Here is a 68,663-nt window from a genome sequence, read left to right on the forward strand (position 1 = left end):
CGAATTACACAATGGATAAGGTTATGTATACAAGTACTTTTTGGCTGAAGGTTCGTGATTATAAGAAGGCTGGGGTATTGTATTGATGATGAGTGGTTAAGTCCAAAATTTTCTATCTTGCTGGTGTCTTTGAAATGTTGAATAATTTCCTCTCTGTTCTGCGCAAATTCAGTCACTCATGTAACATCCCACATCGACCAATGGAGAGGGGGTGATGTGCCTTATATGTACATGCCCGCCTCCATCTAGCACGAGGCCTTTTGAGAGCTCACTGGCTTCGGAGCCATGGGAACTCAGAAGTTAATTCATGTTACAAATTTTACCAAAATAGTCTGATATTCTTTTTTCTTGGAATCTCTGTTAATAGAGAACTTTAAATTTGCATGCAGCATAATAGATCTTTCCTACAATAACTTTTCAGAGAACTCTGTCCCAACTACATGTCGAGACAACTTGTAAGATTAAATCTTTTTTTCTTCTATATCTTCTTCTTTTCATTTACTTTGCTTGAGATTTTCATATTTTGCGCTCTTTGGCTATCTAAATATTTGAAAGTAACTAGGTTGTTGTTTTCATCAGTAATGTGTTCAAAAGTTTTTCCAGGCAGAACAACTCGTAAGCTTCAAACTCAATGAGTTCCACAGGGAGTTTATTCATTTTTCCTCATTCATTGTTCGTATGCTAATTATGCTTTTTTTGTATATATATCAATGTAGGATTCTTAGCCATTGCCTCAATCCATGTTCAAAAGGTAACTAAATCTGTCGTAGAATATCTCAAGTGTATGTTTCTGTTTTCACATACAATGTTGTTTTGAGTCCATTTGTCATCTACCTTTTGTATGCTGTTTTTTCTCTATAGAGCAGTATTCGGTGCATATAAATTGTGGTGGAAAACAAGCCACCATTGGAAGCATCAAATATGATGGTGATGAAGCTTCAGGAGGTGGAGCAAAGTTTTTTTATGACACAGGGAACTGGGGATTTAGTAGCACTGGTGATTTTGGGCTTAAGAATTATGACCAAGAGTATATAGCAAGAAATAGCTCCATACTCAATATGACAAACTCTGAATTGTACAGTACAGCCCGAATATCTCCTCTTTCTCTCACATATTATGCCCGTTGCTTAGCAAATGGAAATTACACTGTGAAACTACACTTTGCTGAAATAGTTTTCAGAAACAACAGGTCTTATTACGGCGTTGGAAGACGAATTTTTGATGTTTATATCCAGGTAGTCATCCTTTTATGTTCACCATAAATGAGATGAAGCATAAATAACAATTCTCCATGTTACTTAATTTTTATTTTTTAAGCATTTGGATAAACTGAACTATTCTCCATATTTTCTCTAAAATCTCAACCACCTATCAACATAGGCTTCCTTCCTCCAATGTTCTTAACAATTTTCTTAATCACTCCCTTTCGCTCTTAGTTTTTAACTTGAATGATTAAGCATAGTAATTATTACAGGAAAAACTGGTATTGAAGGATTTTAATATTCAAAAAGAAGCACAAGGAGTTGATAAGGAAGTGATAAAGGTATTTAAAGCAGTTGTCAATGTTATGACTTTAGAGATCCGCTTTCATTGGGCTGGGAAAGGGACAACTAATGCTCCGAAAAGAGGAATATATGGTTCTCTTATATCTGCTATCTCGGTGGAGTCTGGTAGGTAATTTAAGTAGTAAGTTTTCTCTTTATTTTGACTGCCATCTTGTTCATCACTGTCCTTGGCTCTGCTTTCACTTCTAGATTTCAAACCGCCTGATGATAGCAAAAAGAAGATATTCATTGTGGTTGGAGCTGTTTCAGTGTTGTGTCTTATTTTCATGACTATTGGCATTCTTTGGTTGAGATGCTGCTTCGGAGGCAGAGCATCTACTAGGGAACAAGGTACTATGAATACCGTGCAAAAAAGGAAATAAGACTTAGCAATTTATGTCATGTCATGTCCATATGGAAATCTGCAAGAATAAATGTTTCTTGTAGTTGCTTGATTTTTCAGTGTTATTCTTTTCCAATGTTGTCTGATAAGCCAAAAGGCCCTCAAATTCTCAGTGAAAATCAGTTCAATATGCTAACCTCTTGTCACATGAACAGATCTGAGAGGATTAGATCTGCAAACTGGTTTCTTTAGATTCAAACAAATCAAAGCTGCCACTAACAACTTTGATGCTGCAAACAAGCTTGGGGAAGGTGGCTTTGGAGCTGTTTACAAGGTATTCTACCACTCCTTTTTGTTTCCCTATGTAAGAACTTTTCTTTTGTTTTTGTTTTTGTTTTTAATGCTTTGATCTCTCACCCTTATAGAGTATTATGGATGACCTACATTCCTCAAAAGTATTATATTTCAAATTGCAGGGCGAATTATTAGATGGCACTATTATTGCAGTTAAGCAACTTTCTTCAAAATCAAAGCAAGGAAATCGCGAATTTGTGAATGAAATAGGCATGATTTCTGCTTTACAACATCCAAATCTTGTGAAATTGTATGGATGTTGCATTGAAGGAAATCAATTATTGTTGGTATACGAATACATGGCCAACAATAGCCTTATACTTTGTTTGGTAAGCTGGACAATCTAGAAGTGGAATATACACTTGTATTATAAATAGTTTTTCATGAGTCTCCTTAGTGTTTTTTGTTAAATTCAGGTCCAGAGGAAGGCCTAAAGAAATTGGACTGGCGTACAAGGCAGAAAATATGTGTTGGCATTGCAAGAGGTCTGGCTTATCTGCATGAGGAGTCAGCACTGAAAATTGTTCATAGAGACATCAAAACAACCAATATATTGCTTGACGAGGACCTTAACCCTAAGATATCTGACTTTGGTTTGGCTAAGCTGGACGAAGAGGAGAAGACCCATATCAGCACCAGAGTTGCTGGCACTATGTGAGCAGCCCTTCTTTTTTTTTTTTTTTCTCTCTCTTTCATTCATTGTGGTTTCTGTTTTGTTCTTTTGCTTCTCTTAGTTTCTCTCATCAAACGATGAAGTTTTGAAACAGATGACAGAGCTCTTAGTTTAGATAACATGAATGCTTTGAAGGAGAAACTCATGGAGTAGTTGTTACTGTGCAGAGGATACATGGCGCCGGAGTATGCATTGTGGGGTTATTTAACTGATAAAGCAGATGTTTACAGTTTTGGCGTTGTTGCATTGGAACTCCTATCTGGGAAAAACAACATCAAATATCGGCCGAATGAGAATTTTGTATGCCTTTTGGATTGGGTAAGATCTTCATCACATTCGTTTAGCATGCAGAAGTACAAGTGGAAACAGGTTGCTTTTCTTATTGAAATATTTTCATATCGTACTCTCTCCATTTGTTGTCAATGCTGCAGGCCCTTGTTTTGCAACAAAAAGGAAATTTGATGGAGCTGGTGGATCCAAAGTTGGGGTCTCAGTTCAAAAAGGAAGAGGCAATGAGAATGATTAAGGTAGCTCTACTATGCGCCAATCCATCACCGGCACTAAGACCTACAATGTCTGCGGTTGTGAGCATGCTTGAAGGGCAAACTATTGTTCATGAGGTGAAGATAAACCCGAGTATTTATGGTGATGAATTGGGGTTGAAGGCCTTCACAGAGGACTCTGATATTGATCACAGCTCCTATGATGAGACTCGAAGCCTCATTTATTCATCCAATGAAAAATTTGCAGCCTCTACCTCATCGTCTGTTTAGGATGTCTACGCAGTTAGTCTTGATTCTCAATATTTCTGAGTGCCTTGCCTCACAAAGCAGCTACTGGTACCAAAATCAAAATGTGTGACTTTACTAAACAACAATTGCAAGAAAATCTAGGACAATAGAGACTGTATAAAGTTACATTATCTGATTCAATGGAAATCATTCAGGCAAATCTCTTTCTTCCCTATTTTACAGCTTTCAAATGAGCTAGATTAACATTTGTTGCAGTATGGAGGACTAAAGAATGTTGCAGATATGAAGAAGCAGCCCTTCTATATGTTTCTTCATTATACTTACCTTCTACATTCACTTGTTCTTGGAGCTTTACTGTATGCCGTGGGTGGACTTCCACTGTTTATTTGGGGAATGGTACGTAAGAATAATATGGCTGGCTTTTCCCTATCCATGCTTTCTTTTTTAAAGAAGTGCCCTTATATTTTTCATCCACGTCCCTTCACTAAAACCATGGATGTTGGCAGCCATTCATCCTAGTCTGCCAATCACTCGTCATCTATCCTTAATATTTCTCAATTATTGGCTAATGTGCTGCATTCTAGATCTAGGGAGATATCTCTAATTGGAGATATAGAATATAGTTAGATGGTAATCTTATGTTGCAAAACCTATGAATTTGGATCATTGATCATATTTCTTAAATGTGTTGTCCACTCCAGATTAAGTCCGGCGACATAAACATATTTTTGACACCATAAGTTTGACAATTACCCCATATAAGACATCCTTCATATATGATGAATTATGACTGATGACTACTACACGCAGTTTAAATTTTCATTTACCACATGTACACACATGCTCTTGTTGTAACTACGTATATAGCATGCATCTAGCAAAGCTATAAACAGACAGATCATGGCATTTCCCTTTCATAGAAAATCCTGAAGTTTGAATTATATACCTTGTGGTGATCCATTTAATGTAGGGCGTGAGGGTGGTGTGTGGTTTCCACTGCACCTTGTTAGTAAATTCTGCTGGCCACATATGGGGAAAGCATGGATGGAATCCAGGAACAATTGGTATTCTAGCTATCCTCGCTCTAGCTAGCTCTAACATATAGTAAATGTTATAGATGCATTTAATTTCAATTGTATAACTTGAATTAGGTGGTTGGCATTTCTTGCACTTGGAGAAGGTTGGCACAATAATCACCATGCTTTTGAGTACTAGGCTCGGCAAGGTCTGAAATGGTGGCAAATTGACTTTACTTGGTACGTGATAAGATTGCTTGAGGCTATTGGACTAGCAACAGATGTGAAAATGCCAACCGATCTTCATAAGCAACGGAAAGCTTAAATACTAGACTAGTCATGGATAGTCAAAATTAGGCTTTATTTAAACACTGATCTGTTTACTATATGATGATGGATATATAGTTCCAAATCCCACACACGCTTTTGAGAATTGTGGTTAATATTCTGTGTACATGGTGTATGAACCGAAGGAAAAAAAAAAAAGTATTCGTCTACTTATTTAATCACAAAATCTAAAATAAATTAACCACAATTCGATATTTTTTTTCATTGTGGCCCTGACGAGAATCTGATTTTGGCGCCTTCCTCTGTTCAGTTGGTTATAAAAATAAAAAACTGTTATAAAACTGGAGAGAAATTGATGAGAGAAAAGAGATTGAGGAAACAGAGGAAAAACCTCTGCAATTGATTCATTATTTCCGTCTGTCTTTCTAACATTTAATAGGAAAAACTTTCTTCCAACATGTGGGCCCCCTTCCAACATGTGGGCTCCACACTTGATTATTTACAACACTCCCCCTTGGAGACCACAACTGATACGGAATATGTCTCGTTAAAAACCTTGCCAGTAAAAACCCAGTGGGACAAAAACTGGTCGAAGGAAAAAAGAGTACATAACCATGCGTAAAATAAAATTCTGTGTATATGGACATGCGTGCGACACTGCCTCGTTAAAACCTTGCCAGGAAAAACCCAGTGGGATAAAAACCTGGACGAAGGAAAAAGAGTACAGTGTGGAAAGGTCTGTATTGATGGCACGCTCCCCCTGATGCTTGGCAGAATATCTTGAAGCCATACTGTTGATCATCTGTCTGAATATCATAGTTGACACTGCTTCTGTGAGTCAATCTTTGAGCGACACTGCCTCGTTAAAACCTTATCAGGAAAAACCCAGTGGGATAAAAACCTGATGAAGGAAAAAGAGTACAGTGTATGAAAGTCTTTATGAATACCATGCTCCCCCTGATGAATATCTCCCCCTGAAAACTTCATGACTAACTGTTTCCAGTAAGCGACCATAGAGATTTCCAGAGTCCGCATATCTAATAACACTTGGGCTATTTATAATTTCACTCAAAAAATATGCCCGTATATGGTGTTATGCTTAGATAGCATCAAATATGCCTCACATCATCCAAAATGATGGAGTTGAGCTCTATCTGGAAAATACGATGTCCGGTCCAATATACTTCCGGAAAATCCTTCAAGTGTCCAACGGATAATCCTCATAAAAATGCTTCAATACTTTCTTAGTATAAGCAATAATCTCGTTGGCATAATGCTCGATCTTTCAGTCGAGACAAATATTTCTGGAACTCTTGAGAAGTTTTAATGTGTTTGCAAACATATTAATGTACTCACTGAGGCAATTTATGCATATTAGTATTGAGTACGGATTTTGTGCTTCAGGCACATGTCATTCAGGGACTTGCTTCATGCAATTTCAATCCTTTCAAGGATTTTGTTTAAAGGGATTAAACTTTATGACACATTATATAGCTTTAACCCAGCTATTTATACATCTTTAGGGAATCACTTCAGGTGATATGCTTTGTGCATTTAATAACCCTTAAAGATAACATGTTGGTCTCCGTAAATGTGCAATAAGGGGGGGCACAATTGAATCTGTAGATATGGAGAAAACCCAACATTCCTTGTTTATGCCAGAAACATTGTGTCATACAAAGTAGGTATATTCCCTTTTATTCCGAACACCCAAGTATAACTTTCAGTATTAACAATTTTGGGGTTCGTACTGTGGGTTTATTCTTTCACGTTCATTCTCATCTATAATGGAATTGCCTCATTTCATTTTGGCCAATGATATTGTCGACATTTAATAATTGAACGTGGTTCCAATCAACACAGCCCATTGATGATTTGAGTAGCTACTCCAAAATCAAAATTTGTCATTCATCAATTCATGATCCCACCATTCTCATGTGCATGCGCATACATCAATTATAAGCATTTCTTTGCTTTTGGGTACCCAAGCCACTGTATGGGGCTTTTATTATGTGAGAATGTGGATTATAACCTCCAATGGAGCGTTATTTTATAGTAGGGCGTGGATAATCTCCATTTAGGGAGTTGGAACATTTAGAACCCATATATCTGTCATGCTGCAGGCATGCTACAGATTAATATATATACATGTCAATTAATTTCTGGGACTTTAACCCATACAATTTGCAACGCATTAGGCGTGCACAATATCAATATTGACATGTCAAAGGATTGTCCTTTCGGGACTTCAATCCACATCATTTGCTACGCAACAGGCGTGCATCATATTGATCACTGCTATACCCATATTCTGTTCTTATGGGACTTTAATCTGTGCAGTGTATTATCAATGTATCCAACTTACAATTTGTAAAATTTGCATTAATAATTCATGGATACATACAAGCCATTCTTTTGGAACGGACTTATCTCCCCATTTGGTTACCTTTCAAGATAATATATCAAATAAGTATATAAGCATAAAATAACACAAGTATTGCTTACATCCTTAGGTGGGAGAAACTTTTCTCAAGTATCATTCAAGCTCGTATCGGCCCAGTAAATGTAGTGCTTGATGATCTAGTTATATCCTGCAAAAGCAAAAATCACAATTCTTCTCCCTTATGAACAGAGAGTTATAAAAGAAAGAAAAGATACAAATATTGTGATATTGATTGCAAGGTAAGGTAAGCAATCAGGGAAGGAAGCTGGTGGGAGCAGACAAGCAGCTCATCAATCAAGGAAGGAAGCTGGTGGGAGCAGAAAACAAGCTCTCAATTCACCTAGTCTAGAAGGACCTCAGGAGATTAGAGCACAAGGCCGCCTTCACAATTCCCTGATCTTGCAGAAACATGATCAGGGATAGTCTTGCTTCCTGAATGGATGATCAGAGATAGTCTTGCTTCTCAGGCATATTAAGTGCTTAATGATAAGAAAAACAAGTAGATATAGCATCATTTTGTATGGGAAAACTGGATGTCTTCTACAAAGAAAATTTCGTTAGTAACACATTTATACACAAATACAATGAATAGGTAGAACGGTGAATTTCAAATTAACCATAGGAAAATTGCGAGATTCTCGGGATACTTTTGAAAAAGTAGCTCCGTGAAATCCGTAAAGCAAGATCGGCTTTGAAAATAATACTTGAAAACGCCGAAAGTGCCGACAGGCATTATCAGAGGCCACCTGAAGTTTTGGACTCTTGCGAAAGAAAAAGATAATGTGGGGATTCGAGAAGATATTGGAATCCTGAAAAGTTGCCACATTTTCGTCTATAGATATTGCCTTCGCAAAACTTAATTGAGCAACTGCGTTTCAACTCAACTTCCTTCAGAGGCTTCCAGAACATAATGTAATTTTATAGATTTTACAGGGCCTGCACCTTCATTGCAGGTGGAAAAATCTATCTGTTGTATGTTCATTTGCTGTTATAATAATTGCACATGTTCTTAAACTTGCATCTGGTTTTTACGTCTTTTCAAAATGACGGTTTGGAACCTTGTGCCTTATAGGATCAAATAACCACATCAAATCTCTCATATTTCCATGCATGTGAGCCCAGAATTTTTGGTCTGGGTTAAACCCAAACTCATAATTTATTCGCCATTTTCAAATGGACATGAAATATGAATTGAGTAAAAGCCACGATAATATCTCAATATAGTAGTGAGGAACATTAACTACTATATACCCACAACTTCAAGTTTTAGGATCTCTCATATATTTGGATCCATGGGCTTCCGGCCCAGATATAACAAAATATGTGGGGAGCCTCAATTCATCATTTGAAGTTTATACTGATATTATCCATTTCACGGTGTATTCTTAACAACCGGAATTCACAAAATATATTTCTTCCTTGAGGTGTCGATTATAACAAAATCGAACTTTATTAAATTCATCATTCTCTTATGCCAAGAAAATTTGTGGTGTACCACAATTTGCAATAATACCTCAAAGGTTGTCCATTTAATTGTTGGAACTTCAGGTTCTCAAAACTTTTAAATTTTGAACTTCATGCCAAAATCACATATTCTCATAGTATGGACATTCTTACAATTTTCTGTACATATTTCGGGACTTCAGGCCCTTACATAATTGTCCATATTTTGAGGAACTTCTGGCATCTCATTTAATTGCTCATCCATGAGTGTAAGGAACTGCAGGTTCCCTTTTGTATATAGTGACGGTTTACCCAAAATGGTTAATATTTATGCATACGTCACTATTCATGTGAATAGTACTATTCATCAATTCATGAATACATATCTATTCATATGTACAGTACATTTGCCAGTACAGTTCTTATCCATATGTACGGCACTATGAACCAATACGGCACTATTACATCATTAAGGAACCCCAGGTCCTTATTCACATGTCAGGGATCAAGGACCCTTAAGTCCGATCACATGTTTACAAATATAGTACCGGAGAGACTGCCAGCTCTCATATCAATATCATCATCAAGGATCTTCAAGTCCTGATGTAAATGTATGATGAGGATCAAGGAACTTCTGGTCCTGATCTGTATACTGTAAAAACTCATCATACAACACAATTAATCCATAAAATAAATTTACTGTTAAATAAATTACTTGTATGGACGTTAATCCCGCACCATACTTTAAATGTGCGGTAAAGTAAATTCATAAATTAAATTGATGTATGGACGCACCATACTTTAAATGCGGTAAAGTAAACGTGCTTGTATGGGCACTAATTCTGCTCCATACATTTAAATGACAGTAAAAGCGTGGACGATAAACCCGCACCACCCTTTAAAGTAAATTTACGATAAAATAAATGTGCTTGTATGGGCACTAATTCTGCTCCATACATTTAAATGACAGTAAAGCAGTAAAGGCGTGGACGATAAACCCGCACCACCCTTTAAAGTAAATTTACGATAAAGTAAATGTGCTTGTATGGGTAATAAACCTACACCATACAATAAATAAAATAATTGCGGAATGAATAAAGTAAAGACAATTATTTGTGGGTTCATATCAACACCACAATCAAATAATATAGTAGATAATATTATTATCGTTTGTAGAAGGCATCATAATTGTCTTTTTGAAATCAAATGCTTTCCACCTGTAATTTGTACACCTGCACTTATATTAATAGTATAGATTAATAATAAAATAATTGACAAAGGAGCTTACCCTTTCGGTGTTGTTTCTCATCAAAAGATTCCTTAGCACTTTCCGTCAGTGGCTAAGAAAATTTTGTGGACGAGAACAAGGGTGCTGTGCCAAAAATTTCAGCACCAAAAGCTATGCTTTCTCTTCTATGATTTTGGAATGGGTCCCATTCCTTCATCACTAAAGCCACCAACGTTGGCTGCTTTGGTTAATGGCATATGAAGTTGTGTTGTCAAGTAGCTAATCATATTAGCATTGAGACCCACCACAGCCAACTTTTCACAAATCTCATTAGCAAAGATGAAGGGCATGGTGACCAAGCCTCCCTTTTTCCTTGCAACATGGTTGCCTTTCTCCTCCATCTTTTCCATCTGCTTTCTCCTTCTCCTTCCTCTGTTAGCCTCATGTGCAGAACTAAAACAGGTCTACATAGTGTACTTTGGTGAGCACAGTGGAGAAAAAGCTCATTCATTGCGGACAGCGAGGTTGAGGAGAGCGAGGAGAGAGACTTGGTGTGCATCTGGGTTAGGAGAGCACCATCAAAGGGACCCGTGCAAACGGGACCTGCTGTGCCTGCAAGGAAACCACCATGGAAGAAGGAGTTGCATTTGTTCTCAAGAAGAGCTCTCTGTGGCTTGCCTCATCTTCACCTGGATCATTTTTGGGCAGCTAGACTCGTAGAAGGACCACGAAAGCCCCTTTAACCACAGAAACAAAAGGTTGTGCCTCTGAGACACAAAACAAAGAAGAAACAGAGAGAAGAAACCAGATTCAGAGAGAAAAAAGTGAATGAAGCAGAAGAAGAAGCAGCCATGGCTATGTTTTCTTTGTGTTTGTTTGGTTGGGTTTCATCAGAGAATTCAGCTGGTATTGTTAAAGCGAATTCGTGCTGATAACGTGTTATAAAACTGGAGAGAAATTGATGAGAGAAAAGAGATGGAGGAAACAGAGGAAAAACATCTGCAATTGATTCATTATTTCCGTCTGTCTTTCTAACATTTAATAGGAAAAACTTTCTTCCAACATGTGGGCCCCCTTCCAACATGTGGGCCCCCTTCCAACATGTGGGCTCCAGACTTGATTATTTACAACAAAAACTAGATAGTTAAACAATTTTTTATGAATCTTCTGAGCAATGTTTATGATACGATTGGTTGACCTTGACCTTACTAAACCTATGCACTAATTCAGCACTGGTTATCCTTCTTGCACATTCCAAGTTGATCACAACAAGCCTTTAGAATAATGAAGTCTGCAGATCAATGAATAATTCTTATGAAGTGATTAATCTAGCTAGTCAAGTATGGATTATAAGTTATATGAGAAGAGCACATGCATGTTGGGGCCTTGAAATTTGGATAATTAATTTAATTAAATGGACTAAAGGTTAATTAATCAAAGTTTATTCACCAAGTCTTTGAAAAAAAAGGGTCGCTTGCTTGGGAAGTGAGTGAGAAATTTAATAGACTCCACGGATGATTTTATAAAGGGTTTGGATAGTGCTCAAGGAATGTGTGGTACAGCATGTAGAGTGTGGGGGCCCAGATGCTTGATCGAAAGAAAAATAAAAAGATCCGAGCACGTATGGTCAAAATCTATCTTGTCTTTACCACGAGTCATTTTCCTTGAGGGGGCGGAGCGTATACGAAATGAAGCAGCAGCTAGCACGCTAAGATCAACCACTTGGAGAAGGTGAAGCCTTTTAAGTGTGGGTGGTGAAGAAAAATGGTAAGGATTCTTAATTTTCCAATGGACATGATCTTCTTGTTCAGCCAAATTAATATTGCGCTCATAGTGCTTATGTGCAATATGGGACCGATATCATCAAGAGCACAGCCACAGAACATGACTCTTCCACATGATGAGGGTAGGCTGCTGCTGCGGCTGCTGCTTTCTAAATGTAGTTTTTGTTTTTTGTTTTTAAATAAATAAATTAGAAGGAACATTTGATGGGATTTTTGCTTTATGCGGGTGTAATGGCAGTTGAAGCCCTTCGTGAAATAGCTGCACAACTGCATAAAAAGGACTGGAATTTCAGCGACCCGTGTAGCAATGTTCCAACTTTCTCAACCCCACATACAGATCAGTACAACAACACTCTCTTCTGCAATTGCTCCTTCCCTGGCAATGTGTGCCATGTCCAAAGCATGTATGCATATATTTTTGCCATTTGTATGCTTTAAATTCTTGCAGCACCGGTTCATTCATAAATTCATTTTCCTAATTAAATATGATGGTTGCTGGTTACTGTTTGGAGTGATTAGTCAAGAATCAACCTTTGATTTTTTGGATCCTTGTTGTGCAGTTTTCTTATGGGGCAGGAACTGGATGGTGTGCTTCCACCAGCACTGGTGAAGCTACCTTACATTAAGCAACTGTATGAAGAGCAGAGATTTTCAATAACTGCTTTAGCTTTTACCATCTCAAATCTATTGGTTTTTATCCTAATTAATAGGACTCTTTCTTCTTTGCTCATAGTAATCTGGACCAGAATTACCTTAGTGGTCCGATACCAAGCAAATGGACTTCTACGAAGTTGGAATTTCTGTAAGTGGCATCTACACTCATGTTTGAGGTTGTCAATTAGTAGTTTTCGTGCCAATGATTGAACTAATGGAATGTACATAGTGCAGGGCTCTCAGCGTGAACAAATTATCAGGACCAATCCCTAGCTATTTGGGAAACATAGTTACTCTCCAAGCTTTGTATGCTTTCGATCTTTCTCACTTGTTGTTTATCTCATTTACATTTACTTTTGTACCAATTGGTTTGGTTGTGAACTTGAAGTGACTATCTTTCAGGGGCTTGGAAAGCAACTTATTTTCTGGAACCATTCCTCCGGAGCTGGGGAAGTTGATTAACATGGAGAGTCTGTCAGTGGGATTTTTCTTTTTCCAATGTTCATAGTTTGACATTCTTTGATTTTCATAACCAAGTTGAACATAACTAGTGACAAGGTTTGACATGCCATGACTAATTAACTACAGCTATCTTCGCGCTAATAATCTCACTGGAGAGTTGCCTGTGTCTCTCACTAATATGACGAAATTAAAAAAACTGTAAGTGATTTTTACTGTATTTTACCTAATTAAGATGTTTCGAGTTCAGGTTCATGACATTCCTTTTTCTTTTCTTTTTTTTCTTTTGGGTGGGGTGGTTCAAAATATTCTGCAGTTGGATTGGCAGTAACAACTTCACTGGGAAAATACCGAACTATTTTCTTAGTTGGAAAGAGCTTGAGATGTTGTAAGAGATCTTTTCTAGCATGCATCTTATATCTCTGTCATCTTCAAGTATCTTCAGTTAAAATATAAATCCTTTTCAAATGTGTTGCTTACAGAGAGATGCAAGGGAGTGGTCTTGAAGGGCCCATACCTCCTAGCCTTTCTGCATTAACTAAACTGTCATACCTGTGAGTCTTGGCTTCTAAGTTCTCAATTATTTTAAGTTTCAGATTTTTTGCATTCTCTTTTGAGATATCATTGCTGAAGAGACTTGTATTCCTAATAGTTATTTGAAGTGATCTTTTGCAGATCGATTAGTGACTTAAGCGGTGAGAGTTCAGATTTTCCTAACTTGTCAAATATGAAAGACATGCAGACTTTGTGAGCCATCTTTATGGTTTTAGACTTTTAGTATCCTTTCTGATTAGAATAACCTACAAGTATATAACATTTATTTTCTTATATGGGTTGCTTCATATTGCAGGATGTTAAGGAGCTGCAATATAAGAGGAACAATCCCTGAATATATCTCTAATATGACAAGTCTGGAACTTTTGTAATACTTCTGTTTATTCATTCTCTGTACTTTTGCTTGAGCTTACATATATGTGAAAAGCTCAAAAGTGCTAAAATTGTTGAATGATTGTAGATCCAAATGTAAAATTTGGGAAAGCCTTACTACTATTACAATTTAATTACTATGTGGTGGAAAACAAAATTTGGCCTCAGTATTTATCATTTGCTTTTTCAATTTACTGAAGTGTCATTTGATTAAAAAAAAAAAATTCTGTACTGTATTCCCAGCATCACGAGTACATAACTTCGGATTACCCCCAAACCTATTTCTTTTGCAGGGATCTTAGCTTCAACAGATTGAAAGGGAACATTCCAAATCTTGTGGATACACGGAGATTGGCCACAATGTAAGTCAAATTTATATGGGTAGCTATATAGCTCACATAATGTGTAACCTTAAGAAACATTGATACAAATAATTTTTTATTCACATGTAAACATATTGCTCAATGATCAGATATCTGACAAGTAACTTGCTTACTGGGCTTCCGGAGTGGATCAAATATAGAGATAGTCGCTAGTATGTTTCTTCCTCCTAAATCTTACTTATTTATGGTTAGATTTCTGTTTATATCCATCATTTACTCAGATTACTCAGATTGTATGTATACCACTAGCACGCATGTAGTGTGCATACCTACAAGTTTATTGCAACCTTTCCTCATTAATTTGTGTCTGTGCTTCTGAGGCTTCAACAGATAAATGTCTATGATTAAGAATATAGTGACTTGGTAGACAGATTACAACGCTACACGAAAGATAAGGCGAATTACACAATGGATAAGGTTATGTATACAAGTACTTTTTGGCTGAAGGTTCGTGATTATAAGAAGGCTGGGGTATTGTATTGATGATGAGTGGTTAAGTCCAAAATTTTCTATCTTGCTGGTGTCTTTGAAATGTTGAATAATTTCCTCTCTGTTCTGCGCAAATTCAGTCACTCATGTAACATCCCACATCGACCAATGGAGAGGGGGTGATGTGCCTTATATGTACATGCCCGCCTCCATCTAGCACGAGGCCTTTTGAGAGCTCACTGGCTTCGGAGCCATGGGAACTCAGAAGTTAATTCATGTTACAAATTTTACCAAAATAGTCTGATATTCTTTTTTCTTGGAATCTCTGTTAATAGAGAACTTTAAATTTGCATGCAGCATAATAGATCTTTCCTACAATAACTTTTCAGAGAACTCTGTCCCAACTACATGTCGAGACAACTTGTAAGATTAAATCTTTTTTTCTTCTATATCTTCTTCTTTTCATTTACTTTGCTTGAGATTTACATATTTTGCGCTCTTTGGCTATCTAAATATGTGAAAGTAACTAGGTTGTTGTTTTCATCAGTAATGTGTTCAAAAGTTTTTCCTGGCAGAACAACTCGTAAGCTTCAAACTCAATGAGTTCCACAGGGAGTTTATTCATTTTTCCTCATTCATTGTTCGTAAGCTAATTATGCTTTTTTTGTATATATATCAATGTAGGATTCTTAGCCATTGCCTTAATCCATGTTCAAAAGGTAACTAAATCTGTCGTAGAATATCTCAAGTGTATGTTTCTGTTTTCACATACAATGTTGTTTTGAGTCCATTTGTCATCTACCTTTTGTATGCTGTTTTTTCTCTATAGAGCAGTATTCGGTGCATATAAATTGTGGTGGAAAACAAGCCACCATTGGAAGCATCAAATATGATGGTGATGAAGCTTCAGGAGGTGGAGCAAAGTTTTTTTATGACACAGGGAACTGGGGATTTAGTAGCACTGGTGATTTTGGGCTTAAGAATTATGACCAAGAGTATATAGCAAGAAATAGCTCCATACTCAATATGACAAACTCTGAATTGTACAGTACAGCCCGAATATCTCCTCTTTCTCTCACATATTATGCCCGTTGCTTAGCAAATGGAAATTACACTGTGAAACTACACTTTGCTGAAATAGTTTTCAGAAACAACAGGTCTTATTACGGCGTTGGAAGACGAATTTTTGATGTTTATATCCAGGTAGTCATCCTTTTATGTTCACCATAAATGAGATGAAGCATAAATAACAATTCTCCATGTTACTTAATTTTTATTTTTTAAGCATTTGGATAAACTGAACTATTCTCCATATTTTCTCTAAAATCTCAACCACCTATCAACATAGGCTTCCTTCCTCCAATGTTCTTAACAATTTTCTTAATCACTCCCTTTCGCTCTTAGTTTTTAACTTGAATGATTAAGCATAGTAATTATTACAGGAAAAACTGGTATTGAAGGATTTTAATATTCAAAAAGAAGCACAAGGAGTTGATAAGGAAGTGATAAAGGTATTTAAAGCAGTTGTCAATGTTATGACTTTAGAGATCCGCTTTCATTGGGCTGGGAAAGGGACAACTAATGCTCCGAAAAGAGGAATATATGGTTCTCTTATATCTGCTATCTCGGTGGAGTCTGGTAGGTAATTTAAGTAGTAAGTTTTCTCTTTATTTTGACTGCCATCTTGTTCATCACTGTCCTTGGCTCTGCTTTCACTTCTAGATTTCAAACCGCCTGATGATAGCAAAAAGAAGATATTCATTGTGGTTGGAGCTGTTTCAGTGTTGTGTCTTATTTTCATGACTATTGGCATTCTTTGGTTGAGATGCTGCTTCGGAGGCAGAGCATCTACTAGGGAACAAGGTACTATGAATACCGTGCAAAAAAGGAAATAAGACTTGGCAATTTGAGTTATGTCATGTCCATATGGAAATCTGCAAGAATAAATGTTTCTTGTAGTTGCTTGATTTTTCAGTGTTATTCTTTTCCAATGTTGTCTGATAAGCCAAAGGCCCTCAAATTCTCAGTGAAAATCAGTTCAATATGCTAACCTCTTGTCACATGAACAGATCTGAGAGGATTAGATCTGCAAACTGGTTTCTTTAGATTCAAACAAATCAAAGCTGCCACCAACAACTTTGATGCTGCAAACAAGCTTGGGGAAGGTGGCTTTGGAGCTGTTTACAAGGTATTCTACAACTCCTTTTTGTTTCCCCTAAATATGCAAGCACTTCTCCTTTTGTTTTTCTTTGACTTTGGTCTATGACACTAAAAAGCGTTGTGTATGAGCAACATTTCTCAAATGTATTCTATTTCAAATTGCAGGGAGAACTATTAGACGGTACTATTATTGCAGTTAAGCAACTTTCTTCAAAATCGAAGCAAGGAAATTGTGAATTTGTTAATGAAATAGGCATGATTTCTGCCTTAAAACACCCAAATCTTGTTAGATTGTACGGATGCTGCATTGAAGGAAACCAGTTACTGTTGGTATATGAGTACATGGAGAACAATAGCCTTGCACATTCTTTGTTTGGTAAGCTGGAAAACTTAAATTGGATGGTAAACATGTTATACGTTCAATACTAGTTTGATGAATGAATTTTATTTGTGAGGTTATGTTTGAATTCAGGTCAAGAGAAAGGTATACTGAAACTGGACTGGCATACAAGGCAGAAAATATGCGTCGGCATTGCAAGAGGTCTGGCTTTCATGCATGAGGAGTCCACACTGAAAATTGTTCATAGAGACATCAAAAGTACCAATATACTGCTTGACAGGGACCTGAACCCTAAAATCTCCGACTTTGGTTTGGCCAAGCTGAATGAAGAGGAGAAAAGTCATATTAGCACCAGAGTAGCTGGAACTATGTGAGAAACCTTCCCTTCTCTTTCTCTTTCCTTCATTGTGGAACCCTAATTGATTTTTGTCTTCCAAATCTTGATTACTTAGTTTGTTTGTATTTGATCACACAATGATCAAACACTCTTCCCATTTGTTTTTCAGAGGATACATGGCACCAGAATATGCATTATGGGGCCATTTAACTGATAAAGTAGATGTTTACAGCTTCGGGGTTGTTGCACTGGACTTGTATCTGGCAAAAACAACATCAAATATCGGCCAAACGAGAATTATGTCTGCCTTCTTGATTGGGTAAGATCTTACTGCATTTTGTTTAGTACATGAGTTAGTAGGAACTGTTTTCCATTTGACATATTCGTCATCCAGCTTTGTGTTACCCTACACTTTTTGATCAGGAAAATGTTACCCTACACTTTTTGATCAGGAAAATGAACTTTTTTATGTTGCAAGTTGCAAATGACGTTCTACTTTCAATTTCTCTTCAGTACACTGACATCAAAATGTTCTAAACAATATACATATATATATAACAACAATCAAGAAAGTTTATTTTTCCATCTGTTTCCTTTTGGATGTCGCAGGCGTTTGTTTTGCAACAGAAAGGAAATCTGATGGAGCTGGTGGATCCAAAGTTGGGGTCTGAGTTCAACAAGGAAGAGGCAATGAGAATGATTAAGGTACGTAGCTCTACTCTGCACTAATCCATCACCAGCGCTAAGACCTACAATGTCTGCAGTGGTGAGCATGCTTGAGGGCCGAGCCATTGTTCATGAACTGAACATAAATCCGAGTATTTATGGTGATGAAATGAGGTTTAAGTCCTTACGAGATTAGTCTAATCTGAGTGTTCCAACAGAGTTGGTGTGAGACTCAAAGCCTCATTTATTTATCGGATGCACGAGGGACGACCTCTTCCTTATCGTCTGTCCAGGATTTCTATACAATAAATTTTGATTCTCAATAGTCAAATCATCAGATTCGTACTCAAAATCAGATATCCAAAATTAGAACTACGTACATGGCCTTTGCATTCCATTATTTGTACCACTATTAATTATATTAAAATTTGTGGTTGGATATGATTTGATGGGGGTTTCATTCATGCACATCAAACAGAATATTAAAACAAAGCAAAATATCAATGTGTAAAATTTCCTTTATTGCATTAAGTAGGCATATGAAAGAAGATTTACACTTTGATTGATGTCATGAAGTACAAGCTATGATCAACTAACAATAGTGGGTGCATTTATGTGAGATTGTATAATTTACATATCAAAAAATTAAAAACAGTTGCTTTTTGAAGGGTCTGATGCCATAATGCTTAGTAGCCCAGGAATATTGGTGGAGGTGGAGATGAGTATTGGGAGCCGAAATTTGGTGGCAAAACAAAGTCATCTACTGGAGGGGGTGATAAGACAACGGGAGGAGGAGGTGACAGAGAAGGAGAAGGTGGTGGAGGGGAGTTTTCTAGAGGGGGTGGAGACTGGGTGGGTGGTGGTGGTGATTGGACTGGAGGTGGCGGTGAGTAGATCGGTGGTGGTGGTGTTGGAGAGTTGACTGGGGGTGGTGGAGAGTGAACTGGAGGTGGAGGAGATTGTACTGGTGGTGGGGGCGAGTTGACTGGTGGTGGGGGCGAGTGGACTGGTGGTGGTGGAGAATGAACTGGTGGTGGAGGTGAATGAATTGGTTGAGGAGGCGAGTGAACTGGGGGTGGAGACCGGGGTGGTGGAGAAAGAATCGGTGGTGGAGGAAGGACCGGGGAGGTGGAGACGATCGCGCTGGGGTGAGTTGACTGGGGCGGAGAAGGGACTGGGGCAGGAGAGTGGATCGGTGGCGGGGGCGACCGACCGGTGGCGGGAGAGTGGACTCAGGTGGTGGAGGAGAGTGGACCGGGGGAGGGATATTTGGACTGGCGTATGGGGTGAGTTGACCGGGGTGGAGAGAGAATCGGGGTGGAGATTGGACCGGGCGGTAGGGTGAAAGGACCGGGGTGGAGGAGAAAGGGACCGGGGGTGGTGGCATGAACTGGGCGAAGCCGACCGGTGGTGGAGGAAAGCTGGACCTGGGGAGTGATTGGATCGGCAGGCGAGTTGTTCGGGGTGGAGAGGATCGGGGAGGTGGAGAGTGGACTGGTGGTGGAGGAGAGTTGATTGGTGGTGGAGGAGAGTGGATTGAGGGAGGTGGAGATTGGACTGGAGGTGGAGGTGGAGGTGAGTGGACTGGTGGAGGGGGTGAGTTGACTGGTGGTGGTGGAAAGTGGACCAATGGAGGAGGCGAGTGGACTGGTGGTGGAGACGAGTAGATTGGTGGTGGTGGTGAGTAAATTGGGGGTGGAGGAGAGTGAACTGGAACAATAGGACTTTGCCCTGTGGGTGAAGCCGGCAGTGAAGGTGGTGAGTGGGGGATAGTGGGACTTTGCCCTATGGGTGCTGGCGATGGTGATGTTGCTATGGGTGGTGGTGGAAGGGAGTTGATTGGGGGTGGCAGTGAGTTAGGTCGAATTGGAGCAATGGGACTTTGCCCTATAGGTGCTGGCGATGATGGTGTTATTACGGGTGGTGGAGGAGAGTGGACAGGTGGTGGGGGTGAGTTGATTGGGGGTGGTGGTGAGTCGGGGCTAATTGGAACAATGGGACTTTGTCGTGTGGGTGCGGGCGATGGCGATGTTGCTACGGGTGGTGGAGGAGAGTGGACAAGTGGTGGGGGTGAGTTGACCGGGGGTAGTGGTGAGTCGGGTTGAATTGGAACAATGGGACTCTGTTGTGTGGGTGTGGGCGATGGCTGTGTTGCTACGGGTGGTGGAGGAGAGTGAATTGGTGGTGAGTGAGGGCGAACCGGAACAATAGGACTTTGCCTTGTTGGTGTGGGTGGGGGTGGTGATGGTGCTACAACTACTTGAGGAGGGCTAGCAACTGGTTCTGGAGTCTCTGGAACTGGCTCCGGAGATAGCTCTGGTTTAGGTAGTTGTGGCTCTAGTGTGGGAGTTTCTTCTTGGGGCGGTTGTTCTTGGGGTGGTTCCTCTTTGGGAGGATGTTGTTTGGGTGGCTCCTCCTTGGGTGCAGGAGAAGAAGGTTTTGAAGGTCCTGGTTCACCTCCGCACTTTGCCCTGCCACAATCCACTGGCTTGTTCACCACAACTTGACATTGTTTTGCTGACTTCTGCTTAGGCCTATCTGGTAAGCAGTTGCTTGTGTCATCAAATAGTGTGTCCATCCGAGAAGATGGAACACATTCTTGATCCTCGCCGTTGAAGTAGTTGTAGGAAAACGTAAAATTTCCCAAGCTAGGTAACTTGCAGAGACTCTCGGGAACAAACCCAGTTAGCATGTTGTGTGCAATGTTCAACTCCTCCACCTTCTCAAGGCCTATGAAAGTCTTGGATAGGAGCCCACTCAATGTGTTTGAACTAACATCAAACACAGTCACATTTGAGAGGTACCCAATTTCAGGAGGCAAACACCCAGCAAACTTGTTGTGGGAGAAGATGGCCTCATTTAAATTGTTTACCATTTTTCCAATGCTATTAGGGATGCAGCCCTCGAGATGATTGTTTGCGACCACAAGAACAGAGATGGGGGAGTTGCCAAGAGTGTCAGGGATGGTGGATGTGAACCTGTTGTTGTTCAAGAACAGGGCATCCAATTCCTTGTTGAAGAGCTCAGGAGGCAATTTCCCCTCAAAGTCATTGAACCTGAGGTCAAGGTACTTGAGGTTTGGAATTTGCAGGACCACCTCTGGGAACGATCCCACAAAGCGATTGTTGCTAACGTCGAGCTCGTGGAGAAGAGTTAGCCTAGCAAAGCTCTTAGGGATGATACCACAGAACCTGTTCGTGTTGATGTGGAACATGGCAATGTCACTCAACATGCCTAATTCAACAGGAAGGTACCCTGCAATGTCTGCATGGTTGATGTCAATGCCAGCCACAACCTCTAACTGTGGGTCATCAAGAGCCGGGGCACAAAATACTCCAGTGTAAGCACAAACATTAGCACCAACCCAGTTCTCAGTAGTTTTAAGAGGGTCTGAGTATATGGCCTTTTTCCAAGCTTGAAGTGCAACGTATGCACTTCTAAGCCTGGGATGTGGAAACTTTAAGTTCAACTCAACTTCATATTCATGGTCGTCGCGCAGGTCATAGCTTGCCTGAAAATGTAGGAGCTGGCGACGGGCAATGAAGGACGCTTCAGCATCAGTTAGAGCAGAAGAGAAAGATGAGAAGGAGGAGAAGAGAAAAAAGAAAACTAGAAAATAGGCAGCCTTCATTGTTTGGGTTATTAGGCCCAAGGCTGATGAGGAGAAGAGGGGGAGCAAGGGAGATTATATTGAGAGGAAGGGTCTGTTTGGTTGGTTTATTTGAGAGGCTGTGCAAGAATTTCTCTGCATGATTTGCAAATTTGAGTTGTGTGCCTCTCTGGCTCTTTAAAATTAGGCAACGCATATTTAGTTGGTTTGTTGTACAGTACGTTAAGGAAGGCACTTCTTATTAACTAATCCATCTCACCAACACCAAGACCAACAATATATGTCTGCTTAAAGGCAATTAGAATATTTAAAGTATACCTCTAATTCCATCACCAGCACTAAGCCTTGTTTATGAATTAAATCCTCAACTGCATTCATTTGATTCATTCATGTTTTTCTTTATATAAAAAAATAAGATTAAATGCAAATTTGTTCATTATTTTAAACCAAGGTGTAGCATACTAGCATTAACCCTCCATCCAAATTGTGACATGTACTAATCAAGTTCCCTTCATAAATAATACAATATTATGCTCCTGCACTAAGTTTTTATTCTTCTAATAGAATCATTTTTCAATTTTTATCCTCAAACCTATTTTTTCTAATTTTAAAAATTCATGTAGTTTGTTTATTAATGTACAAATCACATGAATAATTTAGATTTGATGGGTTTGTATTTTTGGGTCCAAAAGGAAAAGTAAAACTTTTAAGTAAATCTACTTTTGTTTACACAGTAGTTAACCTAATATAGAACAAAATTATGTAAAAAGAGACAAACTAGAGAGAGAGAGAGAGAGAGAGAGAGAGAGGGCCTCGTCTTCTTCACTGTTCGCTTTGATTTTCTGTCAAAATACCGAGAAGATAACTTTTTTCTCTTTAAACAAATAAACACTCGCTCTTTTTACTGCCGAATTACCCAGAAGCAGAAGAAAACGTACTCACCCGTCTCTTCGAACAAACACCTAAGAGTAACACTCTTTACTTGTTGCCCAAACTCAGAGGAGTTTTTTCTCTTCAAACTGAAACACAGACTGTTGACGTGAGTCTTCTAATTAATCAAGGAGATTTACTTTCTTGATTAATTAAGGAATTTACTTTCCTATTTTTATATAAGTGATAAATCATTGTACAATTAGGAGATATTTTTCTAATTCTTTACTATATCTAATTCCTTGTAAAACCCTTATGTAAACTCATATATATACCTCCTTATGGAGAAGAATAAAACAAAAAAAACTTAATACATTCAAACCATATTCATATTTTAGCATTGTTGAAGAATACACACGTCCCACATCGGAAACTTAACAAAATAGAAAGTCCGTCCCTCTGAAATCTTAACACGGTATCAAAGCCAGGTTGGTTGACTGGGCCCGATTAAACCAAATCAAACAAACTCAAATCAAACAATAACCCCAAATTGAATCAAAATCAAACAAACCCCAAATTTAAATAAATTAATAAATAAAAAGTGACCGATGTGGAATTGGTTGCACCTGTGGCCCACTAAAAAGTGGTCCTACGTGAGGAGGAGTGTTGAAGAATACACGAATCCCACATCGGAAACTTAATAGAAAGTCCCATATAATAAATGGTTCCACTCCTAATAAAATGGAGGCCTTTTGTATAAAACCTCACATCCGCTAAACAGGTGTTTAAGTTGGGGACAATATCAATGTTGCTAGTGGTGGGCCAAGGGTCCGTCCCTCTGAAATCTTAACACAGACAACACTCGCTTCAACCGAGGATCAAGCATTCCTATTCAAGCAATTTCTGTTTTTTTGGGTAAGCAAGCAATCCTCTTTAAGCTTTGTTTCTTTGTTTCTATTTTTTTTATGCACCTCAAACGCAAAGCTCTGCATATCTCTTCAAGTTACCCCTTTAGTGATTGTCTTATAAATTTAATCTCTATAAATATTCATTTGGTTCCTAGTGATAGTGGAATACAGTTCAATCATCAAATTGCCCTGAATTCTCTAAAACCAGGACAAAAGTTTGTTCCTATCAAGGATTTGTGGATAAAAAATAGAAGAAAAACATATATTCTGTGTTGATAGGTAAATTCCTGTCTCCCCATTTTGCTTAGTGGATCATTTGATTGTAGTTGTTAATATCAAGGGTTAACCAAAGTTAACATATGTCACAATCTAGATTGTTTTCAATGCTGCATCTAGCTTGATTCAAGGTGGTGACCAAATTTGCAGTGAAAAAGATTTTGATGTGTTCAAACTCTAAATACTCTGTTTATGTGCACGAGTTTGATCACATGGCACGTGCCAAGGACAACTGTTCTATATGTGGTCCTTTTCGTATCATTTTGGTCTCTCATAAGGGCAAAGCTTTGACAGAATGTTTGGATTGACTTCGTGAATCTCTTAACGAAAAGCTAGTTCAATTGGTTTTATATGCATTTAATTATAACAATGAAAATTATTCATAAGCTAAAACTTTTTGAAGGGAATTACTTTTGCCACATACATTTTCCTTTACTACCCAATATTCATGCTATATTTGATTATTCGAAAATTTGGATTTTATTTTATGACAATTCTTTGTGTTTCAATATTTTTCTTTCCTTTTTTTGAAACCAATCATTGTATCCGATGAGGCATATGAAAAGAATTGGATGGATTGGATTTAATCCTAAATTGGGTGGAAGTGTAAAATCTACAAACTAAGCAAATTTGAGTTGGACTGGATTGTACATGTTGGTTGGCTTGGTCTACGAGTTAAGGTTTTATTCTTGAAGATTGAAATTGGTACTTAGGTGAAGTGAGTAAATTAAAATCCCAATAGACAGATTTAAGACAACAATGATATTGTTTCTAGTAACAATATGACTAGTCAATTGTTAATACTTACCACAAATCAAATGTTAAAACCTTCAAGCTTAAAAGAGAAATATATGACAACCTAGGCACTTAAAAGGACCCGTCAATCTATACATCTCATGTACTAGCAACAATTAGATTGAAAGGTGTGTGAACATTCATCAGCATTTTAGAGATAACATATATAGTATGACTAATCATAAAATCAAGAACAACACACCAGAAATGTTCACCCAGAAACCCACAATTGGAAAAAACTGTGAATCATCACTCAGACCAGGCAATCCACTAAGTGAAGAAGATTCGTATAGAAAAAGTAATCACAAGCTCAAACAATCCTAGATCTATTTAGGAAATGAGCACTACCTCCTTGTGCAACCTTCTTCCCCAAACTTAGTTGAGCTAGTAGCTTGTCCTTCATGGAAATGGCAGCTAGTCCATCAACTTCTTCACCCCATGGCACCGCAACTCAGCTAGGATGATGAAGTGTTTAAACTAAACCCTAGATGAAAATTTCAAAAACCACAGTATATTTCAAAAACCAATTTTCAAAATCTCATAATGAAAATCCAAACCTCACAAAGTAGAGAATGCAAAGTAAAAGTTTTACTCTAAAAAATCTCAAAGGGTGAAGTGGATTTCGAAAATGGAAACAAAGTTCAAAAGCTATTTGAAAACCTCATTTTCAGAAGCCATGAACACTCTCAAACAAACCAAAGAGAAAACCAAGTTTTCCAAAATGGTGCAAATGAAAGAGATGAGAGATTAAAACTTTTATATGCAAAGCTATGGTCAGATTTTCTCAAAAAGAAGTAGCTTTCAAAATGAAATATTGAAAACTCATTTCTATGTCGTGAACACTCTCAGACAAACTAAAAAGAAAACCAAGTTTTCTAAAATGGTGAAAATGAAAGAGATGAGAGATGAAATTTCAATGAAAGCCCAAAAGGAATTCAAGAACCCATGAACTCTACTCTCCAAAAGTAAAACCTAATTTATGCACAATCTCTCACTAGAACTCTCTCTCTCTCTCTCTCTCTCTCTCTCTCTCTCTCTCTCAAAACGCATATGAAAAATGTAAAATGAGAGAGTTGGTAAGTCCATACCAGCCCCAGCCTTTTTGGTAGGTCAAAAGGACACTTGGGAACCAATGATTGGACTTATAATAAGCAAAATCACGTGCCTTGGTTAAAAATCCCGTGCTGGAAATATTGGCCTATATGACTGGTCATCTGGAAAAATTCTTGTGATGCAAATGATGATTTTCCTAATGATGCCCATTATAAATGAATGCTTAAATTATCTTGGTTTTGTAACCTCAAAAGCTCTTCAATGTACTTTAACTTTCTAGCAAATACTCAAGTCCTAATTTCTAAAGATGGCTAAGAAGAATTACATACATCACAACTAATGATGCATGCAGGAGAACACTATAATGCATGCAATGCATACATAAAGATATTACCTTCATTGGGCTTGATTGCATTGGATAATTATGAAGTTGATCTCAATCACAGTAGTCAACTTAGCACTAACTCGAACTAGCCTAAATTCTTTGAGCTTGATCATACATATGAGATTACATGTTTGTTAAGAAAAGCTACAAATATTGGCTAAACAAAACTTAACAAAGATATATAGAAAAATATTTTTATCATACAAGGAAGTATTGCCTTAATTAAAAACATGCACCAAAGCTGAGTCCCAAACTGATAAAGCAACACATTCAATTAAAAAACAACCAAAAGCAAAATACAAATGATGGAATGATTTGCCGATAATGTCCTTTATTGCATTAAGTAGGCACATGAAAATGATTTACACTTTGATGTCATGAATTATACAACAAGTTATGGTTAACTAACAAAAGTGGGTGTATTTCTTTGAGATTGTAAATATTTATAAACAAAGCCATGTAGGTTATGAAGGTTGATATCATAATGCTTAGTAGCCCTGGAACATTGGTGGAGGTGGAGATGAGTATTGGGAGCCGAAGGTTGGTGGCAGGACAAAGTCATCTACTGGAGGGGGTGATGAGACAACGAGAGGAGGAGGTGAAGGAGAAGGAGAAGGTGGGGGAGGAGAGTTTTCTGGAGGCGGTGGAGACTGGGTAGGTGGTGGTGGTGATTGGACTGGAGGTGGCGGCGAGTAGACTGGTGCTGGTGGTGGGGGTGATTGGATCGGGGGTGGTGGAGAATGGACAGGTGGTGGAGGAGAGTGGACCGGTGGTGGAGGAGAGTGGACCGGTGGTGGTGGAGAGTGGACTGGTGCTGGTGGTGGGGGTGATTGGACCGGGGGTGGAGGAGAGTAGACCGGTGGTGGTGGAGAGTGGACTGGTGCTGGTGGTGGGGGTGATTGGACCGGGGGTGGTGGAGAGTGGACCGGTGGTGGAGGAGAGTGGATCGGTGGTGGTGGAGAGTGGATTGGTGGTGGAGGAGAGTGGATTGGTGTTGGTGGTGGGGGTGATTGGACCGGGGGTGGAGGAGAGTGGACCGGTGGTGGTGGAGAGTGGATTGGTGCTGGTGGTGGAGGTGATTGGATCGGAGGTGGAGGAGAGTGGACTGGTGTTGGTGGTGGGGGTGATTGGACCGGGGGTGGTGGAGAGTGGACTGGTGCTGGTGGTGGAGGAGAGTGGATCGGGGGCGGAGGAGAGTTGACTGGTGCTGGTGGTGGAGGAGAGTGGACTGGTGCTGGTGGTGGAGGAGAGTGGACCGGGGGCGGAGGAGAGTTGACTGGGGGTGGAGGAGAGTGAACCGGGGGCGGAGGAGAGTGAACCGGGGGCGGAGGAGAGTTGACTGGGGGTGGAGGAGAGTGAACCGGTGGTGGGGGAGAGTGGACTGGAGGTGGAGGATAATGGACTGGGGGTGGTGGAGAATGAGCTGGTGGTGGAGAGTGGACAGGTGGTGGTGGAGAATGGACTGGTGGAGGAGGTGATTGCACTGGTGGAAGGGGTGAGTTGACTAGTGGTGGAAGAGAGTGAACTGGTGGAGGAGGAGGGTGGATTGGAAATACAGGACTTTGCCCTGTGGGTTCAGGCGATGGTGGCATTGTTACAGGTGCTGGAGGAGGAGGATGAACTGGAACCCTAGGACTTGTAGTGGTAGGCTCAGGTGGTGGTGGTCCTTCTTCAACTATTTCAGGGGGGCTAGCAACTGGTTCTGGAGATGGTTCTGGTGTGAGAGTTTCTTTAGGTGGTTCCTCTTTGAGAGGCTGTTCTTTGGGTGGCTCCTCTTTGGGAGGTGCTTCCTTTGGTGGCTCTTCTTTGGGAGGTTGCTCCTTGGGTGGCTCCTCCTTAGGAGGCTGTTCTTTGGGTGGTTCCTCTTTAGGAGGCTGTTCTTTGGGTAGCTCCTCCTTGGGAGGTTCTTCCTTTGGTGGCTCCTCTTTGGGAGGTTCTTCCTTTGGTGGCTCCTCCTTGGGTGGTTCTTCTTTTGGTGGCTGCTCCTTAGGACGTTCTTCCTTTGGTGGTTGCTCTTTGGGTTGTTCTTCCTTTGGTGGCTCCTCCTTGGGTGGTTCTTCCTTTGGTGGCTCTTCCTTTGGTGGCTGCTCTTTGTGAGGTTCTTCCTTTTGTGGCTGCTCTTTGGGTGGTTCTTCCTTTGGTGGCTCTTCCTTGGGTGGTTCCTCCTTTGGTGGCTCCTCCTTGGGTGGTTGTTCTTTTGGTGGCTCCTCCTTGGGAGGTTGTTCCTTGGGTGGCTCCTCCTTGGGAGGTTGTTCCTTGGGTGGCTCCTCTTTTGGAGGTTGTTCCTTTGGTGGCTCCTCTTTGGGGGGTTGTTCCTTCTTGGGAGGTTCTTCTTTAGGGGGTTGTGGTTTGGGTGTAGAAGGTGTTGGAACCGATTCCGGTGATGGTTTTGGTGGTTGTTGCTTAGGTTGTGGAGGAGGTTGTTGTTTAGGTTGTTCTGGCTTTGGTGTCTTTGGCTTCTCAACTGGAGGCTGAGATGGTTTTGATGGTCCTTGTCCACCTCCTTGTCCACCTCCACACTTTGCCTTACCGCAATCCACTGGTTTGCTAACAACAACTTGACATTCTTTTGCTAACTTTTGTTGAGGCCTATCTGGTAAGCAGTTGCTTATGTCATCAAACACAACGTTCTTCCGAGAAGACGGTACACATTCTTGGGTCTCACCATTGAAGAAGTTATCAGAGAATGTGAAGTTCACTAAGTTTGGCAATGTGCATATACTCTCAGGAACAAACCCAGTTAGCATGTTGTGTGAAATATCCACCTCTTCCAACTTCTCTAGGCCTTTGAAAGTTTTGGACAAGATCCCACTGAATGTGTTTGAACTAATATCAAACACAGTCACCTTTGAGAGATATCCGATTTCAGGAGGCAAACACCCAGCAAACTTGTTGTTGGACAAGATGATCTCGTTCAAAGTGTTTACCATCTTTCCAATGCTGTTAGGGATGCAGCCCTCAAGATCATTGTTGGCGACCACAAGAACTGAGACAGGGGAGTTACCAAGCGTGTCAGGAATGGTGGATGTGAACCTGTTGTCGTTCAAGAACAGGCCATCCAATTTCTTGTTGAAGAGCTCAGGAGGCAATTTCCCCTCAAAATTATTAAACCTGAGGTCAAGATACTTGAGGTTTGGAATATGCAGGACAACTTCTGGGAACGATCCCACGAATCGGTTGTTGCTAACATCGAACTCATGGAGAAGAGTTAGCCTAGAGAAGCTCTTGGGGATGATACCACAGAACCTGTTGGAGTTTATGTGGAACAAGGCGATGTCGGTCAACAGGCCTAATTCAACAGGAAGGTATCCTGCAATGTCGGCATGGTTGAGATCAATGCCAGCCACAACCTCTAATTCTGGGTCATCAAGAGCTTTTGCACAGAACACTCCGGTATAAGAGCAGACATTAGCACCAACCCAGTTCTCTGTTGTTTTAAGAGGGTCTGAGTATATGGCCTTTTTCCATGCTTGAAGTGCAATGTATGCACGTCTAAGCCTGGTGTTGGGAAAGTTCAGGTTCAACTCAACCTCAAATTCATAATGATCAGGAAAGTCACCGCCTTCAGGGAGGGCTAACAGCTGTCTACGTGCAATAGAGGACGCTTCGGCATTGGTTAGAGCAGAGGAGAAGGAAGAGAATGAAGAAAAGAAAAGAAAGAAAACTAGGAAGCAGCCAGAGCCCTGCATTTTTGGCTTTTCCACTGCCTCCTAGGTTTTGCCCAAGGATGCTTGTAGGTGGTGAGGAGGAGAGGGTGAATAGGGAGTGTTATATTGAGCGTCAGGGCCAGTTTGGTTTGGTTTGTTTGAGAGGCTGTGCAAAAATTTCTCTGCTATTTTTGCAATCTCAAGTAATTTGCCCATCTGGCTTTCACAAATTAAGCACCACAAAATTGGTTGGTTACAGCTTTTCTTCATGTTTTTCAAAACAAATCTAAATTTAGGGAAGTTTTGTTTGGCAATGGAAATGCTTAGTAATTTGGTATTTTTGCCTAAATTTGCTTGTCATGGTTACTAAATGATTAACGGTTGATGACCAAGTCTCCTCCCAAATATCAGTAAAGAATTTTGCATGCAAATAGATGGAGATCGCAGAATTTCTCTCATTTGTTTATAGAAAGATCAGTACTTTCGACCACATGAAAATCAGAACTTTTTTTGGTAAATCATGATCAGTACTTTCCGGCCAGCCACCCCAACAAATGTGAAAAAAAGAACATAATAGTAACAGGTCCAACTCGATGGCCTAGTGGGGTTTTTATGCCCTTCTCATAATTCTCTTTTTCAACTCTATGTCATGTTCTGTCCACCCAAAAAAAAAGAAAAGGAAAAGACAAAAATCAACTCTTTGTTTATTGAAAAAGGTTTTGGTTTGGTTAAACTAGTTCCAATTAAAATTGCTTCTTAGATTATAGATTGTAAGAGCCGGATTCATTTGCAAGATGTACCTTTCTGTTTTTGTAATTCAGGACATTTTATTATCCCTTCAAAATTCAAGTACTGCTTACATATTTGTGTTTTTCTTTCTACATAAACATCAGCTTACAGAAATATAACATCGAACTGCAAAGGGCTATAATTAAGATCATTTACTCTTGCACTCGAGGTCATGTTGGAATTCACATCACCCAATCGCTTGTGTAAAAAAAACATAAAATTTAATACTTGTGCATAGAATAACCACATAAAATATGCGAGTTGGAACATGGCATCATTGGCCTTTTTGTACACAAAGCAAAAGGCAACTAAGACAATGCTTAATGTTCAAAGTTATGACCTTCCCCTAGCAGATTTTAAGTGCAAGCAAAAGGAACTTGGGCCACTTGGCTTGGTTTTGACTTTTGGGTTGAGTTTGAACTTAAATCCTTACAAGTCCAGTCAACTCAGAATCCTCTTGATTAGTCTATGTCCATACGCATATATCCTACATAAACACATTTGCACGCGTTTTAAGCCATTATTGCAGTCAAAGGCTGCCTTTGGCTTTGGTACAAGAAGAAGAAGCCTCAACAAGAAATGCCCACCAACTCTCTACATAGTCTAAATTTTGGAGCCACCGCAAACCACCAAAACAAAACATAAACATAAACACTTGCTATTTGGGAATACTTTAAAAGAAAGAAAATCAAATGATTCTCCCAGCCAACCACAAGGCACCAACAACGACATCAATTTCTTCTCCTTGTTCTGCTTCCCTTCTTTCCCTTCGCCAGTGAAAGACAAAGACCCTTTTCCTATGGGAACCTCAACCAGAACCTCAAGCTCAGACGCTTTGACCACCACTCTCTCCAACTCAATCCAAGCTCTGGGTCGTGGCTTTGATGTCACTTCCGATATTAGGCTTCTCTACTGCAAAGGGACACCTGGGTCCAGGCTTGTGATTCTTGATGAAGATCAGGCTAAAGATCTTGTTTTGTCTGATGGTGTTGTTGTGCCAAATGTGCCTGTCGATATCGACTGCGTACGTGGCCAGAGGACCATTGAGAGAAATCCTGTCTGCAGCTTCCATGAGGTGCTTTTTGATCCACTTTTGGTTGATGGGTTTTTTGTTTATTATGAGTTTAGATTCAAATTCCATGATTTTTTTGGTGTATTTGGGTAACTTAGGTTCTTGTTGCTGCTTATGTCACTGCAGAAACTTCAGTTCTGTATTGGGCTTGCTAGGAATTCAGTTTTCTTGGTTTTATTTTAGTTGAGTACTAAAAGTTGCCATCTTGGTTTGTTTTAAGCTTTGTAATTTGATGGTGAAGGGTACTTGTTGCTATGCTGGGTTTTCATGGTTTTGGGATTTCATATTTTGTGCCCTGTTGGGCTTTATTCAATTTTGCTTGTGTCAATTGCTTATATGTGAATCCAGTTATCTTTAGGTACGTCAACACTTGATATGGTTGTTTTCCATGGCATAGTCTGAAAGTTAGAAAAGATCATGTCTTTGTCTTTTTCTGGGCTTCTGAATTGTTTTTCTTCATAGATACTACTTAGAGAGGAAAAAACCTTGAGTATCAGCATTATATGCTTGGTTGTCTTGAATTGTTTGTGATATGCAGAGAATAAATTACTCATCTCTTGCAGAACAATGCACTATGAGCTTGTTAGGCCAAAGTTCTAGTGAATGTTTATCTTCCTTCTTGAGGGTTCAAAACATAAGCAAGTGATAGTAGGCAAGTTACAATTGGGAAAATGTTGCATACTTGGACAACAGAGAGATGGCTAAATGAAGAAGAATGGTGTGAATAAATTATTTGAAATAAACAGTTTGTATAGTTTGCTTAACCAAACCTGTTTAGTTCATTAGAGAATAAAGTTGTCCTGAGATCCTGTGAACATGCTTACGCATAAAACTTAAGCTGTTGTGATCTAACAATTTATATTCCAACAGTAACCAAGTTCAGATGTATTTTCTTAAATTAGAATTTTCATTTTTGAACTATGTCTTCTGTTTATAGAATCAATGGTATCTATACCTATGTGGTTACGATTTCATGCATGCATTGGTATTTTGACTTACTTTCTCCTAATTATAGCAAACCATTTTACCTTGTTGTTAAAGTACAATTTTATGATCTTATGCCTTTGATCTTGAAACTCCAGATGGCAGAATACTTCAACAAGAAATCAGGAATATCAGGACGCACTCCCCTTGGAAGCTTTAATGCCATGTTTAATTTCACTGGTTCTTGGCAAGTTGATGCAGCAGCAACCAAATCCCTTGCTATGGTTGGATACTTCATTCCACTATACAAAGTTAAATTAGAAAAAGTGAATTTAGTTTTGCATGAGGAAATCAAGCGTGCTGTTCCTTACTCATGGGATCCTGCGGCCTTGGCAAGGTAAGCAACTATATGTGATAGCGAATCAAAATTCAAACCTGAAAATCCTGTCTGTTTTTTTTTTTTTTTTTTCTTTTGTAAATCTAATACTCTCAAATATAAATAATAAAAAACAATTATCAATAAAGTTGATAGGCTAATTTCGAATTTGAATAACTCAGTTTCCTATCTATATGTAAAACTAATAGATCTTCCATAGGACGATCTCACTTGTTGGCAGTGCCTGATTACTTAGTCTAATACCTACTTTGAGTCATAGTATGTTCCTACCTTGATCAATGGGTGATAAATGCAATTAAAGAGCTTTCTGATGACAAATTGATTGATTAATTATCAAAACCTGCATATGATATATGGAGGCACTTGATCCAAAACATTCTATGTCCAAACATGAATGTAATGATACTAGTAACTGTTTATTGAAACACAAACTAGGTCTGTTCTAACAAGAAGAACAAGATATGCCATCTTTGGATTATGCTGGGTTGTTCTTATAGTTACATCTTTTACTGCATGAATTTAGACATGGTCCCCCAGTAATTCATATTAAATTGTTTTTAATTTATAATGCTAAACAACAATATCTGGCGATTTATAACTGCTGAGTGTTTCTTAAATAAGGTAACTAGATCAATTTGATCTGTAAAGCACCAGAATTTTGATAGACAGTTTTCTTCTTTTTTTTCCCTCTTGTTCATTATTCAGTTTTATCGAGAGTTTTGGTACCCATATCGTCACATCTGCAACTATTGGGGGAAGAGATGTGGTCTATATCAGGCAGCACCAGTCATCTCCTTTGTCAACATCGGACATTGAGAATTATGTGAAAGACATTGGTGATCATAGGTTTGTGGACTCAAAAAGCCAGTCAACTCCTGGCCCATTAAAATACAAGGACAAGGTTTGTGTCATAAGCATTTCACAACATATTTTTCCTTCTTTATTTATTATTTTTTTGGTGTGGGTTTACCAAGGAACTTCAATCATCCAGCTCAAACTTTCCACTCATTCTTGAAATAAATTTTGAGTTGTCACTGTTCATTGCTTATTGCACTTGTGTGTGAAGATCCTTAAACTTTGTTTCTCGTTTCAGGATGTTACAGTCATCTTTAGGAGAAGAGGGGGCGATGATCTTGAGCAGAGTCATGTCAAGTGGGCAGAGACTGTACGACTAGCACCAGATGTGATTAACATGACATTTACACCCATTGTTTCTTTGCTTGAAGGAGTGCCTGGAATAAAGCATTTGAGTCGTGCGATTGAGTTATATCTAGAATGTAAGACCCAATCTAAAACTCACTGTTCTAAAAATGTGGCTTTGAATGCAATCTGATATTAGATATATTATTGTAATTATTAACAATATATGGTTGGTTTGAATTATTATACAGAACCTTGTACATTGTTACGTATTAAAAGTATGCTAACCTTTCATAAAAAAAAAAAGTATGCTTACCTACGTGACCCCCCTGCCCCTCAAAAAAAAAAAAAAAAAAAGGTTGGGTAGACTTACCCACCTATGCAGTTTTTGGTTGTAGCACTGCCAGGGCAGCTTTGGGTGATGGTGGGTCAGATGGCATGTCATTGGTATTAAGTAGAAAGATTGTGCTTGTTAGAAAGTCTTCGAAGATTTTAAAAACAATGTCTTTCTTGTGAATTTAAACCTTGTCTATTGCTCATTACATACTATTCATTTCTTTACTTTTCTGTCACCCAAACTTGTGAAGTTGTGGAAAGTTTCCCTGACATGCTGATAAGTGGTAACCCAGAAAGAATCTATGAATTGAAATCGCTTCATTCACTATTTTGGGAACAGGGTCTTTTTTAGGTGTTTCTACAATTATGTAGCTCCACCTGTTTGGGCATTACAGGTGTTTTTAACATTTATTTTATGTTTGTAATTGTTTTTACCAGATAAGCCACCAATTGAAGATCTGCAATATTTCTTGGATTTTCAAATTGCTCAAGTTTGGGCCCCGGAGCAGAATAATCTGCAACGAAAAGAACCTGTGTGTTCATCCCTTCAGTTCAGTTTGATGGGTCCCAAGCTTTATATCAGTCCAGATCAGGTATTCTTGTTGGTTGTCATTAGTCCTTTAATGACTTTGTTATCAAATTATGTGTGGGAAAAGAATTGACTCTTTCATTTCCTTCTACATTCCATTTCACTAGGAACCGACTTTCAAACTTTTGAGCTAATAATATTAAGGGGAGAAAAGATAAATACGGAGGATGGTCATAGCGGAAAGTATGAAAAGCATGTGAATGTTAAATTTAAAAAGCATTGAGGTAACAGAAAATAAGATGGAAAACAGCATCTAGTATTTGGTTTATAATCTACATAATTTAAATTAAATTTCTTTGAGACAGTGCTCCAAGATTCAACAGCTAAAACGCTAGGAGTTGAAAGAATCTGATTTTATTTATTACGAGAAAAAGACAATCCTGGAACGGAACTTTTCTTCAATAATTTTAGGCCTGTCATGTTAATGTTAAAATATGTTTGTGTGGGGTGGGGGGGAAGGCAGTAGGCCCTCTTGAGGTTAATTATCAATAAATAAATTTAAGAATCCCTTCACTGCATCTCAGTATTTGTCTAACCATAAAGAATGTTTCTGTACGTATATTAAAAAATCTATTGGCCTCGCAGGTAACAGTAGGACGTAAGCCTGTCACTGGGCTTAGACTGAACCTAGAAGGCAGCAAACAGAACCGACTTGCCATACATTTGCAACATCTAGTGTCCCTTCCAAAAATCCTTCAACCCCATTGGGATGCGCACATGGCAATAGGTGCACCCAGGTGGCAAGGTCCTGAGGAGCAAGACAGCCGTTGGTTTGAGCCAATCAAGTGGAAGAACTTCTCCCATGTAAGCACTGCACCAATAGAGCACGTGGAGACTTCTATTGGTGACCTCTCTGGTGTTCACATTGTCACAGGGGGTCAGCTTGGTGTTTGGGATTTTGGTGCCAAAAATGTATTGCACCTCAAGCTCCTCTTCTCCAAAGTACCAGGCTGCACGATTAGGCGGTCTGTTTGGGATCACAGCCCCTCCGCCCCTTCTTCTGCACAGAGATCTGATGGTTCTTCTTCATCACACTCATATTTAAACAACAGAACATCTGATGATAAAAAGGAAGATAGTTCAAGCCATATGGCAAAACTAGCAAAACTAGTGGACTTGACAGAAATGTCAAAAGGGCCTCAAGATATTCCAGGTCATTGGTTAGTCACAGGGGCTAAGCTTGGAGTTGACAAGGGAAAGATTGTATTGCGCGTAAAATACTCCTTGCTGAACTACTGATCATTGCCCTTTTGTTTCGGTAATTGTAGACTTTCCACCAAAATTTGAGTCAGCATTCTTTGCACAGGCAACCCCTGTTCTGTACATTTTGTTCTTTTTGTTTCTTAGTCATCGTCAATTGATAGTCACATCATTATTTATCCGAGGGGTTTTCTTCTAGAATTGGTTGGGGATTTTCCTTTTTTCTTTGTTCGTTTTGGAGGACATTGTAAGTTGTTGAATAATTATATACTTGTTTACTTAATATATGAAGTAATTTATTTTCCAGTGACATCAACGCCCGTATAGGATGATTGACTAGTGGTCTAGCAATGCATATATTCTTTGTCGATGCAATGTCGATTTTCATTTCATGTCTGGATGTGCACGCAGCTAGTATTTTATATTTGCTCGAGAACTCATCAAGAAAAGACTTTTGGTTTAATAAGAAAATATATAATCCCAACTTCATGTTGAATGCAATTTGAACTTTTTGAGCCGAGTTTCTCATGGCTCTTAGAAAACTTGTAGGGAAGTTCTTTGCTTGTGGAAGCAACTGCAATGAGACAATACTAACTACTGCGCATTGGTGGAAACTATGTACTTATTATTTTAGACTTCTTTGCTTGTGAAGTATGCAAGTAGCTGCAATAATGAGACAATAGTGACTCAGCCAAGTGATGAAAACTATGTATGCACCTAATCACTTGTATTTTGTTGTCTTCTTTTTTTCATATCTTTTTTTTTTTTTTTCAGTGCCATAATTAGTATCTAGTTACCAAACCAGAATTACTCCTCCCAAGGAGAGAGAGAAGCCAGTATCTTATTACTATAATTGAATGTTGGCTGAGTTTGTAATCTAAACAAGTTTTTAAGCCGAATGGGAAATTTATTGTCTGCATCAACACATACCTGTTGTGAGAGAGATTAGATTATGAATCCGGCTGATCAATTAGTGATGCTTTTCTTTCAAATATTGAAAGAGGTTCTAAATTCGAATCCACCACCCTCCATTGATTAAAAAAGAAAATCCGGCTGCGACTGGAGCAGGCAAATTGCTATACGCGTTAGGGTTATGTAGCCCCACATCTGACTTAATCATCCACACCCATTATACGTTAATCACAGTATAAAACAGTGTTTGGGTTTGAATTTCTGAGTATAATATTTCGTATACGTAACACAGCGTGAGCCATTCAGATGTCTGTACTGGTATCTGTCAGCTGTATGTTTTAACTTTTGTACAATAACAACATACAAGTCCTTTTTAATGTTGAGCCCACAAACTAAAATGCAAATTAACTTACATATTTAGGCTGACATTTGCATTAACAAAAGGGTTCTTTAGCTTTCAACCAACCGTTCATGTCTACGTGAAAACTATGCTGCTGTGATGTGAATGATTGCTGCAAAATGAGATTGCAAGATACAGTCATTGAAGAAAGGGGCAGATAGTAAAGTCCAAGAGCAAAGGTCCTCCAAGGGCAAAGACAGATTGGGTGTTCAGATGCTTTTGGAATTGGGTGGACATGCGAACTCTTCTTCTTGTAATGTTTCTCTACGTAACATTTCTAGAATTAGAATTCGAAGGTGCCCACAATTTGGAATTACACTCAACCCCTTTCGAATACTTCCTCCATATGCCCATCTAGTTTGTTTCCTCTTCATTTTCCTGAGTCGACAAGAAGTATTATCAACCCTGTAAAAAGAACATTCAAGCAACAATTTAGATAATGGAAACTTGACAGAAAAATTGGTTAGGCTTTTGGAGTTTGACATTCCCAGGCTATTATGCTAAAGCACACGAAAAACGAAATCGAAAGAAATTATAGCCGAGGACATGAGTCTAATCTCGTCATGTGTATGAGTAAGATACATTTACCACTAGAGCTACAAGTTCTCACATTTCATATATCCTTAATTGAAAAAACTGAAACACATTTTTTTCTAAGCACCAATAAGATTATTTTATTATATTCTATAGAAGTACATGTTAAATGGGTAGCTCTCATTCTGCTGTCCTTGTTCATGTTTCCTCTTGGACAATCCTTGACAATGTCTTGGGAATCTCTTACACATGAAGTCGGCAATGTTATGGCAAAACATGCACCAACATTCCAACAAATTAAAGGGCATTATGGGCATGACAATTGGTCGTTACATAACTTCCCCCATTAGCCTCACGTCCTTCTATGTGAATCCTTATATATACAAACCTCAGTTTCAATTTGCTTCTCAACCATTTTCTCAAGTACACATCGTAACCTCTTCTCTTAAGCACCAGAGATCACAGCATATCCTTGTAGCTCGATCGATGGTAATTTCAGAGCAGTTTATTTCAGTTCAAGTTCCTCAAAAAACTTAACAAATTCATGGGATTATCTTATTTTTCAATTAACATAAATTCTTCTGTACCCTGCAGGATAAACTTGAGCTTGTTGAAGACAAGGTGGATTGGAAGGGAAGGTCGGCTGTGAAATATAAACATGGAGGAATGAGAACTGCTGTGCTCATACTAGGTACTCTTTTAGTACACACACATCATGATCACCTTTATACTGGTTTACTAGTTAATTTACCATTTTGGGTTCCGTATATACATGTTGCAGCAACATTTGGTTTTGAGAACATGGCAACTTTTGCCCTGGCTGTGAACTTGGTTACATACTTCAATGGGGTCATGCACTTTGAACTAGCAGATGCAGCTAACCAGCTTACCAACTACATGGGAACTGGTTATATTCTCTCCATTATCGTGGCCATCCTTGCAGACACCTTCTTTGGCAGATTCAAAACTCTTCTCACTTCCGGATGCTTCGAGTTTGTGGTATGTCAAATTAGTCCTCATCACAAATTGAATTGGGTTTTGTAATTGGATAGTGTTTGATGGATATAACGAATGTTGCAAAATTTTCATTCAGGGACTAGCACTACTAACTGTGCAAGCTCACTACCCCAAACTGAGGCCACCACTCTGTAATGTGTTTGATCCAACTGCTATGTGTGAGAAAGTTGGTGGTGGAAATGCTGCACTGCTTTTTATTGCTCTCTACATGTTGGCTGCTGGGGCTGCCGGGATCAAGGCCACATTGCCATCACATGGTGCTGATCAGTTTGATGAAAAAGACCCAAGAGAGGCGAGGCAGATGTCCAGTTTCTTCAACTTGCTGTTGCTGGCAGTGTGCTTGGGTGGTGCAGTCAGTTTGACACTAATTGTGTGGATCCAAGATAATAGAGGATGGGATTGGGGCTTCGGGTTCTCCACAATTGCCATGTTCTTGGGTGTGGTCATCTTTTTTGCAGGATTGCCCTTGTACCGGATACAACCTATCAGAGGAACTAGTGCCATAGTTGAAATTATACAGGTTTGTTTCCTTTTTAATCCTGTAAAATTTAGTTCCAAGACTTAGGTAATTAACAAAGAGTAAGTAATCTAGTCATGCCTTTCCATGGATAATTTTTTGGTGGAGGAGGACGTATACGCTCTTTTCTCACAATCATCCATTTACTTGAACGGCACTTACGATGTGTTGATGTGAAAAAGAGGATGTATATGACTGTCTCACCCTAAAGTTTTTGCTTTCAATGGACTAAAAAAGAAAAGATCCCCTCTTTGGAGGTTAAGGAAAGATATGGTTTTTTATAAGTTAATCCAAATTAATATCATAGATTGACAAAGTCATTAAGATGTAGTGTATGTTTTGTTTTCTTTTGGTGCTTAGATATAGGGAATCTAAGAAGGAGACGGCCCTAGGAAGATCCTTAAATGGATACTTCCAAATATACTCTGTTTCTTCAGATCAATTCGTTAACTAGTTGACGTCTTGCTCATGTCCTTTCAGGTGTATGTTGCAGCCATCCGTAACAGAAACCTTAGCCTTCCTGAGGACCCTGCAGATTTGTATGAGATTAACAAAGACAAGGAAGCTGCTCTTGAAGAAGAATTTCTACCTCACAGATCCATTTTTAGGTACCTTATCAATTTTTTACCAAAACACATGATCTTCTACATTCGAAGAGAGGCAAAATTAAGCATGTCATATTTCCGGCATGTTATGTTATCAAAATGCAAATCAAATGCGCACATTCAAATATTATCTTGATTCACAATCTCACAACATAATATATCAAATTGAATTTCTGTTCAGATTTTTGGACAAAGCAGCCATCCAACCATCAACAACAGGGCAAGTTGATGAACAGCAGCCTCCAAACCCATGGAAGCTCTGCAGAGTGACCCAAGTGGAAAACGCAAAAATCATACTAGGCATGGTCCCTATATTCGGCTGCACAATTATAATGACCCTTTGCCTGGCTCAGCTCCAAACCTTCTCAATCCAACAGGGCCTCACCATGGACACAAGCATCACCAAATCCTTCAAAATCCCACCAGCCTCACTCCCCATCATCCCAGTTCTGTTCCTGATCATCATAATCCCTGTCTACGATCGCATCTTTGTGCCGATAGCAAGCAAATTTACCGGCATACCTTCCGGCATAACCCACCTGCAGCGCATAGGGGTAGGACTAATCCTGTCCTGTGTCTCCATGGCTGTGGCTGGCATCATGGAAGTGAAGAGAAAAGATGTGGCAAGAGACCACAACATGCTGCTAGCAAGGCCAGTGCTTCAGCCACTGCCCATCAGCACATTCTGGCTCTCTTTCCAGTACTTCATATTTGGAATTGCAGACTTGTTCACTTATGTGGGGCTTCTTGAGTTTTTCTACTCAGAGGCGCCTATGGGCTTGAAATCTATCTCAACTTGCTTTCTGTGGAGCTCCATGGCACTTGGGTATTTTTTCAGCACCATATTGGTGAAGATTGTGAATGGTGCAACAAAGGATGTGACAAGAAGCGGAGGTTGGTTGGCTGGGAACAACATCAACTTGAACCACTTGAATCTTTTCTATTGGTTGCTTTCTTTCATGAGCTTGATCAACTTCATTGTCTATGTGTTTGTTGCTAAGAGGTACAAATACAGGCCTGGGAGCCCCATCCTGCTCTCAAAACAGAACAAGAAAATTGAGGAATGACTTCTCATCCTGATCACCAGGATCCAAGAAGAAATACTAAATATATGTTGATAATTTAATGTAATGTCATGTGTGAAAAGTTGGATAGTTTCAATATGATGATTTAGGCCTAGGACGTTTGCTTTCCTTTCCAGCTACTACTTCTTGTGTTCATCCTCAATGAAAATCATGGTGAGTTTCGATTATTCCCACATTTTCCAACTTAATTTGATTGGTTTAATTTAATTTTCATTGTTATAAGAGGTTTCAAGTTGAAATCTCTTTCTCATCCGTTAATTTATATATATATATATATAAAGCAAAAGGTGAGAATGGTAAAAATTTGTGAAAAATCAAAATACCAAGTGAAAAACAAGAACCAAACGAACTGGACAGATGTCACTGTAGCCACTTTACAAGCTCAACTCAACCTCAAATCATCTACATTTGGCAACCTCAACTGACAACCCTCAGCCACCTCACACCTCCCCAATGCAACATGCATGTCCACGTGGAAGCCTCACAACACACCACGTATTCCCACTCCTTTATCAATTCTCTTCCCTTTGCTGATCACATATATGAAAGTAGTTACAACCAGAGACAGTCTACACACTTGCACTGACCATAGTCACAGAGAAAGAGAGATAGTACGAACGACGTCGTTTGAGATGGCTTCAAGTGACAAGACACCGACTCCGAACCCGGCCTTCCAGGGCGACCATCCGACGCCGCCGGGAAAGCCGATGACGATGGGGCAACACGTGTTGGACAAAGGAGCGGAGATGATGCAGTCCCTGAAGCCGGTGAACCAGATGAGCCAGCACGTGTGCACCTTCGCCCTCTACAGCCACGACATGACACGTCAGATCGAGACCCACCACTACGTCACCCGCCTCAACCAGGACTTCCTCCAGTGCGCCGTCTACGACTCCGACGACTCCCACGCCCGACTCATTGGTAAAGATATAAAAGCTACACTGAAACGACGTTGTTTCGGGAAAAAGGCTTAATTAATTTCCAAGTTGTGGTATTTTTGCAGGTGTGGAGTATGTAGTGTCTGATAGGATATTTGAGACTCTGCCTCCGGATGAGCAAAAGCTGTGGCATTCCCATGCTTACGAGATCAAAGCAGGCCTCTGGGTCAACCCTCGGATCCCCGATATGATTGGCCAGCCTGAGCTCAAGAATTTGACCAAAACTTATGGCAAATTCTGGTGCACATGGCAGGTTGATCGAGGTAAATAAAATAGAAACCAAAAAAAGGGCCTCTTGCACGCAGCGCTTAATTACTAATTAATTAGACAAAATTTGGTGGATGTGTTTTTTTTTTTTTAAAACATATAAATTAAATTAATTGCTTTGATTTATTAATAGGTGATCGGCTTCCACTGGGGGCGCCGGCGCTAATGATGTCTCCCCAAGCGGTGAACTTGGGGATGGTGAAGCCGGAGCTGGTGCAGAAGAGGGATGACAAGTACAACATATCAACGGATGCTTTGAGGGTGTCGAGGGTGGAGATAGCCGAGCCGGAGTGGAGTAATCCGCAGGCGGATTACTGGAAGCAGCATGGCAAGGGTTTCGCCGTTGACGTCAAGCACACTGAGATGAAGAAAATCGCACCCTTTCCTTAAATCGGCATGCATGCATCATTTAGATAGCCATAAGACCTTAAATTATATGTACAAATTGTGTTTTGGGTTGTGTTTAATTTGGCTACCTGTTTGTGTATCAATATTTATGTTAAATATATATATATATATATATAAACTATATAATATTCCACCTAATCAATTACTGACTTTGACTTGTAAATAAGAGGTTACTTAAATCCAATATTATTAATTAATTATTAGCAGTTGAAGTAGCACATGCCCTGCACAATTATGTTCAAATATGCGGGGCATGTGCAATCTGCTTGCACCAAGTGTAATACTTTGGTAAATGACCTGCATACCCCAATTCCAAGGACGAATTCAGGAGTTGAAATTGAGTTAAATTTCAATCGACATGGGCTATAGCCTGGATTCGTCCTGCCCAATTCAAAATGTCAATTCTTTTGTAATAATTCTTTTTTTTATTTTCAGGTTATTTAAAAAAAAAAAAAAAAAAAAAGGTATGACAATAGAATACGGTGCCTCCAAATCTTTATTATTTATTAGCCACCCAAGTACTTGGCCATTACATTATAACGAAAGACTTCATTCTTATTCATAGGAAAATGCATGACTTAGCTCCAAATACATTGTATTCTAATACGAAAAATGCAACATGTTGGACTTCTAATAATGTACAAGAAGGAGGATCGAACTTGAATGCAAGATGACGGATTCAATGATCTAACTCACACCTGCCACCTCAGTATATTTGATTTTTGTATTATTCCTACACAGTTGCACCGCAAACTTTTCTTTTCTTTTTTATCTTTTTCTAAAAGACTTATCGTTACACCTCCTCTAATTATTATTTTTACTTTTTTTTCTAATAATATTAAATAAAAAAAATAAAACTACTGACCCAAGAGTTTATTCGTTCTTTATATTTTTGGACCGACTCAAAAGTCTATTAATTAATGTCGAATGATGCTCGAGAATATTCTATTTATTTTATGATGATATGACACCGGAAAAATATGAAATAAAAATTACCCTTAAATTGAATCCCAATAACCAGCGTTGGACTCTTGGGCTCATCTCTCTTCCTCTTCATTCAATCCTTCTCATTTCCCATGGCGAAGCCAGCAGAACCAAAATCTACTGCTCCGGCGGAGAACAACGTGTATTCAGTGTGGGCCCTCCCTCAGGATGACGTGGCGCCCAGGCTGAAGAAGCTGATGCAGGGCCTCCGGGACGAGTTCAGTGGGCCCGAGTTCGAGCCCCACATCACCGTTGTGGGGGCCATCAGCCTGACCCCTGAGGACGCCCTCAACAAGTTCAAATCGGCTTCTCGGGGCCTCAAAGCCTACGATGCCAAAGTTGATCGTGTGGCTACCGGCACTTTCTTTTACCAGTGTGTTTTTCTCCTCATAAATCCAACCCCTCAGGTATTTTTGTTAGTTTCTATTTTCTCTTTTACAATTTTATATGGATTTATAATTATGTTGTGATTTTATTTTTTCTCAGGTGGTGGAAACTAGTGCACACTGCTGTGCGCATTTCGGTTTCAATAGCGCCACTCGTAAGTTGTAATACACTATAATTTCTTTTATTTTATTTATTTTATACGGGTTTCTGCCAATTTTTCTTCTCTGTTAATTAAAATTGATCAAATATTAAGTTGTAAAAGCATATGTTATTATCGATTGAGATGAGCGATAATATACTAAATTGTAATGTATATATGTTACTACATTTTGATGGCATTTCTCATGATTACATCTTTTTCCGATATATTAGCTTTTGTAGATTGCCCCTTTTATGTTTAACAAACATATAGATCATTGCCCATTTCATAAAAGCCAATCTTGTAATGGTTCTGAAAATTTGAAACAACATATTTTGATGGACCAACCAAAAGTATTGTTCTTGTTTTAGAATTAATGATTGTGTTGTTGCATGGGATGGGGTGTGGTTTTGTGGTGCAGCTTATATGCCACATTTGAGCATCCTTTACGCGGACCTGACAGAAGAAGAGAAGAAGAAAGCTCAAGAAAAAGCCAACATTCTTGATGAGAGCATTGGCAGCCTGAGCTTCCCGGTAACTCGCCTTGCATTGTACAAAACCGACACCGGAGATAGAACTCTCAAATCATGGGAGAAGATTGCTGAGTGCACCCTTGAAGCCAACTAGTTCTCTTCTCATAGTGCATGTTTATAGGCTTATAACTTATGGCCAGTGTCCCTGTCATATGTTTTAAATAAACGCTTGGGTTGGAAAGTGTATGTTCTTTCTTTTTTCTATGAGACTTTAAGCACATGAGCCTTTTGACATGAATTTAATGGGAATTCCGGCTAAGGTTACCATTTCTCCGATCCGATCCAAATGAGATTAAACTAAATCGAGATAAGAGTGTTTGATTACCCTAATCAAACCTATCCCAATGATACAAGGGTACTTGTTGCCTCCTTTTCTTTCTTTGTTTTCGTTTTCTTTGGGCCAATGAAACCACTCGATTAAAAGAAGGGCAAGTTACAAAACGGCCCAAGTTCTTGTTGCCCTTTCGTTTTGGGCCAATGGAACTACTCTAAAGCAAAATTTAAAAAGGCCCAAGTCCTTGTTTCCTTTGATGAAAAACCCAAAAAGAAAAAAAATGTTGCAGTGAAGAGAAGAAATGGTGATGGGAGGTCTGATTTGAGTAAGTCAACAAGATGACAAATGGCACAGAAAGAAGGAAATGCAGTGAGAATGTAGCTTAGATCATAAGCGAAAGCCTCCATGTGATCTTATCCATAATCACAGGAGTCAAATGAAAAAAATTAACCCAAACCCATTACTTTTGTCACTTGTCAACGGCAGCCAGCCTCATTTATCTGGATAATCATGACTTGCAAAACTCAACAGAGGGAGGACTCTCTCTCTCAAAATTCCCATCCCAAAGCTTGCCTTTTTATTATTATAATAATTAATTATTCTTAATTTTAATTTACTCATTAATGGTTTGTTGAACAAGCCAGCAAGAAGAAAGTTTTAATTTTAATTTGTAAACCCACTTGCCATTAATTGGGTGGGGCTTGTGCTAAGCACAATGAATGTGAATCGACTTCACCATCACAAGTGGCAGCTGTCGACCTAGCCAATGCCAATATCATCTCATCTTCTCTCTTTCTTTCCTTTTTTGTTTCTTCTTGCAACAAAACAATTCACCATTTGGACACAGACGTAAATTGATGACCAAAACCAGATTTTTTGTTTCTTCTGAACAATGCTTGAAACCGATGTATGGTACAATGTTATACTAATCCCATGCCTAGATAAACACGTGCCAGAATAAAGCAAATACGACGTCGTTGTCAGCATGTTCATTTGGTCTCCCAGATAATTCTCCCTCCTTGTTAATAGATAAGAGAAAAATTGTTGGGCCAAAAAAAGGGAAAAAAGGTTGTTTTGGGGGGGAAAAAAAAAAATATTTAATATTTAGCTTGACTCCTTATAAGCCATAGTAAGATTTTTTAACTTTCAAATGCGTGATATTTCTTTATACTATTCTTCGCTCTATATGTGTGACAATTTTTCAATATCAGACATTTTTTCACATTTTCACATTGTATTTGTCTCTGGATCAATGGTGTCAAGACTGTCGCTTTGTATGAAAAAAAAACAAAAAAATCTTCACAAAAGTATTCCTTTTTATTAGGAGGCCAATTAGAAAAATAATTCCCGTGAGTGTCGGACCATGACATTGACAGTTCACACAATTCACGCGCAACGGTCCCAAGGGGGTGGCTGATAGCCACATACCGACCAGTTCGTTGGTGGCGCAGTGACCGCACCCGCTCACGTTAGTCGAATCCTTCTTAACATGCACCCCCTTGGCGTTCCGTCGAAGTTTCCCTCCACGCGCTTCCAACAAGTGAAACAAACCTAAGGATAAAAATATAAAACGGAAATTGTGAACGTTACTACCAAAAACACTTTCCCAACGAAACCGTCGCGTATATAGCAAAAAATTTGCAAATAGAGAAAAGCACTTCAGCTACTACTGTCTACAGCTCAGCGAAGGAAATTTGTGCTTGTCTGAGAAGCTGACAATGGATGTGAAAACGACGCCGCTGAGGTTCACTTTGGGGAAGCAGTCGTCGTTGGCGCCGGAGTGTGAATGGGAGAAGCTCGTGGTGGGCGAGGGGGAGGATGATCCGGAGGGGATCGATCCCCGAGTGAAGCTCATGTATTTGGCCAATGAAGCCGATTTGGATGGGGTCAAGGAGCTGTTGGACTCCGGGATCGATGTGAATTTCAAGGACATCGATGATCGGACGGCTCTCCATGTCGCCGCGTGTCAGGGCCTCACCGACGTCGTTTTGCTACTGCTCGAGCGCGGAGCTGACGTTGACCCCAAAGACCGATGGGGAAGCACCGTAAGTAAAAACTCAATTTCCAATGTGAAGAATTGTAAATTGGGGGAAAATAAATGTGCTAATTGGTGATAATGTTGCTTGAACAGCCTCTTGCAGATGCTATATACTATAAGCATAACGATGTGATCAAGCTTTTGGAGAAGCGTGGGGCAAAGCCTCTGGTACTTTCTGAATTTGTGGATGCGTACTTGGTTGATTTGAAACTTTCATTGCTTATTATATGAGTGTTCTTGCTTAGCTGATCTGGTTTTGTTTGGTTTGTTGATATTATGCTTGTTATATATCTGAAGTTTATGGCTTTCATTTTCAGATGGCTCCCATGCACGTTAGGTATGCCAGAGAAGTCCCAGAATATGAAATTGATCCCAAAGAACTTGACTTTACCGACAGCGTTGAAATAACCAAGGTAAGTTTTTATTTTTTTTTCTTTTCCATGACATTGATTATGGTATTGTCATTTCTTGTTTCCTCTGTTATCTTGGAACTGTCCTTGCATTTTGTAATGAATGTTTAAAGCCAATTTTTTATGTTACCATCTTGTCTCGTTTTTTTTTCTTTTTCTTTTTATTGATTTCTGTTTTCAGTCCCGAAGAAAACTACAGGTTCCCACCTCCCTGCTATTTTAACTAGAACCTCTTTTTTTGGTTGGACTGAAACTTTTGATTAGTTGTTTAATTGGTGTTGTGCCTCTTTTAATATTTTGAAACCATTATCCTCTTCATCTTGCATCAGTAACTGCCTATTGTCTTGTCACTCGCCTTCATTTGTATAAGTTAAAATGTTGTGGCCCAGGGAACATACCGTATAGCATCCTGGCGAGGAATACAGGTTGCTGTGAAAAGGCTGGGGGAGGAAGTGCTTATTGATGAGGATAAAGTGTGGGTTGTTCATAAACTACTAATGGTTTTTCCAATTCACTATTTCCTTGCTTTACTCTCTTTGAATTTATAGGTCAATTTCGTGTTTCTTCAGGAAGGCATTCAGGGATGAGCTTGAATTTCTTCAAAAGATACGACATCCGAACGTAGTCCAATTTTTGGGTGCAGTGACTCAAAGCAGTCCAATGATGATTGTAACAGAATATTTGCCTAAGGTTTTTCCCATTCCTTTGATTTTTTAATATGGGATATTGATTACATGATTAAATCTCTCATGCTGTTTCCTGAATTATCATTCCCTTTTTTTTTCTTTCTCTATTCTGTGCTTATATTTGGCCCTCTTACTCTTTGCCTTGTATTTGTGGTCTTTGTATCTCTCTGTATTGTGAAATAGTAGGCGGGATGAGCATATTTCATAATGTTTACTTGTAAAAGATGAAGTTCTAATTTTATAGTGTGAAGTGCAATGTTTGAGGTGCTTATTTGCTCTTCCATTACCATCCTCTTTGGTCTATGTCAGTGTCCAAATTTGGTTTTAGGATTCCGTTGACTATTGCAGAATCAAATAGGCATGATGTCATTGATGACATGGTTGTGTGAAACAATAATACTCGTAAAGCTTTTTACTTTGTTCAGTTGGCATTCCTCCTCCAAGGTGCATGGAGAGAAAAATTGGAGAGGATAATATTTAGTTTAAAGCTTAAAACAAGAGCAGATAAAGATTTTTATTTTGATCCATAATTCTGTATTTTCATTGCAGGGAGACCTTTGTGCATTTTTGAAAAGAAAAGGAGCATTACGGCCAACTACAGCTGTAAGATTGGCACTTGATATTGCAAGGTCTGGTACTACTTTGAATTGGTCTTGATTATCAGATTCCAAATATCTTTGGCTAACAAATGATCTATTTTATTTATTTATAAATTAACAATTTGGGTATGGGACAGATGACATTTATAATTGAAATTAGTTATTAATCATTTTCCTGTGAATGTCGGAATAGATTACTCAAAGTGGGAAAGAAATTTAATTTACTTTTCCCACTCAAGGTCTAAATTTTGATTTCATTGGCAAAATCGCTGAGAATTTTGTTTTACTATGAACTACCTATCAAGAATACTCAATCCCTGAGGTCAATAACTAACATGATTTTTTGGAGTGCCAAAAGGCACATATAGCCGAAATCATTCCAACTCCTGAAATTATCCTTTGCTGCAACCTTTAAAAGCTGGTACAACTATTTAGAAGTTGTGATGCTTGGATGCTCTGCATACAAGATTCGTCAGATTTGTAGGCGCAAGATTTCATCTTCAATTTTGTGATTTTTAAGAAAGAAATTATATACTAATTTGATTATTCTACAATACATACTTCAAAAGAAGAGAGAAAGATCATGTATTGTTTGTTGATATTTTTCCTTACTACATTTTCTTTGGATATCTTGCAGGGGAATGAGTTATTTGCATGAGAATAAGCCAGAAGCAATAATTCATCGTGATCTTGAGCCATCGTAAGTTTCTTGTCCTTCTTCATTTCAGTTTTTTATAGCAAGAATTGAACCTAAGACAATCCAATACCCATTCCGCTTAGCACTTACGTGAGGCAAAGCCCAAGTGGTCTTTTCCCCCTTCTCTTTCCGCGTTTTACGTGATCTATCCCTTGAAGAAGCATATGCTCATATTAGCACTAAAATTTTAAAAACATGAATCGTTATTTTGCATGGTAGTGTGAAACAGTCGGCATTTTATTTTTATGTTTCTCACGAGTAAGATAACAGGAATATATTGCGGGATGATTCCGGGCACCTGAAAGTTGCGGATTTTGGAGTTAGCAAGTTGTTGACAGTTAAAGAGGATAAACCTTTGATTTGTCAAGACACTTCATGTGAGTATTTGTCCATTGTAGTTAATATGTTGCATTGATCCTAGCCGAAATAATACGTTTAGGGTTGTATGCATTTGTAGTTTCATTGGAAAAGGAAAAATATTTTTTTTTGGGGTGCTATTTTAAGGTGGATATAGTTTTCCTTCGTTTAGTAGTCCTTTATGCTGCAAATCTACATGCCACCAGATTAATATTTAGTTTCTGAGTGGAATATGTTAATTGTCATTGACAGGTCGATACATAGCTCCTGAGGTTTCCAAGAATGAAGAATATGATACCAAAGTAGATGTATTCTCTTTTGCTCTAATTCTACAAGAGGTAAATACGGCTCAATTTTTAATACTTGACTGACAATATTTATGAAGTTATTGCTATCCCATCTTAGTGTGTACCCCCGTTCTAAGTGAACTTTCTTTTTTAATAAGTTATTATTGAAGAGCGTAATATTAAATGCTTTGTGGATATACCAAGTTATCACTACCTGATTTGGTTTATTTTGAAGAAGATGAGAATTTCTTGACATGACCAATCAGTTGATTTATTGGGCTTCATTAGTGACTTTCTAAGATGCTGTATTGTAGATGATAGAAGGCTGCCCACCATTTTCTGCCAAGAAAGATAAGGAAGTTCCAAAAGCATATGTTGAAAAAGAGCGCCCACCTTTTAGAGCTCCACCAAAGCTTTATGGACATGGTCTGAGAGAGTAAGTGCTATATGTTTCTAAGAACAACTGTCCCAGATGTTGTCAATTAAGATTAATGTTCAATCTCTGTTTTCTTTTCTTTATTTTGGTCAAAACAACATTTCCGTTTATATCCTGGAAAATACTGAATACTCGTGGCATTCTGTCATGACTGCTGGTGTTTTATCTTGAAAATGCAACTGCCAGTTATTCGTTAACTTCTTTACCAATCTGTTTTGTGTAGTTCTTCCTCAGAGAACTAGCTAATGTAGCATATGTCTTTTGGGATGCTAATCAAAATTCATATTCCTTCAGAAAATATGATTTTTTTTTTTCTTCTTATACTTCTGTGTGCTCATAGAAATGTAGCTGATCTTGTAAATGTGATACCCGCTCACAGGTTGATTGAGGAGTGCTGGAATGAGAATCCAGCTAAAAGACCAGCTTTTAGGCAAATAATATTGAGGCTGGAATCTATTCATAACTCTCTTGGTCATAAAAGGCGTTGGAAGGTGCTCTCTCTCTCTCTCTCTCTCTCTCTCTCTCTCTCTCTCTCTCTCTCCGTCTGTGTAAATGTTGATATTATTATGGTGTACAAAATGTAAACTTTGTGCAGAATATATCACAATAGTAGCAATCAAACTATCTTTCTGGATATACATTTTAGCAAACTAATTCAAGAAGCTGAGTACTGGATGTAACTTTAGATTTGGTCCATCTAATGTTGTTGAATGGCTGTAAAGCCTGAAAGGCTGTTACTAAGTTAATTGATATAGTTAGTCAGGGCATTGTGTATGGTGGTTTTCTATTTACTTTGTTTGCTTGTGCGTTTCTGCATGACTAGTTAGTTATATATAGCTGAGATTTCCTTCTCTCTTTTCCCTCCACGCAACATGTACAGGTTAGACCGTTGAAGTGCTTTCAAAACATAGAAGCCATGTTAAGGAAAGATCACTCCGGTCGGGGCAGCAGAAGTCGTTCATCACGTTCTACCAGCAGCATATAAAATGGAAATCTTTTCTGCATTTGTCTTAACAGCCAGTAGAAGTTGCTATTTCCAGCTTGGTGACAGAAAGAAAGTTATCAAAGCAGCAGAGCATGGTTGTTCCTTGCGTGTGTAATTCACTAATTAGTCCTTCAATTTGAATGCTTCCAAATTTTTTTAGCTCTCCCTTTGATATCCTGGGCTGAGAATCACCTCGTGTATAATATGTTTTGCATATAAGTACATTTTATCTGTAATCATAATATTTGTTTCCAATAATTTTTTTTTCTTTGCATCCCCGTGAGTCGCGTGAACTTCATGCTGATGCCGAACTTTTGAATTTGTAAGATAAATCCTTGTAAACTGTATGTAACCTTTGGATGAATGATATTGTTTGACTCGATTTAGGTTGATGCCATTGTCAACATGATTTAAGAGCAGGAAGCAAAGAACTGGTAGAGGTAACCTATAACATGCCCCATGCCACACAGAATCACAGAGATAAGATGAGACTTGAATCACATATAACTCATTATGCAAAGTGTTGAAAACAGAGAGACGTTGATGGCCTACAGCCACATGCAGTTGGGAGCCTACTTTCCCCAAGTACCCCAACATAAGTTGGGTACCTTTTGGCTTTGCATGTATTGAGGTCACAAATTCGTTTGCTTATACAACAAAATCTCTTCGTTTTTGTGGTTGGTCGTGTTACTTTATGTTTAACCAAAATCTTTTGAGAAACAGCTTAGTATTGGACTCATATTCTCATTATGGGGTCAAACTAGCCGTTGCACCTAATTATGACTTAATTAGGCAACAAGAAAGAGCCTAAGCAACTGGTTAGACTGAATTAACTTTTGAATGACTTGATTGACCAACTTAATGAACTCAAATAAGTATCCACATAACTAACTAGTTAGACCAAATTACGTCTACTTAGTGAAGAATGCGAGGATCTTTTGGAAGGTGTGAGAAATTGGAGGATAACTTCCGGCTCTTAATTGCCATAATTGGGGTTTTCTTTTTCTTATATTAAAGTTGGGTTCAAGCAACATATTCGTATAAAATATGGTTCAAGCACAGAGACTCGGATCCCTTGTTGGACAGACATTAAATTCTAAATTAAAAAGATGGGGTTTTAACTTAAATGGTCCTCAAACTTATACCCGAGTTGCATTTTGATCCCTCAACTAAATTATTCATTTAAATGGTCTACCAACTCTTTATTATTCAACGAATTGGTCCCCATCGTTACATTCTGTCAATGTTGTCGTCAAATATAAGAATAAAACCGTCCACAAGTCTCTTAAACAACCAAGCTTCCTCATCTTCCCCAAATTGAACTCTAAGTGCAGTGCAGTGCAGACTATTCCAATGCCAAGGAACTTAAATTTAGCTAGTGGTTCTCTTGTCAAATCCTTGTTCAATGTCAGTATTCATGGGCGACTTCTTGTTGGTGGAGGTGATAAAGTTGCTATATTTGATGTTGCAACGATGACAGCAGACAAAACCAATGTTAAGCCCCTTTCCAAGAATGGTGTTCGATTTGAAATTGTGCGTCTTACTTTCGATCCAGTGGTGGAGAATTATCTTGCAGTAGGAGCCTTTGAAGTATAGCCGACCGGCTATACTGTTTTTGACAGCTGGGCGCTTGGCGGGTCCCTTTTTTTTCAAAAAAAAAAGCTATACTACAGTTTTTATTATATAAAAATAGTATAGCCGCATGGCTATACTTTTTGACTAGGCACTAGGCCGGTCTTTTTTTATTTTATAAATAGTATAGCCGTGCGACTATACTCGAATTTTTTAATTTTTTTAAAATAGCATAGCCTCGCAACTATAACCATTTTTTCTTTATTTTTTAAAAAAAATAGTATAGCTGCTTGGCTTTACTGTTTTGACAAGTGGGGTCTAGTCACTGGGTGGGTCCATATATAGTATAGCCGCGCGGCTATACCGCTTTTTTAATTTTTTTAGAAATAGTATAGCCGCGCAGCTGCACTTGGTTTTATTAAAGTTTCTAAAAAAATAGTATAGTCACGCGGCCTATGCTTATTTTGACACGTCGTTAGGCGGGTTCTCTTTTTTATTTTATAATTAGTATAGCCGCTCGGCTATACTAGATTTTTAAAATTTTTTGGAAGAAATATCAGTTTTTCCTTTTTTTATATAAAAAAAATTATAAAAGTAGTATAGCCGTCTAGCTTTACGGTTTTGACACATGACACCTAGGCGATCGGTTGATCTTTTTTTCATATTAGTATAGCCGCACGATGATATTCGCCATGTCCTCATCTTGAATCCTCATGGTGAAGTGACTGATCGTCTTGCCGTTGAACTGGCACTGCAAGGTGCATATATCATACGGGTTGATTGGAGAGGTTTTTTTTGTTCTTAAGACTTTTTCTATTTTTATGTTTTTTTTTTTCCTTCAAGAAATGTTATTTTATCATTTTATATAATGAATTTTAAGAATATATATATTTTTTAAATGAGCTATGAAAAAGATGCATATGCCCTTCATCATGTTCTCCTCACTTGCCGTTCACATAACTAAAACTCAAGGAAAATATAACGGTATGACCAGTTCGCCGAATAATAAAGAGTTGGTGGACAATTTGAACGAATAATTTAGTTGAGGGACCAAAATGCAACTCATGTATAAATTTAAGGACCATTTGCGTTAAAAACCCTTAAAAAGATATATATAGAGACCAACAAGTAAAGAAGGAGATTAGTGATTTCAAATTTAGGACTTTTTATTACCAAAATTTGATACAATCACTTGATCCTAGAGACTCGAATTGTTTTAAGAAAGTGTAGGAATAATGTATGTCACTTGATCCTAAGGGTCTTAAAATTTGACAGTTGGAAAAACATGTACCTTCTCCGTTTTGTGTTTTGGGTACTAGTAGAAGCTTCCACAGTTGCAACTTGCAACTCAACACCTTTGAAACAAAGTGACCATGGAGTTGGAAATTGAAATAATAATTGTACTTGCAGACCACCCAAAAGAAAAAAGAAGAGAAACTGAATCATGATTGGTTTTTGAACTGTGGTTTCATGAAGAAAAAACAAAATTAATAGTTATGATTACATGTCTCCTTCATTGGAACGGGTGTAGTGACACTGCAATCTCGGGAGATCTATATTTCATGGAGAATACAAGAAACTAAAATTATACAAAAAACTATTTAATTTTGCAAGAATCCTGACCATCCATAACCCTTTTTTTCTGCGTTTCAAATAAAAAAGAGAGTACTTAAGAGTTAAAACATTAAAATCAAGTTCCTAATGTGGAAAATTTCAAATGTGAAAGGTAAATCTTGTGCTTGGCTATTTCTATTTTGGCATGGGTCGTATGGCAGACAATAGACATGCACCAGCACACATATATTCCTCCATACACAAAAGCTACATATAGGTAGAGTACTTTCTTTTTAAATAATTTTTTGGGTGAAACTTATAGAGCTAGAACTTTGTGGAAAGTGTTGCAATAAATTGGAGTCCATGAGAACCACGAATCAGATCTCATTTGCTAGTTGGTGACATATAGAGTTCATTGCCATATATGATATGAGCATCTAGATGGGTTTTGGGCATGCATATATGTTACTCTTGCCTTAGTGATGGGTACTTATTAATACTTACAAATTAAACTAACTTGGGTTAATTTGAGACAAGGAAGAATAATTAAGATTGATTAGGACAACCTGCCAAGTTTAGCTCAGGCATTTTCTTTGTTTTAACTTGTTGTTGGGGGGGAAAAGCAAATTATGAGATTACTTAATTGCGAGTTGACAATGAGTTAATACCCTAATTAATTATATTGCTTTGTGTAGAACTAGATGACATAGTATTCGTTATCATATTGCAAGGACTTGGGATGATCCAATTTGCTTGGTCACATAAGGAAGTAAGAGAGAAGGGCGCAAGGAGAAAGTTGAATGCTATATATGTGATGTACAAGTCATATGAAATTCAGTGGAAAACCTATCATTTCTTTACATGCTCTAATTTTGTTGTTTTAAAATCAATATATCATAAATACCCATTTGCAGGCTTAGCCAAATTGGCTAGAGCGGATGTGTTTCCCTCCCATTAGTTTAGATTAGATTAAAGTAGAATATAAAAGAACCACCACACAGCCTCAGGGCATATTAATGTAAATTTGAACACACAAAAAAGGCGCTCATGCGTGTGCAAGAGGCTAGTATATATAAATTGAGAATATAATGGGGGTAGGATCCTCTAAGTTTTTCCCATCACAATCGGATTAGCATTGGAGTGGTGGTGCTAATGATGTGAACCTTTAGTAACAAGTGGGGATTACATAAGCCTTTGAAAAGGACCACAACCACAAATTCAACATAACCTTTCACTCTCTTTCTCTTTCAATTACATTCCTATTTGGGTGACTAAAGGCTTTGCTTTCATGATTGGAAAAAAAAAAAAACAAAAACAAAAACAAAAACAAAGGCAATGGTTTTCAAAGAAAACCCTAATATTTTTGCTCGAGTTATAAAGTATCCTCCATCCAAAATATCTCTATTTCTTAGGGGGCATGCATAAAGCCGCAAGCTAGTATTATGTGCTTCTAACATTAGAGAGTATTTAAAAAGGATAACAGTCTATGTCCATGAATTATGACCTTTAATTAATACACTGGGAGGCAAGTAAATTCTACCACTGTTAAGGAAGAAATAACAATTCTGCTAGTGACGCAGACATGGACTTAGCTAGAGCGGATGACTTTGCACTCAAGTTCGAATTCTACCATTGTTTGGGGTTCTACCCCCTTATTTCAATTTTTTTTTTTAAAGAAAAAAAAAAAGAATTCTACAACTACAAACCGTTGCAAGACTAGAAAACAAAGCATAGAAGGTCACCTTTTCTCCCACGGCTAATTGTTCCTAAGGTTAATAGTATCATATACATTGAACATTGCTAGTTGCCATGTAGCAGGAGAGGGTTTCTCACCATCCACCTAGCTTGAGATCAGCTTTTATAACCATTTTTGGTAAGCTTTTGAAAGAGTGACCCATTCTATACTAAATGTGTCACTTAAAGTTGTACAAAGCAACCGTAATTAGGTGGAAATTCATGGGACCAAATAATTTTTTTTTTATATTATAATTTTAATTGGGACTTTCAACTTTAAGACGAGTATATTAACTATAGTTCTCTCTTGGTCTAACTGGTTAGCGATTGAACGCTTTTGTATGTATATATTTTTTTAGAAGCTTAATTAGAACGAGTAGTAATTTGTTCACAAATTAAGAAAACCCATAAAAACCACAAACAAAAGCAATGAATTAAGAAGGTGACCACTGCAATGAACTATGAGATGCATTTATGGTCTTAGGTCTTGCATTGAAGACTTGCACCTTCAATGGCACCTCTCAACATCATTTGAAAGAAATGTATATTTTGTTGCTTTTGTGGTCCCTTTTCCAGAGAATATATATTAAAATCATAAGACTTTGGGGCTTGTACTTGGAATTACTTTTCAACATTTCAGTGTTTAATTATGTAGTAATTAAGTTAATTAGTGTAGGTTTACAAATATATGTTAAGTAGAACTTACCACTAAAGTGGTATTATAAAGGTTATCATCTATGAACTAAACTAGTTCCTTTCCCTTCTTAGCTAAACAATTCAAAGCTGCCTGGTTTCTGGATTTACAATGGCTTGACAGTGTTTTCGTGAAACATATAGCTAGTATATAATGAAAACTAATAAGAATATGTTTGAGCCGTTAGGAAAATCCTAGGGTCCTATCAAACTAAATTTGGGAATTTCATAACACCAAATTCACTTTTGTTTTCCTTTCTGCTGAAATTTGTTTTCACAATAGAAGAATATGTTCATATATAGGTTAGCTATATTGTTCCTTTTCGTAGGCCAACGTCAACAAGGGGCTATATATAAAGTTTCCTTTTTACCAGTCTCTTCGGTTTTCATTTTTGCTTCCTACATCCTAGTTTGCACGATTCATTTACATTCGAAGAATCACTAAATTAGGACTAGGATAGGTCGTGAGTTCGATCTCGATCAAGAGTCTAATTTACTGAAAACTCTTTTTAACATTTACCATGTGTGGATGTATATATATGTGAGCAGGAATTTATGGTACCAGTTGCCCTCAATGTGGTCCTCGTTGTAGATACGGGGGAGATTTTCTTGTTTTGAAGCTAAAGAGTTTTGACCTATGAGGACATGGATAATTACCATGGACTTTCTATATTATAACTAAGCAAATTCAGACATGGCGAAATGATTTTAAAAGGTGTATTGGAACATTTTGAGAAAGTTCATACACATGATATCTACAGAGGAATAAGAAAAATTATATGATATATTCATGTAATCGAATCACGGCATTTGGTTGAGTATGATATTGATGTTTCAATAAAGGTTGATGATATATATATGGCGTCACCACAGTAAAATATGTACAAGAGACAAGAGAAGAAACATACCAAAAGTTTACCTTATTGATTTTAAAACAAGTTATAACATTACAAGTAATCTTTTGGTCAATCAGTATACGCCACGTTAGCATGTCACGTGATGTTACTGTCACATACAATAATTTCTTGAACATTACTCTCTCGATCTTCTTAGTTTTATACATGTACTAGTCATTTTCACTCATATTTTCTATTGAAAAATCTTTGTGTCGTTGAATCATCTTCTTCTTCCAATTTAAAAATCAAGGTGGTGATTTTCTACGAAAATATGGTAGAGCTTGCCAAAACTTACATCATTCCAACCCTATTTAAAGTACGTCTCCATATATGATTTGTCAAAATGAGGCATATCGTTTTACACGGCAAGGTCCTCTTATATAGGTCGAGAATGATGGCATATATCAAAGGTTAATATTAATTTGCTTACAAGAAAAACACAAGTACAATCATTCTTAATTTCACAAATCTCGATTCAAATGAACACAAGTCTCTGGCTTTCCAATGGGATTTGGACTTATGATCTCCTTTCATCCAACAAGCGACTATATTTCAACTCGATCTCACAATGACTTTTGACTTTCGAGAACAAAAATCTCAAGTTCACATCTACTTTCAATGCCTTATCTTCATGCTTGAAATATATAAAGGTATACTAGGAACCAAAAATTCACACTCTAATCAAATATATGAATTTAAAACAATTAGCTAGGGTGGAAATACAAGCATCTGAGTGAAGTGCACAAGTATGAAGTAGATTGTACTATGTGGCAACATTAAGAGAAAGATGGATGATTGTGTTTTTGCCAATGGTAGAGCATGGCCAACATTACACATTTCCTCGGTAGCTTGTTTTCATCCCTATGTTTGCAACAAGGTGGGTAAAGGAAAAGTGACATGTCCTCAACATACAAACCATGAGTGACATGGCATAACAAACCAAATAGAACCACCAGTACACAGGTGGGCGCTGCCCCTTTTGCTAGGTCGAATCAGATATCGAATGTTGTGTCCCCCATTTCCTAAGGTTCAAATTAATTAGTATATGTGTGCGTGCATGATGAGATGGTAAAGTCATAATAAAAAGGCAGATGTGGGTTGGCCAGTTAATTACGGCAGTGAATCCGCATCCTTGCATCGAATCTCTCCTCCTATAAATTAGATTAATTTATAGTTGTTTAGACTACTGCAGAGCAAGAGCTACAATACACTACATATATCAAGACTATATTGCTCAGCAAGATTATGGAGCTGCATATATGGCTAGACATATGGCAGACAGAGTTATACAGTTCAAATAAGCTTATGAACAACATTTACTAACATATCAAATCCTTTTCTATTTGGTAAAACCTTGGCCTTTTGTTATCTAAGGCCAAGGCGTAGAAAAAGTCATATATTAAGCATGCCATATTTAGAAACTAATTCAACTAATTACTAGAAATGACAACAAATGAAAGGGAAAGTTATAGCCAGCAGTAGTGAAGTCCCACCGACCTATGTACTTTACATTAAAAATAACAATTATTCATTTCATTAAATAAATAAAAACCAATACTTCATAAGTAAAAGTAATTAAAAAAAAGTCAGAGCAAATAAAAAACAAAAACAAAATAAATGGGACAAATTTCCTCAAATTTTTGCTCCTATATTTACTATTTATACAAAAAATATATATATATATATATATATATAAAGATTTTAACCTAAAGGCAGGTGTGCTAGCTTCGCTAGCTGCCTAGCCCAACGTCTCATTCACCACATTAATAGTCTCTTTCAGAAAGTACCTTTCCTCTCTCTCTCTCTCTCTCTCTCTCTCTCTCCCTCTCTCTCTCAGAGAGGTAAGAAAATACATTTGATAATTAAATAATTAATAAAATGATTTTTTTTTTTTTTTGTCAAATTAATAAAATGAATGGTTGATAGAGTCTGAATCATTCCCATTTAGCATCTCTTTTGCTTCATCTCCAATACATACTTTTTTCTTTTTTCTTTTTTTATAAAGAATTTGCTTATAATTAATAATATCTAAAAATTTGCAGAGTAAAAATTGAAGTGGTTTGGGAAATTAGCATAATGGAGGAAATGTCATTTATTCCTTTATAAATAGCCACCTCTTAGCCCAACTCGCTTCCATTTTCTGCATATCTTCTTGTTTAGATTTGTGAGAAAGAAAAACAGCTAAGAAAACCCAAAAGGTAGAAACCTCTGTTTCTGTCCTTAATTATCACCATCCATGATCTTTTCTTTGTTTTCTTACCATGTCATTGAGCAAAATACTCAAACATTATCTCATAAATCATCTTCAGTTGCCTCACTTCTTTTAGTCCCATCAATCTTTTTGGCTTCTCAGCCAGATTTATTTAATTACCACCTGTTTCTGTTTGTTCCCCAAGAATCCAAAAGAAAAGTTAACAATTCAAAACTTAGTTCTGTTCAGTTGACAATTTCTTGAACATGGGGATGCTAGCCTAATTAGCTACCTAGCAAGAGCTAGCTAGTTGTTGTTGTTGTTGTAGTAGTAGTATTGCACCAAGTTTTCATTTCATATGTTTCTTGTTTCAACTTTTTTGTTCATGATCAAGTAGATAGAGAGTAACTGAAGTACTGGGTCTTTTAACTAATTAGCTCCTTGATTGATCTCTTTGTGCTTGATTCAGCTTGCAACTATGGCCTATGAAAACAAATCCATGTCTCTGGACTCTCCCCAAAGAAAATTGGGTAGGGGAAAGATCGAGATCAAGCGGATCGAAAACACAACAAACCGTCAAGTAACCTTCTGCAAAAGGCGCAATGGGTTGCTCAAGAAGGCCTATGAACTCTCTGTACTCTGTGATGCAGAGGTTGCTCTCATAGTCTTCTCTAACCGTGGCCGACTTTATGAGTATGCCAACAACAGGTATTGCTTTTAATTTCCTTCTTTTATTTTCTTTTCGATTTCTTACTGAAGGCTCTTAAAATTTCTTTCAGCCCAAGTTTTCTAATGTAGTTTTAGTTTACCTTTTAAAAGCCCCTTTTTTTTGGATGTTCTTCTTAAAGTTTGTTTTTTTTGTGCAAAATTTGGCTACAAATTTGCATTTTTAAGAAGCTATTGGTGTTTCTGTGTTCAAGACTTTTGCTTCTGCAGTAGATCTTTGGGTGGATTTAAGCAGGAAAACATAATCATTGTAATGGTACTCAGTTGAGTTGAGATTGAGTTCTTTCTCTCTCTCTATCTCTCTAACTTACAAGATTCACTTGTCTTTCTTTCTTATATCTTTTGTTTTTTTCCATGTATATGCTTTTAATGGTATTTTTATTAATTTTTCTTTTCTGTTTATGATCATTTTCTTAGCTCTTGGTTTGGTGCAAACATAGATCTGGTCTAATAGATAGGAAAAGAGGCATATCATGGATGTAAATAGCAACAAGTAGTGGTTTTGGGAATGTATGCAGGCCTCTGAGATCAGCTCCTTACCTCCCTCCATTGTTGTTAATTTTCTGCTGTTCTCTCTCTCTCTCTCTCTCTCTCTCTCTCTCTCTCTCTCTGCATGACTATGTCATCTATTAGGCTAAGAAGGCCTACAACACACAAGCTGTCATGCCCCCATTAGCCCAACCTCCAATCTCCTTGACACTTCCTAAATACCACGTCAGTTATGGACACCAGGAAAATAAAAGTACAATTCAATATATAAAATAAAAATGACAAGACCTTCTCTGAAAAAAGCACATATTAGGGTTCCAATACACCCAGATGGGTTTTGCTTGAAATATGTTAGTCTCCCTTGTACACCCAAATCAGGCCACAACCACTCATACCCAGAAGAGTTTTCCCCTAACCTCCCTTAAAATTGCCCAAATCTCACTTTCTTTTCGTGGAATATTCCACATAACCAAATTAGGGTTCATTAGGAACTACATTGGGTAATCAATTTGTCCAAAATCTTTTAGTGTGTAACCCTTAAATCGAGTAAAGGAGACATTTTTCCATAGCCAATCAAAACCCAAGTGTCAAAATGTCTTCTTTTTTCTCAATTTTCACATTTCTTTGGAAATGGGTGAGGTCTGGTTAGGGTTAGGTGTTGGGTTCTTTTTTTTGTCTCGGTTAATAGAATCTTTGGTCACGTCACACGCGATTTTTCGGTTCTTGACTTCTGACAAAAGAGCTTTATGTCATTATTCCTACTCTGCGTTCTCTTCCCTTTTCTCAGTTTCTTCAACCCTAAATTTTAACCTTTCTGGTCAATTTTTATTTTATTTTATTTTATTTTTCTACCTGGGTTTTATCACAAAGGTAAATTCTTTTATGAATTATTTTTCCAAATTATTGCTCTTGAAGTGAAGGAGAGTATGTATGAGATCATAGCTCAAGTGGGTCATCATGAAGATGTCACTGCTGGGCATTGGAGAATGGCCTTTGCATTTGCTCAAGATCTTGCATAGATATATTTATGCAAGTTTTTAGTGTGGGAGAGATATAAGTGAGCAGAGACAACGTACGACAACTGCAAGCCAATGGGAGAGTTCTGAGCATTTGGCTTATATGTCGCTGCCTGCTCTGCTAAAACAGACGGCTTTGATGTTCTCAGAGTTTCAGACAGAAAATATCAAATTTTATATTAATATATTTACTTTCACTTCTTTAAAGTATAAATAAACCCGAATTTTTAATTGCTTGTGAATTACTCGAGGTGGGTAATAGGGTAAACTTGAGGCCAATGTCCCTTGTGTAATGAGTGGCAAGAGTTATGGCCTGTAATATGGTTGAACCAATCATATTGGGGACCTGCGCCATCGTGGCACAGGCAACCAATCACAAGGTCGAGGATTTTAAGGTATCAGTTGCCATTGGAAAGAGTGAAATCTTAGGTTGTGTTTTCATAATAATAAATTCATTGAATTTTTTATTATGATATATGATATGTGGTTTTGCATCACATCCGTCATTTGAGACTGATTGACTAGGTCAGCAGGTCTAAGTCAGACAACTGAGTTTTCGTTTTGATCTCAAGGAAACTGAGATGTTTTTATCATGCATTATTTAGGTTCAGTTAACTGAAAGAGTTAGTTTAATTTGACCGCTAGTCTTTGCCTAATTTTGAGGTTAACCAAAATCTCAACTTAACTCAGTAGTATTATTTGCCCTTAATGTATATCAATAGCATATGTTGTACCTAGGAAAAAGAATTAAGGGGAGGCAAAAGGCTAGAGCTTGGGAAAATAAATTCCAATTTATATCACTGCAGGTAGAATCTGAGTCAGAATTTCTGCTGTGGATAAAAGACTTCATCCTCCTAGAGAGGATAATAAGCTGATGAAATTAACAAGCATCATGCTTTGTTCAATTTCAAGCATACCTTTTGTGGAAACAACTTTAATTACCATTTATAAATAGTCCAATGAATATTTCTTTCTCTGTGTCTGTGTCTCTTTCCCTTTTCCCAACACAGGAAATTTGGCTTTGGTTGGAAACCCCCTTTACACGATATGTTTTTCAGTAAACGGACATGCACATTAGAAGTTTATATCTAGTCTAATTAACATACACAAGAAGCTAGTTATGAAGAGAGCTCCACTATTAATTGCCAAGCCTAATAGTATTTGGATACTGCTTAATTAGTTGATAAGCAATTGACACAATTGTAAGTATCATGAAATGGGATCACTGTACTATAATGCATCTATTCATTACTTTGGATGAGCAAAAGCTAGTAAGTTTCTTCTTTATATTTCTACAAGATGTTAATTAGTTGAGAAAGATCTTAAGCCAATTACTCCTATTATTTAAGGGGTAAAGCAAATATTTTAAATTTGAAAAAAAAGAAAATATCCATTACTTCAAGGAAGATTACTATTTTTTTTTTTTTTTTTGGTACAAGCGATAGTATATCCAAATGGGAGGGGGATTTCTCACACACAGTACACACACAACTAAGATGCCTTGGGGATTCGAACTTGAGACCTCTTGTAAGTCAATGTCTTTTTCCACTAGGCTAGACCCGTTGATAGGAAGATTACTACTTAAGGCAATAGAAAATGGTAATATCTTATGGTTTAGAAAAGAACTAGTGGCATCATGATGGTTCATATATTATTCCTTGGTAATTAAAGTCACTAACTAGATAATTAATTCCTCACAGCAACCATAGGCTCCCACCATGTTCATAAAGTTTTAGAATTTTATGTCCCCTAAAAGTTTATTAATATTTTGCTCTTTAATTCCATAGTTTCTCTTTAGGAAGAAAGTAGTGAGGAACTTATTTCAAGAATCTTGTTGTTGAAAGTTTGATGAAATAAGCCACAGAAATAGAAACAATCCTTTGCTAGGTAGCTTTTCTCATGGTAAGCCTTTTTTATTAGGTTCAAACTATCATAATGATTCAGAGAAATTACAAGGTCATATTTTAGAAACTTTACACTCAAAAACTTCTTTGTCTATTAAAGTTCATCTTATACACTCAAATTCGCTTTTCAATTTGAATACATTATCTTTTTGGAGATTCTTTAAATATTTGATATATGTTTAAGCTATGCTATAAATGCAGCCCACTTATAGCATTTGAGGATTTGGTACATATTTAACTTGGTGTTCTTCCTTGAGCACTAGTCTCATGCATATTGGTTGGACTACATGTCTAATATTAGGTGTATATATCCATGTATCAATATAAGACATTCTTTTGTGGTAACTAGAAGTGTTATGTATTATTACTTTCTAGTCTTTTATAGATTCATATATTAATGATATGATTGCATACCATGCAGTGTTAAAGAAACAATTGAGAGGTACAAGAAGGCATGCGCAGAGTCTACAAATACCGGATCTGTTTCCGAAGCTAGTACTCAGGTATTATTTACCCTGATGACAGATTCTTGACAGAAAAGTTCGTAAGTTTGGAGTATGATTTTAAAAGTGAGATTAGCTCTTTCTGGTCTCTGGATTTCATTATCATATACTTTCTCCTCTAAGGGTGTGAATATTGAACCACTTATTGGAAATTGGTTTCAGTTATGTAGATCTTGAACAAAACCAATCCATGACTAAGACAAGTCCTGTTTTCCTTTAGTATTTTTGGATCTCTTTAGTCTCATCATAATCATTTCCAATATCAATCCTGGAATTTGGGTGAGCCATATAAATCCAGTTGTTCTGTTCATTCTATTACAACCAAAAATACCGGTAAAGCTAAAGCTTTTAGTTGAATGCCTTGGTAAGAAGTTAATATATTAATTGATGGAATTGCTTTACATATATGAGCCCTAATTTATAATAATTGTATATATTACATATTACACACACAAATGCATGCATCATAATAACTAGTAAAGCAGTGTTTATTGATTTTGATCATATTTTCAATGAGATGTTTTAACCATTGATTTATGGATGTAATTCTCAGTACTACCAACAAGAAGCTGCGAAACTGCGCGCTCAGATAGGGAATTTGCAGAACTCAAGCAGGTAATCTTAAAGGGATCAAGTTCAACCCTAGTTACCAAAATCTTTCCCAGATCCTAGATTTTCAAATTGGCAGCCTTTTCTTTGACAGGCATATGATGGGCGAGTCATTGAGTTCTATGAATATGAAAGACCTGAAGAATCTGGAGAGTAAACTAGAGAAAGGAATCAACAGAATCAGATCCAAGAAGGTATCTCTTCTATATTTATGATGGATTTTTGCGATCTGAATTATTTACATGTATTTTGATAGCTTTTGCATAGACATTGACAAGTTTTACCTTTTCTGTTTTCTTATATTTCTTTCTTATTAATCTTTGATCCTCTCTCTCAGAATGAGCTCTTGTTTGCCGAAATTGAGTACATGCAGAAAAGGGTACCACTCTTTGACTCTTCCTCATTTATAAAATTGCATTCTCTTACATGCATTACTATTTCTCATCATATTTGAAAAGTTTGTTGAGTATCACTGCCCAATGCATGTTTACCAACTTATCAAGTAAACAATTTACTTACATGCATGTACTGGCATGTTTGATCTATTGTAAATGGGGTTCACGATCATATGCATTTGGAGACTGTAGGCCGGCATCAAATTGTCTTTATCAACTGAGTGCATGCATGTTAGAAGCTAGTGTTAAAAGTTATCACTTGTTTGTTGAATGTTTAATTTGGTCAAAAGTTCTCATGAAAACTTGATTGAAGCTTAAAATTTCTGGTTAAGCTTTCTTAAATTTTCTTTTGATTTTTAACAAAAACCACTCTTAACCATTTTGTTGTCATTAGGTAATGTTCAATATGGTTCTTTCAGCTTCTATAAGTTGACTAACAGTGAATTCTTTACATGTTACCAAAAATTGGTATTTGAGGTTACCACAAGAATTTGCACTTACACTGTTCAAAATCATTCATATAAGTTTTGTGCTGTTAATGAAACTAATTTTTCTTGGTTTTCATTAACATTAAAATGTACCTAGCAGGAAATTGACTTGCATAACAACAACCAGCTCCTACGAGCAAAGGTGATCCCTCTCTCTCTCTCTCTCTCTCTCCCTCTCTTTAAAAGTATGCATGTGATGTGCGCTCGCGTGTGTATCGTATTTGTGTTTGTGTTAGTAGTATGTAGTACTTAATTAGTAGTGATTCATGGGGCTTGTGAATGGGATATATAGATAGCTGAGAATGAGAGGAGCCAGCAAAACATAAATGTGATGGCTGGAGGGGGAAGTTATGAGATCATGCAGTCTCAGCCATATGACTCTCGGAACTATTTTCAAGTGAATGCATTACAACCCAATCATCAGTACAATTCACGCCAAGATCCGATGGCCCTTCAATTAGTGTAAGTACGCATATATCCCAAATTATCAACCTCATAACAAATCACTATTCACATTGTAATTTGACTGCACATATATTAGATGCAAGCACGTTTACATGCATCCCTTGAAACAGTTTCCTTTTACATTCATGTGCAGTTAATATGCTTGGACGACCGTCGTCTCTGCCGAATTAATTTTCTATGGTGGGTATGTAAAGACACCAGATGATGATTGCTACGGGCACTTTGTCAAGTAGTAGGAAGCATAAATCATCAACTTGGCTTTGTGGAAGACGTTGGTACCAAGTACATCAGTAGAAGGGGATTTCTTTGTCTGTATTTTAAATATGTGCCTGCAGCAATGTGTACTTCTAAAACTCTGTGAGACGTTACACTAACAAGTTCCTCCAACTCTCATGTGATTGAATCTTTTATAATGTTGGTTTGAACATCTATTATTATATGTCTCATACATCCAAGCGTACATATAGTATATTCATTCTCTCTCTCTCTCTCTCTCTCTCTCTCTCTCTTGATGTTTCTGTTTGCCATATGAAATTTTTATATGCCTGGCTTTAGAGCCCAACAATAATCATAGACTAAGCTGAACTAGGTGACTGATATCCATGGGATAAGTGTCCGATGGGTCTTGAGAACTGTATGCTCTTCCTGCACTGGCTATATTGGCGGCCTCAGTCGGATGGAATGAGTCCCATAATGCATAGTCACTTCTATTCTGGCATACAGGTTCGAAAGGATTGCATAGCCCAAGTTCATTTACTGCACAGCAGCTAATGTTCGGAACCTTGAAATCTGAAATCAACAAAACAAATTAATGTCACTTTTAGTACTCACGGGTAGTAATTTTAGTTTGTGCGACCCGTCATATATCTCTCTCCTCATATAACAGTGGATCTCACATACATATTTACGAGAGAAATGTCGCATATGACAGGATCACAGCAGAAAAGAGAGGCACAAAAGTGTAACCAAGTACCAGCAGGACGTGACACTGAAGAAGAGTTAACATAGATGAATTGTGCATCTTCCAGATCGGCGTTGAGCTTGTCCACCAGAGCTCTAAGCTTTTCATTAAAAGGTTCGGTTGCATTGCCTATTGGTGCCACTCCAACCAAGGCCACCTTCCTTGCTCCATACCTATACAAAGTCTTCAATCAAAACCAACATCAAACAAATAAGTCCTTTTCGAGTAGGTCTCAAAATCGACGATAAAGATTAGTAAACTAAACAAGTGCTTGTGTTAATTAATTAATTAATAACTAATAATTACCATAATTTGTTGAGAATATTGTTCAATAAGAACTGAAGCATATTGGTCAAGTGTATATATTCGACTGGTGTTAAAATACTGAGTCTGGAAGTAATTGTTAATGTAATCGTTGTTGCCGATTCCCATAAAATAAAAGCACTTGTTTAAGTACTTGAGAGCTAATGCTTTATGTCGCAGAATGGAAGCAATGCGCAAGACTGTAACATGGTGATTTCGTAACTGCTGTTCTAAGTTGACATTAACACCCTGCATATGTATATAGAGGACAGAAATTAAATTTTCATATAAATTGTTTAATTAATTATAATTAATACTAACTAACTTTGCAGATATGTATGTATATAAGTCATGTTAATTTGGTGTGATTAGTTACCATCTCAGTGCCAGATTCAGCTCGAATTCCTGCAGCGCCAGATGCGTAATTCAGACCTCTAAGTATGACCAGGCCCCAA

General features: G+C 37.9%; 9 protein-coding genes and 2 pseudogenes across 18 annotated transcripts in view; 8 read left to right on the plus strand and 3 right to left on the minus strand.

Annotated features, from left to right (window-relative positions):
- LOC117624399 overlaps nt 1-3,865 on the plus strand; it is a 6,879-nt pseudogene extending 3,014 nt beyond the window's left edge.
- Nucleotides 3,866-11,857: 7,992 nt separating this feature from the next.
- LOC117624749 lies at nt 11,858-18,667 on the plus strand (annotated as a pseudogene).
- A 388-nt stretch (nt 18,668-19,055) lies between these two features.
- On the minus strand, nt 19,056-21,865 carry LOC117624221 (pollen-specific leucine-rich repeat extensin-like protein 3). Its single transcript, XM_034355366.1, has one exon. The coding sequence runs from the start codon at nt 21,852-21,854 to the stop codon at nt 19,056-19,058; it is 2,799 nt and encodes a 932-aa protein (XP_034211257.1). The 5' UTR covers nt 21,855-21,865.
- A 4,509-nt stretch (nt 21,866-26,374) lies between these two features.
- On the minus strand, nt 26,375-29,865 carry LOC117624748 (pollen-specific leucine-rich repeat extensin-like protein 1). Of its 4 annotated transcripts, none has more exons than XM_034356180.1 (2): nt 27,439-29,865; nt 26,375-27,348 (listed from the first exon to the last, which is right to left on the minus strand). In XM_034356180.1, exons 1-2 carry the CDS (start codon nt 29,807-29,809, stop codon nt 26,609-26,611), a joined length of 3,111 nt encoding a protein of 1,036 aa, XP_034212071.1. In that variant the 5' UTR covers nt 29,810-29,865; the 3' UTR covers nt 26,375-26,608. The 4 variants fall into 4 exon arrangements, with proteins under 4 accessions (XP_034212071.1, XP_034212068.1, XP_034212070.1 ...); XM_034356177.1 differs by having other exon boundaries at nt 26,375-27,324; nt 27,358-29,865; XM_034356179.1 differs by having other exon boundaries at nt 26,375-27,264; nt 27,340-29,865.
- Nucleotides 29,866-31,077: 1,212 nt separating this feature from the next.
- On the plus strand, nt 31,078-36,526 carry LOC117625076 (MACPF domain-containing protein CAD1). The gene is made up of 6 exons (XM_034356653.1): nt 31,078-31,631; nt 32,711-32,949; nt 33,655-33,850; nt 34,043-34,226; nt 34,864-35,018; nt 35,600-36,526. Exons 1-6 carry the CDS (start codon nt 31,356-31,358, stop codon nt 36,251-36,253), a joined length of 1,704 nt encoding a protein of 567 aa, XP_034212544.1. The 5' UTR covers nt 31,078-31,355; the 3' UTR covers nt 36,254-36,526.
- A 1,706-nt stretch (nt 36,527-38,232) lies between these two features.
- LOC117626411 (protein NRT1/ PTR FAMILY 4.5-like) lies at nt 38,233-41,456 on the plus strand. Its single transcript, XM_034358089.1, has 6 exons — nt 38,233-38,549; nt 38,655-38,751; nt 38,842-39,059; nt 39,154-39,597; nt 40,075-40,202; nt 40,381-41,456. The coding sequence occupies exons 1-6, from the start codon at nt 38,310-38,312 to the stop codon at nt 41,264-41,266; spliced, it is 2,013 nt and encodes a 670-aa protein (XP_034213980.1). The 5' UTR covers nt 38,233-38,309; the 3' UTR covers nt 41,267-41,456.
- A 215-nt stretch (nt 41,457-41,671) lies between these two features.
- Nucleotides 41,672-43,042, plus strand: LOC117626124 (oil body-associated protein 2A). The gene is made up of 3 exons (XM_034357776.1): nt 41,672-42,205; nt 42,288-42,485; nt 42,623-43,042. The coding sequence occupies exons 1-3, from the start codon at nt 41,749-41,751 to the stop codon at nt 42,877-42,879; spliced, it is 912 nt and encodes a 303-aa protein (XP_034213667.1). The 5' UTR covers nt 41,672-41,748; the 3' UTR covers nt 42,880-43,042.
- A 783-nt stretch (nt 43,043-43,825) lies between these two features.
- On the plus strand, nt 43,826-45,216 carry LOC117625048 (cyclic phosphodiesterase-like). 2 transcript variants are annotated; one of them, XM_034356612.1, is made up of 3 exons: nt 43,826-44,288; nt 44,368-44,422; nt 44,829-45,216. In XM_034356612.1, exons 1-3 carry the CDS (start codon nt 43,974-43,976, stop codon nt 45,032-45,034), a joined length of 576 nt encoding a protein of 191 aa, XP_034212503.1. In that variant the 5' UTR covers nt 43,826-43,973; the 3' UTR covers nt 45,035-45,216. The 2 variants fall into 2 exon arrangements, with proteins under 2 accessions (XP_034212503.1, XP_034212505.1); XM_034356614.1 differs by having other exon boundaries at nt 43,869-44,288; nt 44,368-44,429; nt 44,829-45,025.
- A 1,581-nt stretch (nt 45,217-46,797) lies between these two features.
- LOC117625982 (integrin-linked protein kinase 1) lies at nt 46,798-52,101 on the plus strand. Of its 2 annotated transcripts, none has more exons than XM_034357592.1 (12): nt 46,798-47,259; nt 47,346-47,420; nt 47,570-47,665; nt 48,052-48,137; nt 48,232-48,352; nt 48,898-48,977; nt 49,585-49,647; nt 49,915-50,021; nt 50,254-50,339; nt 50,603-50,724; nt 51,104-51,233; nt 51,268-51,579. In XM_034357592.1, exons 1-12 carry the CDS (start codon nt 46,933-46,935, stop codon nt 51,274-51,276), a joined length of 1,302 nt encoding a protein of 433 aa, XP_034213483.1. In that variant the 5' UTR covers nt 46,798-46,932; the 3' UTR covers nt 51,277-51,579. The 2 variants fall into 2 exon arrangements, with proteins under 2 accessions (XP_034213483.1, XP_034213482.1); XM_034357591.1 differs by lacking the exon at nt 51,268-51,579 and adding an exon at nt 51,605-52,101 and having other exon boundaries at nt 46,799-47,259; nt 51,104-51,215.
- An 8,081-nt stretch (nt 52,102-60,182) lies between these two features.
- LOC117624524 (agamous-like MADS-box protein MADS1) lies at nt 60,183-67,419 on the plus strand. 5 transcript variants are annotated; one of them, XM_034355823.1, is made up of 9 exons: nt 60,183-60,356; nt 60,819-61,057; nt 64,906-64,987; nt 65,541-65,602; nt 65,691-65,790; nt 65,934-65,975; nt 66,580-66,621; nt 66,772-66,941; nt 67,078-67,419. In XM_034355823.1, exons 2-9 carry the CDS (start codon nt 60,828-60,830, stop codon nt 67,079-67,081), a joined length of 732 nt encoding a protein of 243 aa, XP_034211714.1. In that variant the 5' UTR covers nt 60,183-60,356; nt 60,819-60,827; the 3' UTR covers nt 67,082-67,419. The 5 variants fall into 5 exon arrangements, with proteins under 5 accessions (XP_034211714.1, XP_034211713.1, XP_034211715.1 ...); XM_034355822.1 differs by having other exon boundaries at nt 60,203-60,356; nt 66,577-66,621; nt 67,078-67,406; XM_034355824.1 differs by having other exon boundaries at nt 60,343-60,568.
- The window catches only part of LOC117624523 (GDSL esterase/lipase At1g29670-like), a 2,175-nt gene continuing 834 nt past the window's right edge, over nt 67,323-68,663 (minus strand). Inside the window, exons 2-5 of the mRNA XM_034355819.1 lie at nt 68,585-68,663; nt 68,212-68,457; nt 67,918-68,089; nt 67,323-67,733 (exon numbers count right to left, since the gene is read on the minus strand). The exon at nt 68,585-68,663 is cut by the window's right edge and continues 46 nt beyond it. Coding sequence (XP_034211710.1) covers nt 67,513-67,733; nt 67,918-68,089; nt 68,212-68,457; nt 68,585-68,663 — 718 coding nt within the window. The 3' untranslated portion in view covers nt 67,323-67,512. The remainder of the gene's footprint in view (nt 67,734-67,917; nt 68,090-68,211; nt 68,458-68,584) is intronic.

Source organism: Prunus dulcis, chromosome 4 (genome assembly GCF_902201215.1).
Source record: "Prunus dulcis chromosome 4, ALMONDv2, whole genome shotgun sequence".
Taxonomy (NCBI): Eukaryota; Viridiplantae; Streptophyta; class Magnoliopsida; order Rosales; family Rosaceae; genus Prunus; species Prunus dulcis.

Excerpts from the sequence above, each read along its gene's own strand:
- LOC117624524 (XM_034355824.1), top strand. The coding sequence starts at position 60,395 with ATGATCTTTTCTTTGTTTTCTTACCATGTCATTGAGCAAAATACTCAA. Across the intron at positions 64,988-65,540 it reads TTTCCGAAGCTAGTACTCAG|TACTACCAACAAGAAGCTGC; the intron begins GTATTATTTACC and ends TGTAATTCTCAG. Across the intron at positions 66,622-66,771 it reads ACCAGCTCCTACGAGCAAAG|ATAGCTGAGAATGAGAGGAG; the intron begins GTGATCCCTCTC and ends TGGGATATATAG.
- LOC117624748 (XM_034356176.1), bottom strand. The coding sequence starts at position 29,809 with ATGCAGGGCTCTGGCTGCTTCCTAGTTTTCTTTCTTTTCTTTTCTTCA.
- LOC117624221 (XM_034355366.1), bottom strand. The coding sequence starts at position 21,854 with ATGAAGGCTGCCTATTTTCTAGTTTTCTTTTTTCTCTTCTCCTCCTTC.
- LOC117625048 (XM_034356612.1), top strand. The coding sequence starts at position 43,974 with ATGGCGAAGCCAGCAGAACCAAAATCTACTGCTCCGGCGGAGAACAAC. Across the intron at positions 44,289-44,367 it reads TCATAAATCCAACCCCTCAG|GTGGTGGAAACTAGTGCACA; the intron begins GTATTTTTGTTA and ends ATTTTTTCTCAG. Across the intron at positions 44,423-44,828 it reads CGGTTTCAATAGCGCCACTC|CTTATATGCCACATTTGAGC; the intron begins GTAAGTTGTAAT and ends TTTGTGGTGCAG.
- LOC117626124 (XM_034357776.1), top strand. The coding sequence starts at position 41,749 with ATGTCCACGTGGAAGCCTCACAACACACCACGTATTCCCACTCCTTTA. Across the intron at positions 42,206-42,287 it reads CTCCCACGCCCGACTCATTG|GTGTGGAGTATGTAGTGTCT; the intron begins GTAAAGATATAA and ends GTATTTTTGCAG. Across the intron at positions 42,486-42,622 it reads CACATGGCAGGTTGATCGAG|GTGATCGGCTTCCACTGGGG; the intron begins GTAAATAAAATA and ends ATTTATTAATAG.
- LOC117625076 (XM_034356653.1), top strand. The coding sequence starts at position 31,356 with ATGGGAACCTCAACCAGAACCTCAAGCTCAGACGCTTTGACCACCACT. Across the intron at positions 31,632-32,710 it reads CTGTCTGCAGCTTCCATGAG|ATGGCAGAATACTTCAACAA; the intron begins GTGCTTTTTGAT and ends TTGAAACTCCAG. Across the intron at positions 33,851-34,042 it reads CATTAAAATACAAGGACAAG|GATGTTACAGTCATCTTTAG; the intron begins GTTTGTGTCATA and ends TTCTCGTTTCAG.
- LOC117626411 (XM_034358089.1), top strand. The coding sequence starts at position 38,310 with ATGAAGTCGGCAATGTTATGGCAAAACATGCACCAACATTCCAACAAA. Across the intron at positions 38,752-38,841 it reads AACTGCTGTGCTCATACTAG|CAACATTTGGTTTTGAGAAC; the intron begins GTACTCTTTTAG and ends TACATGTTGCAG. Across the intron at positions 39,598-40,074 it reads CCATAGTTGAAATTATACAG|GTGTATGTTGCAGCCATCCG; the intron begins GTTTGTTTCCTT and ends ATGTCCTTTCAG.
- LOC117625982 (XM_034357591.1), top strand. The coding sequence starts at position 46,933 with ATGGATGTGAAAACGACGCCGCTGAGGTTCACTTTGGGGAAGCAGTCG. Across the intron at positions 47,260-47,345 it reads AAGACCGATGGGGAAGCACC|CCTCTTGCAGATGCTATATA; the intron begins GTAAGTAAAAAC and ends TTGCTTGAACAG. Across the intron at positions 49,648-49,914 it reads CATCGTGATCTTGAGCCATC|GAATATATTGCGGGATGATT; the intron begins GTAAGTTTCTTG and ends GTAAGATAACAG.